Genomic DNA, 72089 nt, shown 5'->3' with positions numbered 1-72089 from the left:
GTTTCCTTTCTTTTATTTCCTCCTTTAGGATTTCCAGACTCTTCTGCAGTCTCAATGCTCCTCCGCCCCCCATAGTGCCAGTATATACACTACTCAAAAAAAAGTTAGGAATATTTGGCTTACAGGTGAAATTTACAGAAAACTGAAAAAGATCACGCTACAGTGATATTATATCATGAAAATAGGGCATTTAAGTAGAAGCATGCAATGGTGATTTCTTCATCTCAAACAATTTATTGAAATAAAAGCCAACACCAGTGGTGGCCAGGGCCGCACTGTCAATTAGACGAGGTGAGGCAATCGCTTCAGGCGGCGCATACCTGGTGAGAAGTGGGGAAGGGGGCGGCAGGGCACAATGAGATGAGCGCTTCCATTAAGGAAGTGCTAATCTCCATAGTCATCTTTATCGCCGTCCTCAGGACAGCAATACAGATGGGTGCTGTGTTGCAGGGGAAAGGCGTCTCCCTTCCACCGTACAGCGCAGGAAAACAGGACAGAAGAAGCCTGCATCGCATTGCTGCCAGCCTGATGAAGGTAAGTATGTGAGTTTCTTTTTTTTATATGGTACAATACAGGAGAGAAGCGCTGTGGGGGCACTTGTTACTGGCACATGATTGGGGGGGCATCTATGGGGGGCACTTCTTATTGGCACATGCTTGGGGTGTACTTCTTACTGGCACATTATTGGGGGCATCTATGGGGGCACTTCTTACTGGCACATTATTGGGGGCACTATTTGGGCATTACTTACTGGCACATTATTGGGGGGCACTGTGGGGGCACTTCTTACTGGCACATTATTGGGTGTCACTATGGGGGCATCTACTGAAGCCACAAAGAAGGGCTATTTTATATGAAGGGCACTATGGGCAAAGGGGGAGAAGAACATTAAGGGGGCATCTACTAAGGCCACAAAGAAGGGGTATTTTATATGGGGGCCTCTGTATAGGGGCATTTTATACTGGGACACATAATGGTGGGTACTATGGGAAAGAGGGGAGAGGAGTACTATGGGGTCATCTACGGAGGGCACTAAGAAGGTTTATTTTGTACTTGCAAATTATGAGGGACACTGAGGGCATCTACTGGGGCACTATATAGGGGCATTTTATACTGGTACATTATGGGGGCACTAGGAGGAAGGGGGGAGAGGAGCACCAGAGGGGCATTTACTGGGGGCACTATATAGGAATATTTTACACTGACACATTATGGGGTCACTATAGGGACATTAGCTCATCTGGGGCATTAAAAGGGGGTATTTTTTGCACTGGCACACATTATAAGGGGGCATTTTTTTGTACTGTCACATTTTAAGGATAATTTTTACTACTGGGGGGCATTATGGTGGGCTTTATTACTACTGGGGATCTATGGGGAACATGATTACTAGTATGGGCACTATGGGAGCATTATTACTTCTGGGGCACAGTGGGGACATGTTGGGGGCGCTGTAGGAGCACTATTACTACCATTTGTGATTTAGCAGAGAATTATTACTATTGGAGGGACTTTTGGGAGCACTATTACTGTGGGGCCACCTTGGCACCGTATCAGCTTACCACAATTATTTTGGGGGGACATTATGTTTACATTATTAGTGTTTGCTGGGCGCAGTTATTTTAGGACACTGTGTGCCAATAATTATTAAAGGGCACTATCTGTGTGGTACTAGTATTATCAGGGGGTTTATCTGTTTCTGCAGTATAATATTGGGGAGCACAGCGGCACAGTATTGGGGGTGGTAGGATGATTTGTCCAGAAGATGGGAGGATGATAGAAAAGTAGTAAACTAAGATTTTTTTTGTCAAAATGCAGAGACAAGAAATGGCTGAAAAATGGTGGTCTGGTCTGAAGGTCTGAAAGAAGAAGATGAGGAAAGAGAACATTTACATCCAAGGAGACGTCACTGGATGTAAGAGGTATGTGGCTCTGTATTACCCTGTGTTCTGTAGTGATATACGTAATGTTAGGAGGCAAGGGGTTAGGTTGAGAATTTGGTATGGGTGGGGGTGCACTTTTTCTATTTTCGCCTCAGGCAGCATAAAGGCTAGGGGCACCCCTGGTGGTGGGTATACCCCCATAGAAATGTCAGTGTCTCAATAACTTGTCATGTGGCCTTGAGCATCAATTACAGCTTGACAACAAAGTCTCATGCTGTCTGCTGAGGCATGGCATCCCACTCTTCTTGAAGGGCGACCCTCAGGTCAGTGAGGCTCTGGGGTACAGAGTTACCAGCCTCTACATGGCAACTCAGCTGATCCCATAGGTTTTCAATGGGATTCATGTCTGGAAAAAGTGCAGGCCACTCCATTTGAGGTACCCCAGTCTCCAGCAGCAGTTCCCTAATAATGTGACCTCAATGAGCTGATGCATTGTCATCCATTAATATGAAATTAGGCCTGCGTTGTTCATGTAGAGGAACAATGGCTGGATTAATGATGTTATTCAAGTAGTATGGGCTTGTCACTGTACCATTCACACAGTGTAGGGGAGTTCTGTATTGACTAGACACACATGCCCACACTGTAACTCCACCACCACCAAAGGCTCATCTGTGACAACAGTGGCTGTTGCATAGCGCTCTCCTTGACATCTCCAACATCGTTGGCGCCCATCATTTCTGCTCAGCGTGAATCGACCTTCATCAGTGAACAGCACTGAGGCCCACTGGTCCCTCATCCAGCGTAGATGATCCCTGGCCCATGCAAGATGATGACTCCTATGGTGAGGTACCCTTACAGGTCATATAACAGTATATAATGTTCCTTTGTGCCCCTCTTAAAGAGGACCTTTCACCTGTATAAACAATGTTAACTGAGTATGCTGCCATATAGAGCGGCGCCCGGGGATCTCACTGCACCTACTATTATCCCTGGGCGCCGCTCCGTTCTCCCGTTATAGGCTCCGGTACCTTTGCTTCTTAAGTTATAGTAGGCGGGTCTTCTCTTGTCCTGTGGGCGTCTCCTTCTCCTAGGCTGCAGCGCTGGCCAATCGCAGCGCACAGCTCACAGCCTGGGAGAAAAAAACCTCCCAGGCTGTGAGCTGTGCGCTGCGATTGGCCAGCGCTGCAGCCTAGGAGAAGGAGACGCCCACAGGACAAGAGAAGACCCGCCTACTATAACTTAAGAAGCAAAGGTACCGGAGCCTATAACGGGAGAACGGAGCGGCGCCCAGGGATAATAGTAAGTGCAGTGAGATCCCCGGGCGCCGCTCTATATGGCAGCATACTCAGTTAACATCGTTTATACAGGTGAAAGGTCCTCTTTAATGCCAGTACATAATGCTAGTCCCCCTTAGTGCCAGTCTTTCTATACATGTTAAGGTCCTTTAATCTTTCCTGGTAAGTTTTATCCTGCAATCCATGTACTAGTTTAGTAGCTTTTCTCTGAACTCTCTCCAAAGTATCAATATCCTTCTGGAGATATGGTCTCCAGTACTGCGCACAATACTCCAAATGAGGTCTCACTAGTGCTCTGTAGAGCGGCATGAGCACCTCCCTCTTTCTACTGGTAATTCCTCTTGCTATACACCCAAGCATTCTGCTAGCATTTCCTGCTGCTCTATGACATTGTCTGCCTACCTTTAAGTCTTCTGAAATAATGACCCCTAAATCCCTTTCCTCAGATACTGAGGTTAGGACTGTATCACTGATTTTATATTCTGCTCTTGGGTTTTTACACCCCAGGTGCATTATCTTGCACTTATCAACATAAAATTTTAGTTGCCAGATTTTTGACCATTCCTCTAGTTTTCCTAAATCCTTTTCCATTTGGTGTATCCCTCCAGGAACATCAACCCTGTTACTAATCTTTGTGTCATCAGCAAAAAGACACACCTTACCATCGAGGCCTTCTGCAATTTCGCTGATAAAGATATTAAACAATATGTGTCCCAGAACAGATCCCTGAGGTACCCCACTGGTAACAAGACCATAGTCTGAATATACTCCATTGACTACAACCCTCTGTTGTCTGTCCCTCAGCCACTGCGTAACTCCAAATGCCTCACTACATCTTCTGCCCCCCCCACCATGTGCCTCACTACCTGTTCTGCCTTCCCCAAGTGCCTCACTGCCCCATCACCTGTTCTGTTCACCCCTTTGCCCCAGGTGCCTTATTGCTCCTTCTGCTCCCCTGCAGCAGACTGCCAACCATGGACTTCCACTGAGGCTGGTCCACTGGTGGTGAGTTACCCCTGTGTTTGTGTGTTTATGTCTGTATTAACCCTTTATACCCCGGGCCAGTTTTCACCTTCCTGCCCAGGCAATTTTTTGCAAATCGGACAGGTGTCAGTTTATGTGGTAATAACTTTGGAACACTTTTACTTATCCAGGCCATTCTGAGATGGTTTTCTCGTGACACATTGTTCTTCATGACAGTGGTAAATTTGAGTCAATATATTTCTCCTTTATTTATAAAAATAATAATTTTCTAAATTAGAATTTTTCTACTTTTAAGACAGATAGTAATGCCTCATAAAATAGTTATCAGTCATCATTCCCCATATGTCTACTTTATGTTGGCATAATTTTGTAAGGCTACATTCACACGTCCGTGGTGTGTTGCGGACCCGCAAATTGCGGGTCCACAACACACCAGCCCGTCACCCCCATAGAAATGCCTATTCTTGTCCGCAAGCTGCGGACAAGAATAGGACATGCTCTATCTTTTTGCGGAGCTGCGGACCCAAAATCGGGGCCGCGCTCCGCAATTGCGGCTGCAGACAGACAATTTTTTTAAGCACCAATTCAGATATAAAGTGATTTTAAAGGGGCTTAGATAATGGAAACCACCCATAAATGACCACATTTTAGAAACTACACCCCTCAAATTATTCAAAACTGATGTTAAAAACTTTGTTAAGCCTTTAGGTGTTCCACAAGAATTAAAGGAAAATGGAGGCAAAATTAAAAAATGTCATTTTTTTGGTAGATTTTGTTTTATGTTAATAAATTTTTTCTTGCAACATGAAAGGGTTAACAGCAAAATAAACTTCAATATTCATTACTCTGATTCTGCAGTTTACAGAAATACCCCATATGTGGTGTTAAACTGCTCTATGGGCACATGGCAGTGGTCAGAAGTAAAGGAGCGCCATATGGATTTTGGGGGCAGATTTTGCTAGAATGTTTTTTAGGCAACATTTTGTATTTGAAGAGACCCTGACGTACCCCTACAGTGAAAACCCTCAAAAATTGACCCCATTTTGGAAACTACACCCCTTAAAGAATATATTAAGAGGGGTACTGAGCACTTTTACCCCCTAAGCGTTTTAGGGAAATTGGAAACACTTAGGTGTGAAATGAAAAGTTTCATTTCTTCCAATAAAATGTTGCTGTAGCCCCAAAGTTTTCATTTTCACAAGGAATAACAGGGAAACACGCACCCAATAATTTGTTACTCATTTTCTCCTAAATATGGCAACACCCCATATGTAGTGGTAAACTGTTGTGGGGGCACATGGCAAGATTCATGAGGAGCGCCATATGCATTTTGCAGCGCAGATTTTGATGGATTGGTTTGCATGTGCCATTGGTTTTTATTTTTTGTGTATGTATCCCAAAATGGTACCAATCAAACCGTCATCTCATCCCGCAAAAAATTAGCCCCTACCTAAGACAATCGCCGAAAAAATAAAATAAAAATATGGCTCTCAGAAAAATGGCAACACAAGACAACACAAAACAAGATTTTATTCTGTTCAAAAATGATTTCACTGTGTAAAACTTAACAAAAATAATAGACACATTGGGTATTGCCGCATCTGTAACAACCTGCTCTATAACAATATCACATGAGATGTCCCCTCAGGTGAATGCTGTAAAAGAAAAATATACAAAACAAATATGCCAAAATAGCCATTTATTTTGGTCACCTTGCCTCACAAAAAGTGTAACACCAAGCGATCAAAAAGTCTTATGTGCCCCAAAATGGTACCAATCAAACCGTCATCCCATCCCGCAAAAAATGAGCCCCTACCTAAGACAATCGCAAAAAAAAAAAAACAATGGCACCCGTAAACAAGTCCATCCAAATCTGCTTTAAAATCCATATGGCGCTCCTTCTGTCCTGAGTCCTGCCATGCGCCCCCACAGCAGTTTACCACTACATATGGGGTGTTGCCGTATTCAGGAGAAAATGGGTAACAAATTATGGGGTGCTTGTTCTCCTGTTACCCCTTGTGAAAATGAGAAACTTGGGGCTAAAGCAACATTTTATTGGAAGAAATGAAACTTTCATTTTCACACCCAAGTGTTTCCAAATTCCGTAAAATGCTTAGGGGGTCAAAGTGCTCAGTACCCCCCTTAATATATTCTTTAAGGGGTGTAGTTTCCAAAATTGGGTCACTTTTTGGGGGTTTCCACTGTAGGGGTACATCAGGGTCTTTTCAAATACAAAATGGTGCCTAAAAACCATTCTAGCAAAATCTCCCTCCAAAATCCATATGGAGCTCCTTTCCTTCTGACCACTGCCACGTGCCCATAGGGCAGTTTACCACCACATATGGGGTATTTCTGTAAATTGCAGAATTAGAGTAATGTATATTGAGGTTTATTTTACTGTTAACCCTTGCTGTGTTGGAAGAAAAAAATAGATTAACATAAAAATTCTACCAAAAGAATGACATTTTTTAATTTCAGCTCCATTTTCCTTTAATTCTTGTGAAACACCTCAAGGGTTAACAAAGTTTGTAACATCAGTTTTGAATAATTTAATGGGTGTAGTTTCTAAAATGGGGTCATTTATGGGTGGTTTCTGTGACGGACTAAACCGTCACTGGGGCTGCTGGAGAAGCCCGAGGGCCAGCCTCCTTCCTAGTGACTATGGACCTAGGATTTTGGAGATCCCCCTTGTTTGGTTGAACCAGGTGTCCGGGGCACATGGAAGGCCATTACATTGGTGGCAGCAGTGGGATGCTCTTCCTTGCCTAAGGAGACATTCAAACCGCCACCGGGACCAATTTTTCTGCTGACATCGGAGAAGAGCCACAGTTGCCTACGGCCATGGAAGCGCTGGCCCAGCTCCAGAATCCTGGTTCTGCCCAGGACAGGCTGAGAAGAAGAGACATTTTGCGCCAGGAGATCTGGAGGGAGACTCTTTAAGGGCAGCAGCACTATTGTGGCAAGGTCCTCCCTGGTCCATCTGAGGAACGATACTGGCAACAATGGGACTTGCATGTTCCTTTCCTGGAAGAGCAGCCCCGGGAGGAATGGCTGTCGAAGATGGATGAGCTGCTCCAAATGGAACTGATGCTGGATATCGGGCGCTGCAGTGGTATGTTACCGAATTGTGTCCATGGCTGGAGAACAATGATCCCACAGAGGGCTATGACTTCGGTAGCCCGGGACTTATATTTGAGGCACTCCAGGAGGATCCACAATTTGGGAGTGCACAGGAGTGGAGAAGGGAGGACATATGTGATTTTAGGGAGTTGGAACGGATTGGGGACTGATTTGGACTTTTTAGTTACACAGGAATGGAAGCTGGAACAGGCATACCAAAGACTGTTCAGCATTGCTCAACAGCATGCCCCAGCAACCACAGATGTCATGGAACTACTAGTCCCAGCTGAACAGCTGGCATCAGGGCAGGGCACTGCTGACCTCTGCCCAGCACCAAATGCACCTCTGAAACTCCAGGGAGCCAGGGCAGGCATCCCCTCTCCCCGACTGCAGGCCGATGCAGAGGAACTACTAGCCCCAGCTGAAGAGTTGTCATCAGAGCAAAGCTCCACAGGCCTCTGCCTACAACAATCAGTGACCCTGCAGAATCTCTGCAAGGCCACCAAACTGGCAGTTTACTTTCCAGCAGAAGAGCTGGCAACAGGGCAGAGTGCTGTTAGACTCTGCCCCGCACCCAAAGCCAACCCCATTTCATCTTTACCAGCTACAAAGGTAGGGGACCTGATAGACGGGTGCTGGGGGGAACTCCATATGGCAGGTGGAGATGGGACCGAGTTCTCTCCACCAGCCCTACAGGGATGCTGGGCGGTCGGCCCAGATCCACAACGGCAGCCGGAAGTTCATGGAGTAGGGACACTCGGTCCTGCTCCCAGTGGCAGTATTTTTTACAGGGAGAGGAGAAAACCGGTCTCTCTCCCCAGCGGCAGTGTACCTTGCAGAGAGAGGAGAGCATCATCTCCCTTCCCCAGCGGCAGTGTACCGTGCAGGGAGAGAATCGTCTCCCTTCCCCAGCGGCAGTGTACCTTGCAGGGAGAGGAGACAACTGGTCTCTCTCCCCAAACCACAGGGGGACAGCACACCTAACTCTGTTGGTGCGGATGGGACTGCGGTCTCTGCACCAGACCTACAGGGATGCTGGACGGCCGGTACAGATACCCAACCAACCCCACAGGAATGCCAGGAGGAGGAGGTAAGCGATCCCTCCTCTCCACAGCAGACCCGCAACCAGGTCCTGGGGGTAGGATTTCCTGACCACATCCCAGCGGAAGAGCTGGCATCTGGGCAGAGTGCCGCTGGCCTCTGCCCTACCTGTCCCTTTGTTACAGGGCAGGACTGCGCACTAGTTTGCCCAGCTGAAGCGCTGGCACCAGGGCAGAGTACCGCTGATCTCTGCCCACAAAGCAACCTCCACTCCCAGCCAGGGAGCAACATGGATACCCAGGGAGAAGAGGTAGCCGACCTCCCTCCCCAGCGGCAGATGGAGACCCAGGGAGAAGAGGTAGCCGCCCTCTCTCCCCAGCAGCAGAGGACGTTCCAGGGAGAAGAGGTAGCCGCCCTCTCTCCCCAGCGGCAGATGGAGACTCAGGGAGAAGAGGTAGCCAACCTCCCTCCCCATCGGCAGATGGAGACCCAGGGAGAAGAGGTAGCTGACCTTTCTCCCCAGCAGCAGAGGACGTTCCAGGGAGAAGAGGTAGCCACCCTCTCTTCCCAGCGGCAGATGGAGACTCAGGGAGAAGAGGTAGCCAACCTCCCTCCCCATCGGCAGATGGAGACCCAGGGAGAAGAGGTAGCCGACCTCTCTCCCCAGCAGCAGAGGACGTTCCAGGGAGAAGAGGTAGCCACCCTCTCTCCCCAGCGGCAGATGGAGACCCAGGGAGAAGAAGTAGCTGACCTCTCTCCCCAGCAGCAGTGTGTTTACCCAGGAGATGATGTGGGTGGCATCACTCTCCTGCAGCAGAGTCAAGCGGACCAGTTGGAAGAGGTTTTGGATTTATCTTGTCCGACTAACACAGGTCCAGACCAGTTGGGGGTCTGGTACCTGGTTAGTCTACTGATCGGAGGGGATAAATGTGACGGACTGAACCATCACTGGGGCTGCTGGAGAAGCCTGAGGGCCAGCCTCCTTCCTAGCGACTACGGACCTAGGATTTTAGAGATCCCCCTTGTTTGGTTTAACGGGTGTCTGGGGCACATGGATGGCTGTTGCAGTGGAGCCTGTCCCTACAGCTGTTCACTTTCACAATCTAAGACCGGCCAGAGAAACACACTGCAAATGCTGATGGACTATCTCGCCAAACAGAACTAGAAGGGTGACTAACATAGACATCCCCAAGTGGACCCGTAGAGGGTCTCACCGGGTCTTCCATCCTTTAACTTGGGGGAGCTATGTGATGACATGGTCATCAGTTTGAGTTAAATGTATATTGGTATTGGATATGTGTAATTATGTTATACTGTGTAACTTGTTATCAAAGGACTGTCAGCAGCCCCCCTTCGTTATCTCCCATTGTACTCTGAAAGAGCTCAGGACAATGACATTTTGGCCAGGCTCCTGCTAGGGCTGTCTGGAGCTATTTTAGCAGGTGGACCCCTGTAGTGTGGTGCATAGAGAATGTCTGGGGAGGGGAATGGGAATGTGATGGGATTTAGTTTCATCTGATCACTTTCTGTGTATAAGTTTGTGCAGTTGCTCAATAAAGCAGACTTTATTTCACCTACACTGAGTCTCGACCAGTGACTGGTGAAAACTGAGACCTAAAGACCAGCGGTTTGCCATATCTCCTGAGTAAGGAAGAATACAGAGGAGGACATACTCTTCCTGAGTACTGGGGGTCCGTAACAGTTTCCATTACGAAAGCCCCTTTAAAATCACTTTATAACTGAACTGGTGCTAAAAAAAATGGTTTTGGAAATTTTGTTGAAAATTTGAAAAATTGCTTCTAAAATTCTAAGCCTTCTAGTGTCCTAAAAAAAAATAAATTACATTTACAAAATTATGCCAACATAAAGCAGACATATGGGGAATGTTCAATGATAACTATTTTATGAGGTATCTGTCTTAACAGTAGAGAAATAAAAATTTTGATAATTGTTAATTTTTGAAAATTTTGGATTCTTTTATAAATAAAGTTGAAATACTGTATATCGACTCAAATTTACCACTGTCATGAAGTACAATGTGTCACGAGAAAACAATCTCAGAACGGCTTGGATAAGTAAAAGCGTTCTAAGGTCACATAAAGTGACGCATGTCAGATCTGCAAAAATCGGCCTGGGATTTAACGTGAAAAGTGGCTCGGTAGGGAAGGGGTTAATTTCTTACATAAATAAGAGGCATGGAGACCAGACACAAATAGACACTACTGATCTGCTAGTGAGACAAACACTGCACCTAAATACAACGATTTTGGAAAGTCTTCAGACCCTTTCACTTTTCACATTTTGTTACGTTGTGGCCTTGTTCTAAAACAAAAAAAATCTAGTTTTCCCCCAACGATCTGCACTTAATACCCCATAATGAGAAAGTGAAAACATCATATTAGAATTGTTTTAAAAGTAGCTGACATTCAATCAGAAAAGTTTACAGGCCCAGAAGATCTCCATTTACATTATTATAAGACATTTCTCACCCAGCTTTCAGAGCACTTCTATAATGCCTTCCATTTGGTTGCCTCTAGCTCTACTTTCCTGCCAGACTCACCAAGAATTTTAAGTAACCACCTCACTCTACTCATGCTTGATATCATCCACCTTGATCAATCAGGATTCATACTTACCAGGGAGGCAAGGACAATACCACCAGGGCCCTCAATTTTATACACTAGGATCCTACCCTATAGTGGTTCTGTCCACTGACACCGAAAAGTTTGATCTTTGTCCTAGAAACTTTCCTATGTAGGATTAGGCATAATACAAACATAGCTGGACTTACTACTGTATAAGTAGGACCTCTCAGACTTTAAAGGATGATTTATTTAGATGCTGTTACAAATAACAGAGGTCGTTCAGCTGCTTCATGTTCACCTAGGTACTAACTTTGTTTGAGAAGTTGCAATGCAACTTCCCTTCATCTGAATCTGGGTTTGGATATCGCCTGGCTTTGCTTGGTTGATTAAGGAGGAGTTACTGATTGCTGAGCTTTTATATATCCAGACTTCAGTCTATTCTGTTTCTCAGCTAAAGTGTTTGGAAGGTGCATTCCGTTACAGTTATCTTGCACTTTGCTCTATATTGTAGGATCTGTAGTTCTACGACTGTATCTTTTACTAGTTTGATGTGTTTGCTGTATGTTTTGGGATCTGTAGTTTTTGGGATTAGTTTTTTGCTGTGCTGCTATATTGTCCAGGCTGGATTGCTGACTGGAGTTCAGATAGGGTCAGTTTAGTATTGTTCCAGATATGTTCATAGTCCACTATCTACCTGTATTTTATACACCTGCCATCCACTCCATTGGATAATGGATAATCACCTCCTTTCTTCACCCCCCCCCCCCCCCCCATCATTCTGTTCCTGTCATCTACCGGTGAGTTTGAGACTACCTTTAGCAAGTGTTGATTTGTGCCTTGTATATGTTGTTCTTCACACTGGTAGTGCCCTACTGTAAGTCCTGGTTGTATAAGTGAAGTTCAGTTCTGTAAGATTGTGCCCAACAGATGGACACTAGGAATCATGCTCCCTGTGTAAGCATGATCTTCTGTTCTGGACACTGCTCGTCTTTCAGGAGCGCACAGCATTATACTGATTTATAATGCTATGTGCCTCTGTATGACCTTACACCTACAGAATCATATATCATATATGGAGAGCTCAACAGAAAAGTGTACGGCCTACTATGACCATCTAGCTATAATAATATATTATTCAAACCAATGGCCGGCTCTTAAGTAATCAATACATTATTTATTATCAAAATAAGAACAATTCATATTATATAAAAGAAACATATAACATATAAAAGGGGTTTTGCCATCTCAGACAATGGGGGCATATTGCTAGGATATTTCCCCATTGTCCGATAGGTGCCGATCCCACCTCTGGCACTCTCACAATGAGAACGGAGCGGGGAAATGAACGGAGGGCGCACTGCGAATGCGCAGCTGCCCTCCATTCATTTCTATGGGGCCACCGAAAATAGCCAAGTGCTGCTTCGCCTATTTCCGTCTGTCCCATAGAAATTAATGGGAGCAGGGGCCGCTCGTGCGTGGTGCGCTCCCATTCACTTCTATGGGAGCAGCGCTTGGTGGTGGACGGACCCTGGGAAATCCGGGGTCCTCCAGCCACAGCTCTCCCTGCTTCGTTCTCGTTGTAGGTGTGGGTCCCAGAAGTGGGACCCGCACCTATCAGACAATGGGAGCATAGACTAGCGTTATGCCCCCATTGTATGTGATGAGAATACCCCTTTAATAGTTGGAAATTATTATAGAGGTATAAACTGCGGTATTTAAAAATATACCTCTACCATCTCTTGAAAAGAGAAAAAAAAATCCATTGATGGAATCACCTGGTCATTCAGTATGTTCAGGTAGTCAGCTGACCTCATTCTTGGAGCACATACTGTTGCTGAACCTAGACCTGACCAACTGCAGCAACCCCAGATCATAGCACTGCCCCCACAGGCTTGTACAGTAGGCACTAGGCATGATGGGTGCATCACTTCATCTGCCTCTCTTCTTACCCTGATGCGCCCATCACTCTGGAACAGGGTAAATCTGGACTCATCAGACCACATCACCTTCTTCCATTGCTCCAGAGTCCAACCTTTATGCTCCCTAGCAAATTGAAGCCTTTTTACTGGTTTGTCTCACTGATTAGTGGTTTTCGTATGGCTGTCCAGTACCAATCCCTTGAGTTCCCTTCGCATTGTGCGTGTGGAAATACTCTTACTTTCACTATTAAACATAGCCCTGAGTTCTACTGTTTTTTCTTCGATTTGATTTCACCAAACGTTAAGTGATCGCCGATCACGATCATTCAGGATTTAAAAACTGGGGTCTGAAGTCGGCTTTGGTACCGGCTGGAACCTGGGTACTGAAAAAAGAACACAATTCTGCCAATTTTGACATTACGGTGTTTATTGTGAACTAAAAATGACGATACCAAATTTGTATATTTTTTGTTTTTACTACTTAAAAAAAAATTTTTAAAATTTTTTTTTATTATTATTTATTTTTAGATGTAAAATTGGGAAAAGCATCTTTTAGTTCCCTTACAGGACTTAAACATGTGACCTTCTGATCGCTTGTCTCACAGACCGAAATAGATCACTATTGCAGTCTATGGGACTCTGGGACACTGTCTGTTGATTCGTGCCTCATACATGGCTTTACAAGCAATTTAACCGTGAAAGACGTGGGAACCTTCAGAAGGAACCAGGGTGTCATGGTAACTGATTGGAGCCCTGTAATTTTGCCGCAGGAGCCTTCCCATCACGTGGCCTGGGCACAGCTCAGCCCCGTTGAAGTGAATGGACTGAGCTACGCCCAGGCCAGTGAAATAGTCGTGATGTCACTGGCCTGCAGAAAACAGCGAGAAGGTCGCAGTGCTACTGCGAGTGCCACTGCCTTCTCAAACATCTGATCGGAAGGGGTCCAGGATGCTGGACCCCTGCCGATCATATGGTGATGATCTAGATTCTTTGGATAGATCAGTGATAAAAAGGTGTAGAACCTGTTTAAGCGATCATTAGACTGCTTCTACAATTCATTCCAGATTTGCTATGTTCTTATGGAGCTTTGCCACCTGCAGGGCTCCATAGGAACTACAGCTCTAAACAAGGGCTTTCTCAGACAACCAATGGCTCCCCCAGATCACCACAGTGTTTTCCACCCTCGGAAGCCGAGGTTATATTTGATAATGGCATCTGAGAGGTTAAATATCTGTGATTGGCATTATCACGGATGGTAAAATTTAGCTCCGGGTATCGTCCACTTTGGAATGGATGCCATTTTTAAAGAGACGAATTCCGCCGTACATGTACGGAGCTGGTTGTCAAGAGCTTAATCCCGTCTAAAATGTAGGCAGTGTAAACTTAGACAGGCAGTTTTAAGATGCTCTAAATTTATTACCATGGCTCAGGCGGAAGGATACATTTTGTGCCTCGCTTGATACTTTGTGGCAAAATGATCTGGTAACTTTTTAGTGTACATTAATACAAAACAGGGCTCCTATACGGTATACACCGGTATACACCGCGTCTCCAACCACAACTATTGAAACACCAATAAGAGAACAACAACGCAGTGCTGCATCAATGTCAGAAACATGTATAACCTTTATTTATTCACACAAATATATAAAAAACTGTAGGTGGCGATGATAAGCATACACAATTACATAAAATACACCGTCAGTAGTAATAATATGAAACCCCTGTTAGGGCTCTTTCACACTTGCGTTGTCCGGATCCGGCGTGTACTCCATTTGCCGGAATTACACGCCGGATCCGGAAAAACGCAAGTGAACTGAAAGTATTTGAAGACGGATCCATCTTCAAAATGCGTTCAGTGTTACTATGGCACCCAGGACGCTATTAAAGTCCTGGCTGCCATAGTAGTAGTGGGGAGCGGGGAAGCAGTATACTTACCGTCCGTGCGGCTCCCGGGGCGCTCCAGAATGCCGTCAGAGCGCCCCATGCGCATGGATGACGTGATCGCATGGATCACATGATCCATGCGCTTGGGGCGCCCTGACGTCACTCTGGAGCGCCCGGGGAGCCGCACGGACGGTAAGTATACTGCTTCCCCGCTCCACACTACACTTTACCATGGCAAACAGGACTTTAGCGTCTTGGCAGCCATGGTAACCATTCAGAAAAAGCTAAATGTCGGATCCGAAACGACGTTTAGCTTAAGGCCGGATCCGGATTAATGCCTTTCAATGGGCATTAATTCCGGATCCGGCCTTGCGGCAAGTGTTCCGGATTTTTGGCCGGAGCAAAAAGCGCAGCATGCTGCGGTATTTTCTCCGGCCAAAAAACGTTCCGTTCCGGAACTGAAGACATCCTGATGCATCCTGAACGGATTTCTCTCCATTCAGAATGCATTAGGATAAAACTTATCAGGATTCTTCCGGCATAGAGCCCCGACGACGGAACTCTATGCCGGAAGAAAAGAACGCAGGTGTGAAAGAGCCCTTAGCTCAGTTTTAACACATAATAAGAGGATCCCAAATCTCTGAACAGCTCTACCATACGGTAACATTACATAATAAAGTGCATAGTGCAACACATATTACCTCTAAAGGCACACTTAATCAAGCGGTAGGGAGTCACATTTGATTAAAGTCTAAACCTACAAGCAGCAGAGATACATAAGTAAACATATTACCGACCAGTGATCAGACACCCCGACGCAGGTTTCACATCACGCTTCTTCAAGGGGATAGTGTGCTGAATGAGCTACCCATATATTTCTATACTGGTGCTCCACTTAATTCACAACAGGTGAACACTTACATAACAGGAATCCAGAATATGTCCGCCCCATATGCTCCGGCGTGCGTTCCACAATGGAGCGCACGTTGTCACTTTCGGTTTGTGGGAGAATGCAACCAAACCCATCTCTATTCCAAAAATAATAATAATTTAATAATGTGGTGGTATGCTGCCCTCCCAGTTGTCCACTGTGCCGGTGTAAAGATTAGGCTAAAATGTATAATCTGTCCCGAAACGCTAATGCGCTCCACCCTGGAACGCACACCGGACATCCGGTACTCGGCTCCATCCACATATTTAAACAGCTGATCATCTCCCTGGAGGTCACCCGACCGGAAACACATGTGCGTTCCAACATGGAGCGCACCGCGCTGGACACGGTGACCAGATTTTGGTCCTTTAGGAGGTAAAACGACTAACCCCTAATAACGGAAAATTACTCAATGCACCTTGATCCATAAGGAATTAAATATATAAATATAAAGCGACAGATGACACCAGTGCCACACAGTGAAAAAAGTGCAAAGTGATGTGAAAACAAACACATGCAAAATTAAAATTCATGAAAAAATATATAAAAAATATACAAATAATCCATAATGTGAAAAAATACCCTATAATAATTTATATAAATATCTCCTATAGATGAATAAATTGTGATAAATCCATATATGTAGAACCATTATTAATAATACTGTCCCTTCATAATCAAATCATTAATAATTCATAAGACGTGACAACAATATATATATATATATAATCAATCATATAATCAATGAATAGTGAATATGCCCTATTGAATAATAATAATAATAATAAAAAATAGAGAATCAAGAATAAAAGTATTGTTAATATCGATAATGCTATCCCTTCCGTCATATTAATTGTTCTCTCAAAAGTCCATTCAAACCGGAGATCTCTGATTTCTGATGTCCTACAACAAGACCAAAACACAAAATCAAATTATTAATCAGAAAATTAAAAGCCATCACACATTAAAAGAGCAGTAATTCTAAGATTGCACCATAAAACCATAATATACTAAGGCTAAACTCTACACACTAACGCTGCGTTCAGACCTGAGCATACGGGATGGAGCGCTCTGTATGCGCGATTTTATGCGCGTTTACAGACGCGGCTCTGGAACAAGCGAACGCCCATTGTCGCGCGTTCCCGGAAGTCTATGTACGGGAACGCGCGACAAGACACCCCAAAGAAGCTCCTGTACTTCTTGGGGCGTCGGGCGTTTTACAGCGCGGTCGTACGCGCTGTGAAACGCTCAGGTGAGAACCATTCCCATAGGGAAACATTGGTTCTTGCCTGTTGAGCGTTTTACAGCGCGTAGGAACGCGCTGTAAAACGCTCAGGTGTGAACCCAGCCTAAGGCTACTTTCACACTTGCGTTAGGTGCGGATCCGTCTGGTGTCTGTACAGACGGATCCGCTCCTATAATGCAAACGCTTGTATCCGTTCAGAATGGATCCGTTTGCATAACTGTTTTTTTCAGATCTGATTTTTCACTTCGTGAAAACTCAGATCCGACAGTATATTCTAACACAGAGGCGTTCCCATGGTGATGGGGACGCTTCAAGTTAGAATATACTAAAAGAACTGTGTACATGACTGCCCCCTGCTGCAGACCCCCCCCCTCCCTCCCCTGTATTTAACTCATTGGTGGCCAGTGCGGCCCCCCTCCCTCCCCTGTATTTAACTCATTGGTGGCCAGTGCGGCCGGCCCCCCCTTCCTCCCCTATATTTAACTCATTGGTGGCCAGTCCGGCCACCCCCCCCCTCCCGTTTTTAACTCATTGGTGGCCAGTGCGGCCGGCCCCCCCTCTCTCCCCCCCCGTTTTTAACTTATTGGTGGCCAGTGCGGCCGCCCCCCCCATTTTTAACTCATTGGTGGCCAGTGCGGCCGGCCCCCCCTTCCTCCCCTGTTTTTAACTCATTGGTGGCCAGTGCGGCCAGCCCCCCCTCCTTCCCCCCCCTAATTAAAATAACCGGCCCCCCATCATTGGTGGCAGTGGAGAGTTCCGATCGGAGTCCCAGTTTAATCGCTGGGACTCCGATCGGTAACCATGGCAACCAGGACGCTACTGCATTCCTGGCTGCCATGGTTACTTAACAATTTTAGAAGCATTATACTTACCTGCGATGTCTGTGACCGGCCGGGCGCTCCTCCTACTGGTAAGTGAAAGGTCTGTGCTATAAGCAATGCTCCGCACAGACCTGTCACTTACCAGTAGGAGGAGCGCCCGGCAGGTCACAGACATTGCAGGTAAGTATAATGCTTCTAAAATTGCTAAGTAACCATGGCAGCCAGGACTGCAGTAGCCTCTTGGCTGCCATGGTAACTGATCGGAGCCCCAGCGATTAAACTGGGACTCCGATCGGAACTTTCCACTGCAACCAATGATGGGGGGTCGGTCATTTTAATTAGGGGGGGGGGGGGGCCGGCCGCACTGGCCACCAATGAGTTAAATATAGGCGAGGGAGCCTCCGCACTGGCCACCAATGAGTTAAATACAGGGGAGGGGGGGAGGGTCTGCCCCCTGCTGCCTGGCGGCACCTGCCAGGCAGCAGGGGGCAGTCATGTACACAGTTCTTTTAGTATATTCTAACTTGAAGCGTCCCCATCACCATGGGAACGCCCTGTGTGTTAGAATATACTGTCGGATCTGAGTTTCACGATCTAACTCAAATCCAATGGTACATTCTAACATAGAGGCGTTCCCATGGTGATGGGGACGCTTCAAGTTAAAATATACCATCGGAGTGGAGAAAACTCAGATCCTATGGTATAATAGGGACTCCTGACTTTACATTGAAAGTCAATGGGGGATGGATCCGTTTGCAATTGCACCATATTGTGTCAACGTCAAACGGATCCGTCCCTATTGACTTGCATTGTAAGTCTGGACGGATCCGTTTGGCTCCGCACGGCCAGGCGGACACGAAAACGCTGCAAGCTGCGTTCGGGTGTCCGCCTGCTGAGCTGAACGGAGGCCAAACGGTGCCAGACTGATGCATTCTGAGCGGATCTGCATCCACTCAGAATGCATTGGGGCAGTACGGATCTGTTCGGGGCCGCTTGTGAGAGCCTTCAAACGGAGCTCACAAGTGGAACCCCGAACGCAAGTGTGAAAGTAGCCTAAAAACAATACATATGGAACATCCCAATCAAGTAGTTGGTTAAAGAACCTCTACTAACTCCATAGTCATTCATAGAAAAGGGCAGAAACTCAGATTCTCATTTAGACCCAATCCATTTGGAGTCGTACATGTGGCCAGCTGCCCCTGTAAATTGTTATATGTGGGCTTAACCTCTAGGGAACTTAAAAGACGAGTGCGAGAACACGTCCTAGGAATTGAAGCAGCAAAAATAGAAGATGACGTTACGAGATTGAAAACCATTCCCCGTCACTTCAAGTCTCAACAGATCCTGAAGGTAAGGCCTCATGCACACGACCGTTGTTTTGGTCCGCATCCGAGCCGCAGTTTTTGCGGCTCGGGTGCGGACCCTTTCACTTCAATGCGGCCGCAAAAGATGCGGACAGCACTTCGTGCGCTGTTTGCATCCGTCGCACCGTTCCGTGGCCCCGCCCAAAAAAAATATAGCATGTCCTATTCTTGTCCGTTTTACGGACAAGAATAGGCATGTCTACAATGGACCGACCATTCCGCAAATTGCGGAAGGCACACGGGCGGCTTCCGTTTTTTGCGGATCGCAAAAAAACGGCACGGTCGTGTGCATGTAGCCTAAGAGGTATAGATAGGATTTTGATGGGGAAAAAAGAGGGGGCAATTGGAAACGACTGCTCGCACAAAGGGAAGCGAGATGGATTTTTAAACTGGATACAGTTGCCCCTTTGGGTCTAAGGGCTCTTTCACACTTGCGTTCTTTTCTTCCGGCATAGAGTTCCGTCGTCGGGACTCTATGCCGGAAGAATCCTGATCAGGATAATCCCAATGCATTCTGAATGGAGAGAAATCCGTTCAGGATGCATCAGGATGTCTTCAGTTCCGGAACGGAACGTTTTTTGGCCGGAGAAAATACCGCAGCATGCTGCGCTTTTTGCTCCGGCCAAAAATCCTGAACACTTGCCGCAAGGCTGGATCCGGAATTAATGCCCATTGAAAGGCATTGATCCGGCCTTAAGCTAAACGTCGTTTCGGCGCATTGCCGGACCCGACACTTAGCTTTTTCAGAGTGGTTACCATGGCTGCCGGGACGCTAAAGTCCTGGCAGCCATGGTAAAGTGTAGCGGGGAGCGGGGGAGCAGCATACTTACCGTCCGTGCGGCTCCCGGGGCGCTCCAGAGTGACGTCAGGGCGCCCCAAGCGCATGGATCACGTGATCACATGGACACATCATCCATGCGCATGGGGCGCTCTGACGTCATTCTGGAGCGCCCCGGGAGCCGCACGGACGGTAAGTATGCTGCTCCCCCGCTCCTACTATGGCAGCCAGGACTTTAATAGCGTCCTGGCTGCCATAGTAACACTGAACGCAATTTGAAGACGGCTCCGTCTTCAAATGCTTTCAGTACACTTGCGTTTTTCCGGATTTGGCGGGCACCTCCGGCAACGGAAGTGCACGCCGGATCCCAACAACGCAAGTGTGAAAGAGGCCTAAATGAGAATCGAGTTCCTCCCCTGGGGCACTAGCACATTGGGAGCCTCGGGTCATCAGTCCACCATGGGTAATTGATTCAAGCCATTATTTGCCCATTCAGTATTTTGTGATGGAGCTCATGCATTCATGCTCTGTTGTGCGGACCTGTCACTATGTATTTTTGTGCATCTCTGGCATCGGGCCATGGTTCCCGTTTCCACATGGCCCTCACACACCGCAGGATATCTGTGTCCATATATGTAACAATTGTCCTATTATGTTCAAATCTTGCACTCAATTTGGCTGCATATACACATATTGTTTGCTGGCCCCAGTCACCAGATTTCCCTTGGGCTTTTCACCTGTAGCTACTCCTGTGTGGTCTCTACTACCAGGGGTTTAGGGGTCCTTGTGGCCTCCCTCTCCCCTTGTTTTCACCTATGTTATATATATTTTTAGATTTTTGCTATTTCCATATGTATTAGGGTTATTAGTGAGCGCTGCTGTAGGAGTCTGGTCCCTTCTCACTTTTTCTTTCTTATATATGAGGTATGGGTTGGTTCTAGCTTCATATTGTTACCACTGACGGTGTCGTTTATGGATTTGTGTATGTCATCGCCATCTACAGAGTAAATGAAGGTTATACAGGTTTCTGACACGGATTCCACACTGCGTTGTTGTTCTCTTTTTTTCGCGTACATTGTCAGTGTACCTAAACTTTTGCACAAGACGGAAAAAAAGTACTGCAGGATTTTTTTTTCATAAAAAATAACGGATCTCAGACGGAAATGGCTCAAACGGATCCCAAATGTGCATAACTGATGTCGAGGATCCATTTTTTTTTACCTTTCTGTTCTACTGACGGATCAGAACGGAAAAATGGCAGGGATGTGAACCGAGCCTAAGCTCCATTTGCCCTCTGCGTGTGATGATCACTCGTTTCCATATACATCCATTGTTCCTAAGGGCTCATGCACATGAACGCATTTTGTTTCTGTTCGTTTTTTTTTTTGCGAATACCATGCGGACCCATTCATTTCAACGGGTCAATTCTTGTCTGTTTTGCGGACAAGTATAGGCATTGTTACAACAGATCCGCAAAAAAAAAAAACGGATGCAATATAGATGTCATACAGACATCATCCATAACCGCAAAATAGATACGGTCATGTGTATGAGCCCTAAAGGGCGGTGATCTTATGTGCTGCAACATGACGAATTAAGCCTCATGCCCACGACCGTCATTTTTGCACACATCTAATCCAAATTTTTTGCAGATCAGATACGGACCCACTCATTTCGGATAAAACACTGTGTGCTGTCCGCATCCCCGCAACAAAAAGGTCTGTTTTGCAGACAAGATTAGGGCATTTCTACCGGAGGTGGAAAAAATGTCAGCATGTACATGGCCAGTATCCGTGTTTTGCAGATCTGCGATTTTTGGACCGCAAAACGAATACAGTCGTGTGCATTAGGCCTTATCTGAGAAACGAAGGAGCGTTTAACCATACTGGAGCTGCGGACTTGACTGTTAGGCCTCATGCACACGACCGTTGTTTTATTCCGTGTCCGTTCCGTTTTTTGTGATTTTCTGCGGACCCATTGACTTTCAATGGGTCCGTTGAAAACTCGGCTGATGCACCGTTTGTCATCCGCGTCCGTGATCCGTGGTTCCAGTCCGTCAAAAAAATATAACCTGTCCTATTTTTTTCACGGAAAACGGTTCGCGGACCCATTCAAGTCAATGGGACCGTGAAAAAACGTGGAGGCACACAAGATTGTCATCCGCGTCCATTTTTTTCCTATCATTTGCATGGCAAACCTGTCTTAGACTTTTTTTTACTTTCCTTCATGTCTGGTGATCCTGCAAAAATAAAGGAAGACACACGGAAACGGATCACGGAACAACGGAACCCCATTTTGCGGAACGGAACACAACGGTCGTGTGCATGAGGCCTTATCTGGGAAACGAAGGAGCGTTTAACCATACTGGAGCTGCGGACTTGACTGTTACTGTAGGTAAAACCTCCCACAGACTGGAAACAATGCCATTTTTAGCGGAGCAGGAACTCGGTGCTCCCCAATCCACTGCAGCACATTGACAAGTGCGACATTCTACAAAGGCGCAGAGCGCCGTCCTCCTGTCGCACAGACCAGTACAAGCCGCCAGGCACGGAGCGCACAGCCCTTTACTCCCGGGCCTGTCACGTGGCCGCCTCGTCCCGCAGAAAAGCCACGCCCACGCTGGCGGTCACATGACACGGAAGTGGTTCTGGATTGACGTCACGGCGGAAGGTCACGGGGAGCTGCGGAGAGGAAGTGAGAGTGCGAGGCCTCGTCCGCCATTGTGAAGAAGAGAGAGCCCGTCCAGAGCGAGAGTCTGAGCCCGGGGGGCGAGGAGCGCCAAAGAGAGGAGGCCGCCGCGGTCCCCACCGCTCCCCCTGTGTCCCCACACACAGACACGGCGCCACATTAGTGTCCTGTAGGTGTATACACACATATACGTTACTCTGTAGCTACGCCTGGCAGTTCTCTAGAATACCCGGCGGCACGAATGTCTTTCTAGCCGTATGTATAGGTCTGTGCTGTACCTAGCCCCCGCAGGCCTGCTGTAGACGCACACAGACGCCTAGAGAGCAGCAGCTGGAGAGTCACTTACAGGGAGGGATCACACGGCGGCTCCCGGTCATCTCTGGCTCCACAGGAGAATGTCTGCGACCAGCGTGGATCAGGTAACAGAAGAGGAGGAGTCCTGTGCCTCTTGTTGTGTCCCAGTCATTGTGTGTGTCCACATTGTGGAGCTGGCCTTCCCAAAATCCATGCAGGTGATCCGAGCCCCCTGGACGGTAATGTACACGATCGTCTACTACTAACCCCATCATCTGCCCCAGTGTGGTGCCAGGCACTGCAGACGGTCATTGGGTGTACGCTGGTCCCACACAGGGAGGGGGGTAGGTTAAAATGCCCTGAAAAATGGGCAATAATCAGAATATGGAAAAGCATTAATAATAACCCCCAGTCTCCACTCAGCAGAATATTGTAGTCTTCGGTGAGCGCTCAGTGAGTTTGGTTATAATCGCTTCAGAACATCCACTCGTTATAGAAGGGGAAAGTAGTCTTACATCATTTTTTTTTAAACCGATATTTGAGAGTTGTCACTTTTTCTCGCAGTAGTTTCCATCTAATCTGAATTGGGCAGAGACTAACAGTGATTTGACCACAACACCCGTCACTCGACCAAGAACCGCTATATAACAGCGCAGCCGTAAAACTGGATGGGGTCGCAGCACGACGCACAAGCTCCCGGGACCCCAGAATCCCCCCCCAAAAATCAATGCTAGGACCGCTGTTCTTTTCCTTCCCTGCATATAAAAAAACTCTAATCAATTTATATGTACCCCAAAATGGTTCTGTTAAAAATGACATCCTACGAAAATAAAAAACTAAACAGTCCACATACAGAAAAATAAGAGTTATGGCCCTTGGAACGTGCTGCCATAAAAACGATATTCAGTGTAATGTACCTTTTTATTGTGCAAAAGTAGTAAAACGTAAAAAAAAAACGTCATTTGGTATTGCTGTAATGGTACTGACCCATAGAAGGGAATATGTCAGGATTCGGCTCTGATCTCACAATATTCTTATTTTTCCTCCCCATAACATTTTATTCATTATTTTTCTGCTGGGCAGGGTGTATATTTTAATGGTACCACATATTTTGAACCTGTAATAGTACAAAGTGCACCCTCTTTGATTTCTATCATTTCACATATCAGGACATAAAAAATAAATCTGTTCCTGTTATAATTGGGTACTTACCACCTCAGATGAAGTCCATCACACCACAGATTCCACCGTTTCATCATTTATTCAGTAATAAGAAAATGGAAATGGAAGCCCCCCCCCCCCTCCCCCCCCCCCATGTACCAATAGGTCACAGAACCTCCCATGGCAGCAATAACATGAAGTAATCATCTTCTGTATGACATCAGTCTGTCGCATCGTTCCTGAGGATTTTTGGCCCGCGCTTATTTACAGCGTTGCTTCTCTTCTCAAAATAGCTCCCTTAGGGCTCTTTCACATGACCGTGGTTTGGTTCCGCATGCGGCTCGGGTGCGGACCCATTCACTTCAATGGGGCCACTAAAGATGCGGACAGCACTCCATGTGCTGTCCGCACCCGTTGCTCCATTCTGTGGCCCCGCAAATCATGTCCTATTCTTGTCCGCAAAATGGACATTTCTATAATGGGCCGTCTGTTCCGTTCCACAAATTACGGAACACAAAACATGGCACGTTCGTTGCAAGAGGCCTTAGGGTGTAACCAAAGCATTTCAATTAGATTGAGACCTGGACTTTGACTGGGCCATTGCAACATCTTTATTTTTATTTTTTTATTCTTTTCAGCCATTTTGTTGTAGATTTGATGGTGTGCATGGCATCGTTGTCCTGTTGCACTGCCCAGTTTCGGCCAAGCTTTAGCTGTTGGGTGGATGGCCTCACATCTGACTCTACACAACTTTGGTACTCAGTATAGTTTGTGGTTGACTCAATTACTGAAAGGTGCCCAGATCTTGTGGCTGCAAAACAAGCCCAAATAATCACCCCTCCACCATCGCGCTTGACAGTTGGTATGAGGTGTCTGTGCTCATAGGTTTTTTGGTTTTCAGCAAACATGGCGCTGTGCCTGGCATCTCCACTGTGGTCTCCTCTTGTGGTTTGTGAAACCTATGCTGTGCTGCTATGTTCTTTTGGAAAAATCGGCTTTCTCCTGGCAGTCCTTCCAAACAGTCTGGCTATGGGCTCACCCACAAATGGCGGATCCACAAACCACAGATATCGGCTTTGTGCATTCTGTGGAACGTCGTCCTATCTATACAACAGTTTTATCCTTGTCCATAATATGAACAAGCAATAGGACATGTTCTATTTAATTTTTTTGAGGGTGTTGCGGAAGGACATGCATGTGCTGTCTGCATCTTTTGCGACCCCGTTGAAGTGAACGGGTCTGCATCCAACCTGCAAAAAATGCGGATCAGATGTGGACAAAAGAAATCGGCCGTGTGCATGAGCCCTAACTGAGGCCTCTTAGATGTAGCTCTTGGGCTGAGCATACTGTGACATCCACTCCTGGGAGGATTGGCAACTGTCTTGAAAGATTATTCACAAGTGAAAAACCTTCTCGCTGTGGAATGATGGACTTCCCAGGTTGATGGACAACAACAATAGTTTCTCTAATATCATTGCTCAGGTCTTTCCTCCTTGGCATTGTGTTAACTTTCCTCTGACTGCTCCAGACCAGCAAGCTACCAAAACGTCTGCTTTTGTACAGGTGGTCACACAAAAGGAATTAGATTAGTGGCACTAGACAGCTACTTACAGGTCCCTTTACACGGCTCGAGACAGCAGGCAAGTATCAGGAACAAATGGTTTATTCCCTATAATTGCCTGCTCGTCAGAGGAGGTGAGAACTGCATCTGTGCAGTCATTGGGTGATCGATGGCATCTTCACACAGGGCACTTACCACCTCTTTACAATCATTGCCCCATGACTCTTAAAGCTGCCCATACACGTTCAGTAGCTCTCGGGCGAGCTATCCCTCCTGCTTCCCCATGTGCATACACATTTGGCTGAGCCGCTGCCAGACATTTCTTGCCGAGGCTTATCTCCCAGGAAAACAAAAGGATCGGGTGAAAATAATCACTTCTCCCGCTCCTTGTTATCGGGGGAGAGTCAGCCAAACGAAGACTAATGTGCATGGCCAGCTTTAATTTCTATGGAAACAGTAAGGATGTACCTAATTCTTCACATCTGACTTCCTTTTTGGCTTCATTATTGCTGAATAAATAATGAGTGTAATTTATGTGGTGTTCATCTGCTGTTGTAGTTACCTATTTTTAACGCCTTCACCGCTCAGTTATGTTCGGCGCAGGTTGGGTCTTTAAAGATGTCGTCCGCTCTGGAATCGAGTGTGCGTTGTAGCCACTGTTTGCCTGCAGTTTTACTCAGCAGACACTTGGGGGGCAGAGTCAGTGATTGGTGATAACACCGATCATGAACATTTAACTCCTCAGATGCCTTGTGTATTGTAACCACGTCATCTGTCCTGTCTTGTTCCAGGAGTTCTGCGCTGCCGGGAAGCCGTTTGGTTACTATGACGGGCTCTGAGGCCTTTCATTGCAACGTTTTTAATTATCAAGCCTTGCCTGTGTCAGAACTTGGTAGGAGCGTACTGAATCATCGCCTCGCTTAAATCCTCGTAGTCTGTGGGAGAAGCAAACAGACAATCGCATGTTAAATCCCCTAGGGGATTTAAAATAAGTGTAAAAAATGTGAAAAAAAGCTTTAAAAAATAGATATAAAAATTCAAATCACCTCCTTTCACTACAAAAAAAGTAAAAATAAAAATTAAAAAAACCTTGTCCCACCTTGCCTAAACTATTAAAATATAAAAATATTTATCCCATACAGTGAACGGTGAAAATCAACATGGCAGATTCGTCATTTTTTGGTTACTTATCCTCCTCCAAAAAGTCACACACGCTGCAAAATGGTATCAATAACAACTACAGATCACCCTCCAAAAGATGAGCTCTTACTCAGCTACCTAGATGTAAATATAAAAAACTTATGGCGGAGGTGATGCAAAGAATTTATTTTTTTTCAGTTTTTTTTAAGTATTAAAAGCAAGAAAACCACTGTATATAAAAGTGGTATCACTATAATTGTACTGACCTGGAGAATGAAGGGGACAGGTTAGTTTTTCCACATAGGAAATAATGTAAAAACAAGACCCATAAAACTTTTTTTTCCTCTCTCTAATTCCATCCCATTTGAATTTTTTTCCCCAACCTTCCACTACATTGTATGCCATATAAAATGGTGCAATTAGAAAGTACAACTTGTCGTATACAGAGAGAAATATACTTGGCACTCGCTCCCACCTGTGCCACCTTGGACTAACATCAATTTGTATTTATAAATGACATTTGTTATAATGGATTTTCCACATATGATATCAATCAAATACAAAATATATATGTAAGGAGCGCATGGAGTAAAAAAAATGAAAACAAAAAAGCGGAAAATTGCAGTGTCCTTAAGGCTCCATTCACACGTCCGCAATTGCGTTCCGCATTTCGCGGAACGGAATTGCAGACCCATTCATTCCTATGGGGCACGGAATTTCGGATCTGCACTTCCGTTCTGCAAAAAAATAGAACATGTCCTATTCTTGTCCGCAATTGCAGACAAGAACAGGCATATTCTATTAGTGCCGGCAATGTGTGGCTGCAAAATGCGGGAACGCACATTGCCACTTTCCGTGTTTTGCGGCTCCGTGCATCCGTAAAACACGTTGCGGACTTGTGAATGGAGCCTAAGGGGTTAAGAGTTTTCTGAGACTTTAATACAGATGACCTATCCTGAGGATAGGTCATCAGTATCTGATCAGTGGGGGTCCGACACCCGGGACCCCTGCCGATCAGCTATTTGAGAAGGCGCCAGTGTTCCTATGAGTACCACTATGCCGTACAAGGCATAGCCGCTGTGCTTGGTATCACAGCTCAGCCCCATTCACTTCTATGGGGCTGAGCTGCACCTAGGCCATATCGCCGATGAACGTATCATCACTGATCTAGGAATAGCTGGGCAAGGCCCACTGTAGTGCTGGTGCCTTCTCATACAGCTGACGAGCGGGGGTCCTGGGTATGGGACCTCCACCGATCAGATAATGATGACCTATCCCGCGGGTGCTGTGAAAATAAGTCACGGAAATATCACATGGATATCGGCTAGTTTTCTGCTGATGTACATCTCCTATTTTTTATGAGGAATCTGCATTGCTGTTCATATGGTTGTAGAATTTTCTGGTGCAGATTTAAAATCGGCAAAAAAAAAGCAACATCATTTGGGTAGCACCTTGGAAATGGTTTAGTTCACGTGTGTATGTGCGGCATGACAAATCCTTGGCAGTAAGCAAAGGTTATTTCTTGCAAATACTCCTCTCGTTTTTCAGCTGGTGATATCAGCATGGCCTACAGGAAATTCTGTGTCCACTGAGTAAAGGTATTGAGTTGGTGATCCACCATGGTTGACCCAATGTGGGGAAAGATTGATGTAAGGTGGGGTAGTTTACCGGAGCCTTCAGTGTAAAGTTGGACAAATACCTGCAGAGTAAGGGCTCATGGCTGTAGTTTTGGTCCGCATCCGATCCACAATTTTTGCGGATCGGATGTGAACCTTTTCATCTCCACACAGCCGCAAAAGATGTGCCCAGCCCGCCGTGCATCGGTAAGTCACAAAATAATAGAACATGTCCTATTCTTGTGTTTTGTGGACAAGGTTAGGACATTACTACAGGAGTAAAAAAAAAAAAGGAAAATTGGCGGCATGCATTCGGCCGGTATCCATGTTTTGCGGACCGCAGAAGACTTGCGGCTGTGTGCATGAGCCCGTACTCTGATAATGGCATAGGGCTGTAGATCTGTCCATACACACTGCTGCTGTCCAAATTGATATGGGCAATAGTAACGCCCAAGTGTTCTCCCCCCCTCCCCCCCCCCCATTTTTAGGAGTAATAACAAAGGGACAACACGGTAAGAAATTATCATCCAGAACTGTAATTTTTTGGAAATACAAGTCATTTCAAATTAGTTTGGATAGATGACCTGTAACCTCTCATGATATGTCTGCTTTAGTGACTTTGGATTCCCCATAAAATACTCATTCTGGAGCATCTATTCTTATGACTCTGTGTTGTGCCGTTCTTTTATCTTTCCTCAATAAAAGAATGAGAAGGCCCCGGTAGGTGTTACCAGTTTGATGCCATCCAGTCAGTGCTGCCAGTGGCAAAGTGTACAGAGACACACTCCCCACTGTTAACCCCTGCCTGGCCCTTCCTTTCAATCTCCTAGTAATTCATTGATAACTTCTAGAAGGAATAATAAAGGAATAGCACAACAAAGTCGTAAGAATAGATAAAGGCTCCAAGTACTTGCTAAATCGGGCATGTCAGGAGAGGTTGTTCACCTTTGCATTCATTTCCATTAGGTTTGCTTTGCCATTGGCAGACAGATTAGCTTTTGTTTATTGTGCTATTTTATGCAGAAAAAAAGTTACAGGAACCCGGCATCGCATTGTGTCTGTGGGGTCCATTAGGCTCCTATACCAAACATCTATGGCTACTTTCACACTAGCGTTCAGGTGTCCGCTCGTGCGCACCGTTTGAAGGGGCTCACAAGCGGCCCCGAACGCATCCGTCTGGCCCCAATGCATTCTCAGTGGAGGCGGATCCACTGAGAATGCATCCGCCTGCCAGCGCTCAGCCTCCGCTCCGCTCAGTGAGCGGACACCTGAACGCTGCTTGCAGCGTTCGGGTGTCCGCCTGGCCGTGCGGAGGCGAGCGGATCCGTCCAGACTTACAATGTAAGTCAATGGGGGCGGATCCGCTTGAAGATGACACAATATGGCTCAATCTTCAAGCGGATCCGTTCCCCATTGACTTACAATGTAAAGTCTGAACGGATCCGCTCAGACAACTTTCACACTTAGAAAATTTTCTAAGTTTTAATGCAGACGGATCCGTTCTGAACGGATGCGAACGTCTGCATTATCGGAGCGGATCCGTCTTATGAAACATCAGACGGATCCGCTCCGAACGCTAGTGTGAAAGTAGCCTATAATGGATCCTGGGTATAGGGTGTGAACAGAGTCTGAAAAGGGCAGTAAGAGTTACCCTGTCACCATGAAAATGCTATATGTTATAGAGCAGGAGGCGCTGAGCAGATTAAAGGGATAGGATAGGTCACTAGTATCTGATCGGTGGGGGTCCGACATCCGAAACCCGCTGCTGATCAGCTGTTTGAGAAGACACCGCGGCCTTCTTGCAGCTTCATCCGTCACGTGGCGCCTGGCAGCTCTTTATCATTCAAGTGAATGGGGCTGAGCGCAATACCAAGCACAGCCACTATGCAATGTACGGCGCTGCGCTTGGTGAGCCGGTGCCTTCTCAGACCGCTGATAGTCATCAGTTTGAGTCGGACAACCCCTTTAGTAACTAGTTTTGTGGGAAAATATTTGGTAGAACTTGTACTTCATTCATTTAATTTCCTGCTCATTCTGAGCTTTGGAGTCAGCGATTGACAGCTATCTCTGTATACACAGCCATAGAGGGAGGGCTGTCAATCAGCGATAGGACCGGCGCCTGGACTTCAAAGCCCAGGAAGAGCAGGAATATAAATCAATAAATTACAAGTTTTACTGAATGGTTATGGTAAAACTATACATCAATCTGCTCTAGGGTTGTTGCGGGTATCGAAATTTCGATACCCAATCGATACTTTTGTCCCGGTATCGATACGATACCGGGATTTCCGTTTTTTCGATACTGGGCTGCGCTTCTGCGCAGTCTAGTATCTCTGAACATGAGCGCGCTGCTATCGGCGCGCTCATGTTCTCTCTCAGCAGCACGGGGAGAAGGAAGCTGTCCTCCCTCCCCCTGTGCTGCTGCCGCTGCCACCAATGAGAAGAGAGGGGCGGAGGAGGGGCGGCAATGAGAAGAGAGGGGCGGAGGAGGGGCGGCAATGAGAAGAGAGGGGGTGGAGGAGGGGCGGCAATGAGAAGAGAGGGGCGGAGGAGGGGCGGGCGCACTGCGCCCCCAATGATAGGATTACTATCGGAGCGATGGGAGGAGACATCAGCTTCACTAGTGGGCGTTCCTTTTCCCTGCGCTGCGATTGGACAGCGCTACAGCCAGGGAGAAGGAACGCCCACTAGTGAAGCTGATGTCTCCTCCCATCGCTCCGATAGTAATCAGCAGCATGTGGAGCAGGAGAGGAGACAGTAATGGGGCACTGCGGGCGAACGGAGCGGCGCCCAGGACTAAATGGTGAGTGCTGAGACATCGCTGGGCGCCGCTCTGTGTGGCCTAATAGTGAAAGTCTGGACTCATATACAGTAGTCAGTCTTTAACACATACAGGAGGCGGGTGCCGGCAGCAGAATCGCATTGCCGGCACCCTGCCCCTGACAGGGAGCTGCGATCAGCGGTGGTCCAAAATCATTGGTGGTGCAGTGTGCCCCCCCCCCCCCCTCAATCCCCCCATCCCATTAAAATCATTGGTGGCACAGTGCGCCGGCCCCTCTCAACCCTCCAGTATTAAAATCATTGGTGGCAGTGGCCACAGGGACCTCTCCACTCCCCCTCATTGGTGGTGCAGTGGCAGCTTCTGATCGGAGCCCCAGCTGTGTAAGCCTGGGGCTCCGATCGGTTACCATGGCAGCCAGGAAGCCCTGGTTGCCATGGTAACATCCCTGATGCTGTGTGCACAAAGCACAGAGCAGCAGGGACAGTGTGGAGTCCTATTCACCCTGATAGAGATCTATCAGGGTGAATAGGAAAAGGGATGAAAGATCCCAGGTTCTAGCCCCTAAGGGGGGAAATAGTTATTAAATAAAAAGTGAAAAAAAAAAAAAAAAACACTAAAATATGAAGTATAAATCACCCCCCTTTTCCCAATTTCACATATAAAATATATAAATAAACATATTACATCGCCACGTCAGAAAAGTCCAAACTATTAAAATATAAAAAAAAAATCTAGGTGGTGAATGCCGGAACAGAAAAAATAAAATAAAAACTGCGCGATTCGCCATTTTTAAAAATGAGGAATGCACGTGGCTTTTTTTGTTTATTTTTTTCGCGTGGTATCGAATGGTATCGAGTATCGCAATACTTTTTCATGGTATCGAAACCGAATCAAAAATTTGGTATCGCAACAACTCTAATCTGCTCAGCACATCCTGCTCTATAACATGCCGCTGCAGATCAGACACCATATTCAGTGTAAAAAAAAAAATAGAATAAAAGAACTTAATACTCTGCGGTTCTGACCCTATCCACTGTGGTCCTTCCTGCCGCTGTAGCCAGGGTGTCTACAAGGTGAAGTTATTTGCTGCAGCGGTGACATCCCATATGCCGCATGTGGTCGCTGCACCTTCCCCTTTAGTAACGTGCATGGTTCCTATGTTTATGCATTGGGATTAGACTTCTGTTTTTAGATATTGTAATGATTTCTAACTTTAACTCTGTCTTTCTCTCTCCTGTAACTTATTACACATTTATGTAGAACATACTTTAAAGTGTAGGTGTGTCTGTTTCTGACTTCTAAAGAATTTTCTGTGTATTCAATTCCAGTGACCTTTTTCTTTCTTTCTTCCACGTTGTTGCAGAGACCTAAAGGACAGGGAAACAAAGGTAAGTGCATTTCTTTCTTTTGGAAACACATTACACCCTGCTTCGCTACCTTGCACCCCATCATTATTGGCTTATATCTTAATGTTCAATTTCTTCTAGGAATTTTCTTAAGTTCCTTACTTTTTGTACCTTTTGTTATCATTTGAAATGCACACCATCATCATTTGAACAATGTTTTAACAAGTTTAGGTAGTTACTAACCAGTGACGAATATGTGCGGCAATGGTTGGCGCACCCTTGTGACTGTTTTCGTCATGGTGATCTAGTCGATGCTCCTGCCACAGCTGTTGGGATCAGAGAAAACTCTGATTCTGGCAGGTAACTCCTACAGTGCCCCAATCGAACATGATCTCGGCGGTATACAAAAGAGGAAGGTTTTGGTGGTGGTTACCAGTCCCGACAGCCTAACTGCTGGGGCTGACGTCGGCATTGAAAATGCCCGGAGCGGTCTTACCTAACAGAGCAGATTTGTTGCATGACTGAGAAAAGATTAAGTGGGATAATAAATGTAAAAATCAAAGTTTTGAATCAAATACATGGAAGACAAACATATCTAACACCCTCATGTGTGCAGCGGCCTATAATTTGAAACATATACCCTTCACTGTGAACAAGGGAAAGGAAAATCAGAATTGGCTGTATTATGGATTGTGCAATTGAACCGTAAAATTAAATTAATCACCCCAAAATGCTAAAAAGTAAAACATGAGGAGAAAAATCCGTAGATATTGGAACCCCTTGTTTTGGCGCTGTCGAGCACGATGTTGTAGGCAGGACTTGTCTTTTCACATAAGGTTTATTTTGGTCAACGCGTTTCATGGGCTTGCAGCCTCCATCAGGACAATATTCACATACAACAATTTAAAAAGCACATGTATTTAAATCCAGTTTAGGCGTGCTATTGCAGGGGGTGCGTGGCAAAAAAAACACACAAAAAACATGGCCCTCAAAAATACAAGGTCTCCTTTAAATTATATTGGTGCGAAAATAATTATGATCTGGAATGTCAAGACAGATAAGAACACTTGTTTCATCCCTGTAGAGTAACCACAGTTTCATGAATCAATACCGGTGAATATAAGAAACTTTGTAATATCTCTTATCAGAGAAAAATGCTTCTTTCTCCTCTTATCAGACTCTTCTGCCCCCCTCCTCACCTCCCCCTTTGCTTAATTCACTGCTCAAACTTGTCTTCATTGAAGATCAGTATCAGTTCCCTGAAAGGTCAGATTACATAGAAGTCTGTGGAGGAGGAAGAGAAGCGAGGGACAGACACAGGCAGAGAGACAGACCATGCTGCTGGCTGGTAAGCAGGGGTGGACATGCCATATGTGCAACCTGTGAAGCTCCCCGGGGGCCCAGTTGGTGACGGGGGCCACTATCATTGTCTTACTGTCTATTTGATTGCTTATAAGGGACAAAACTAATATGCTTCTCTGCGTATGATTGTGTGAGATATAAGGGGTGCTGTACGCGTTTATCGAGCATTGGGCCAATTTACTAAAACTATATAGGGTCATCTATAGTCTGTGATTTACAGTCTAATTTCACTGCTGGATTTACATAGAAACTGGCTAGATTTGCTGTGTAATGTCCTCCATTGCTTCTACTGCGACAGAGTGTCCGGGAGCAGGATCTCCTGCTTCTCCATCAGTAGTTTTACGAGGAGACGACATAACGGCTGGTGTCCACCCATTAGCTCAGGGAAAACTGAGAATTGGGGCTCATGCACACGGCCGTTCTGTGTATTTGGAACCTGAATGCACGGGCAACAATGCGGATTCCGCAGACGGATCCAGACCCCTTTCAACGTGAATGGGTCCGTCATCCGTCTGCACCGCAAAAAAATAGAACATTGCGGACCCATTCAGGTGAATGGGTTCACTTCTGTGACGTGGGGTGTATACGGCCGCAATATGGGAACAGCCGTGGGCATGAGCCCTTAAGGTACAGGAGTGTCCACCCATTAGCTCAGAGAAAACTGAGAATTAGAGAGAGGGGAAAAACTGCAAAATATGTACAAGTCATATAATGGCCAGATATAGTGTTGTTCTTCATACGGAAGTCTCCTGAAGCAGCAGGTAGATGTTAAGAAGTTCTATCGGCAGACCTTGCGCTGTGCAGACACTGGACAAACAGGATTACTGATAGATCTGATCTCTGGAACAACCAGCGTTGTGAATGCAGGTCAGTTCTATCGTTCGTGATCGGCGCTGTTTCGTATACTGGATTGGCAGTGGTGATGACTGCTCCTCCTTTGGACTCGTAGGTAGGCAGCCGACCTAAACAACGGCATGATTTAAATTTTATATGAAAGGGATAATAAAGTTGGTACTTAGGCAAAAAATATCTGACCAGCGATTGCTGTATGTTAGTTGGCAGCTACATCAATCAGTGAGGGATTTGAGTTTGGCCTATGAGCTACATTTGTTACTTATCCACAGGCTACAAGTTTGATCGCTGAGGGTCTTACCACTGGGCCCCCCCACCACCCACCCAATGACAAAAGGGTGCCCCAGAGTCCTGTGTGCGATTGGAATGGGGGTGACTGCAGAGTACATGGTTTAGCTGTGTTGTGATCCCAGTTCTCATGATTGTTGGTGGTCCCAGCAGTCATACACTTATTGTGTTGTTAAAGGAGTTGTCCTCTTGCTGTATTGCTGACCTCTCCTCAGCATAGGTCATTAGTATCAGATCGGTGGGGGTCCAACTGCCGGCACTCCCGCCGTGCAGCGTTTTGGAAAGAATGCAGCCCTGTGTTCTCTGGTTACCTGCTCGCTGTCCACATTGCAGGGGCTGGCAGTGTAATTACAGCGCCAGCGTCCCATTCACTTCAAGTGGATAGGAACTGAGCCATCACATTAAAGTTACACTGCTCGCCCCTGCCATGTGGATGGCGAGCAGGTAAATGGAGGCGAGATAAGCAAACAGCTGATCAGAGAGGGTGTTAGGAGTTGGGCCTCCACTGTTCTGATATTTATGACCTATCCTGTAGATGGGTCATCAATATAGCAGAAGCGGAGAGCCTCTTTAATGGGAAAACTAGAACCGTACAGGCACTGTTCGACTCTGCATGTAGAGAAGTGTTCTCCCCCTGGAAGCAATGCTTCTATGGTGTCCAATGGAACATGCATCACATTTTTTTTTATTGTTTTCCTCTGTAACCTGCCTATTTTTGGGACCAGTCCATCTTCATGGCTGGCGCAATTCTTCCACTTTGCTTAATTGACAAATTATGTTCCTGACCTTGTGATTTTTCCTTGATAATAAAAAAAAAATCTAATTGTGTGATACCAAGCAATTCTCAGTGTATGAAGTCCTCGTAGTCTCCCCTGCATGGCCAAATATTCAGTAGCGTTGGATGATCCGTGGCATACTAGGGGTGAGAACCACGGAGTAATTCTAAGTTGCCTGGCAAGTAACTCCCAGTTTGGGATTTTCCAGTGAACTATTGGGGGATTTTTCCTTGTCTGTACTGGCTCGCAGCTGGAAAGCTTTGTTTTCTCATCCTGTTGATTCATGTTCTGGAACAGTGTTAGTTGTAAGCACTATTTACTGAAGGTTCAGGCTGAATAAGAAAAATGTAGGCGGTGCAGGGCTTATAGGAAATGGGTTTGGAGCTTGAGAGTTTCACTGTTTTTACTGCAAATGGGATATTCAAGAGCGTAATGTAGGCCAAAATGACCAGGCACCGTATACTATCCTCTAGTTAAACCAGTTTTAATTTCTTCTGCCTACAACTCAAGAGTGCCACCTTTTTAGTAGGGCCCCAGAATAAAGGAACTGCAAAATATCCTCTAACTGAGTGTATAGCCCAACGAAAATGAAATATGCCTCCTAGTTCTGTATTAGGCCCCCATACACACAACTTTATCCGTTTTGGGATCCTCAAATCGCAGATCTGCAAAAATACTATCTGGTCAGCAGCACATCTCCCTGTGTAAAACGGGGATGTGCTGCTGACGTTATTAAAAGTGTAGGGGGCGACAAACAATTGCTGTAACGATCCCTACAGTTTCCAGCCGCCTGTATGAAGGCTTCACAAGGCACCAGGCTGTCACAGCAACCGATCGGAGCCCCGCGGTTGGTCTTTGAGAGGGCAGAATTTGAGGGTTAAATGGCCGGGATCTTGCTTATCTCTTATCATGGTCACTGCAGATGAGGACCCCACTATACGCTGGGATCAACTCGTACTGCTCCATATGTAGCAGGTGCCAGCTGTGTAATACAGCCAGGACTGTACGCAGTGACCAGGATCAGAGAGAAGTCAGATTAGTCATTTCAATACCCCCCCCCCCCCCTCCAGTCCAGATGCTGATGTTAAATGAGTAGTGTGCTCCTTCTGTCCTCTGATCAGAGCCTCCATCGTGAAAACAAAGGGCTTTGATTGGTTGCTCTGACAGCCCGGAGCCTTGTGAAGGTTCCCAAGTCTGTAATTTTGGGCTGCCTGCAAAGCTGTGCCTGCGGCATAGATTCACAGACGGCCTGTAAAAATCCCATAAACTGCAATAGTATTCTTTTGCAGTCTGTGGTACAAGCAGTCAAAGAACACCTATTCAAGTCCCCTAAGGGGACTAAAATTTACAGTAAAAAAAGTTAAAATGGCAAATACAAAAAGTTCAAATCATCCACTTCCCAATTTACATCTAAAATAAACAATAAAAAATAAAACTTAATGGATATCGCTGCATCAGAAAATGGCCAAACTATTAAAATAGAAAAGTCTTTCCTGTGCGATGAATGCCTTAATGCTTAATTCACAATTTTTTGGTCACCTTGCCCCTATCAAAAATTGAAGACAAAACGATCACAAAGTGATATGTTCCCCAAAGTGCATTGTATCTCATTCATTTTAACTGTGGTGCTTACGGCCTGCTATACTTTGGAGAAGGATCTAATAGTAATAATGAATAGCATGAAAGAAAAACACATACTTCACCCCTTTTGGCTTGCAGAAGGCTTTCCTTGTAGGATAATACATACGTCTTGGCTTTATGGTGAATTATAGATGTGTGCGCTGTAACCTAACAACAATTTTTGTCTTCAGTTGCAGTACAGAACGGTTCAATGCATCAGAAAGATGCAGTAAACGATGATGACTTTGAGCCATATCTAACCAGCCAGACGAATCAGGTAGGTGGACGCATTAAAATGATCAGCGTGTAACATAAAACAAAATATTTATCATGTATTACATAAGATGCATTGCCCTTTGGTGTGATCAGGGCGTTTGTTTTAGCTGTGGCTGTGCTTATGAACATTGACCTTACGTCAACATTTTATTGGGGCCATTTTACATGGTGACGGTGTGGCCCTTGGACCAAAAAAGGCTGAAGTCTGTCATACATGATATTTCAGCCAAACAATCATTGGGCCAACTACTATATCGACTTCCCTATTGGGCTAGGCAGGGTAACATGGTGACTTGTAGTTGCACGACTACCTACGCCTAATGATTGTGACTGGGTAGCCTTGCTGCAACACAACAGTCGATAAGAGTCTGAACCTGTTGGGTTTCTGCATGAGCACATTCACTGTCATTAGTTGCAAATGTTATCTTCATTTCCCCCTAGGCCAGGGATGGCCAACCTGCGGCTCTCCAACTGTTGTAAAACTGCAACTCCCCCCATGCCCTTCTGTAGCCTGATGGCTGTAGACAGTCTGGACATGCTGGGAGTTGTAGTTTAGCTGGAGGCCCTCAGGTTGCTCATCTCCGCTCTAGGCTAAACGCGCATGTTCAGATTGGATCAGTGTGCGTATTTAATATGAAGAAGGGATAAACAGACCCCGATGGACACTTCTGTCTGCAGTAGTGATTGCATTTTTAGAGTGGTGGCTACCTCCATACACATTATATTGTTGACCCATTTTTTAAAATGTTTTAAGGCCTCGTTACACAGGCCGACACAGTAGGCAATTATTAAAGGGATTCTGTCACCAGGTTTCACCCCTGTCAGCTAAACATATGCTGATGTTCAGGGCCTCATCAGGATTCCTAATGTGGGCTTCTAAATGTGATCCGTAGCCTTTTACTAACCTGTCACTCAAAGAAATAAGGTGCCCAAGGGGATGGCAAGCGATGCAAGGTGCCTGCCGCACCCACCGCCGCCTTTCCAGACTTCTGCGCCGCCTCCTAATCCTCTGTGCCGCCTCTCGCTCTCCCTCCCTCCCCCTCCTCCTGCTGTAAGATCTCGCGCGTGCGCACAGGGCTCTGAGAGGCTGGCGCCAGAGTGCAGGTCATACAGGGGGTTGAGCGAAATCCGGCGCATGCGCACTTTGCTGTAAGAAGCCAAATGAAGAAGTCCGCGCGGGCGCATCAGGCAGAGCCCTGTGCGCACGCGCGAGATCTTACAGCAGCAGCAGCAGGAGGAGGGGGGAGGGAGGGAGAGCTAGAGGCGGCGCAGAAGTCTGGAAAGGCGGCGCTGGGCACGAACGGCAGCGGGCCCCTTGCATCACTTGACATCCCCTTGGGCACCTTATTTCTTTGAGTGACAGGTTAGTAAAAGCTGTTTTTTAGCAAAATAAGGCTACAGATGACATTTATAAGCCCACATTAGGAATCGTGATGAGGCCCTGAACATCAGCATATGTTTAGCTGACAGGGGTGAAACCTGGTGACAGAATCCCTTTAATTGCATTCTCCTCAGAGGAGGGTGAGAGCTGCATTTACATGCAGCAATCGCATCTGCTGTGTGAGGACGAGTGACCTTTTACTACGCTTGCTTGATCCCATAGAGAGTTAGACAGCACAATCTGCTGCCCAAAAACAATGATTTAGGATGCGGCCACATGATGAGGTCAGGCGTGACAGCTGTCAGTGTAGCGGTGCAGCCATAGAAATGAATGGATTTGGAGTGAGACTCACAGGTTACCACGACTGCAATCCCAGCAACCCTGCTGGATTTTTTCGCAGTGTGTCTGCACTACTACACCGCGATCCTTGGTTGTGTGACGGCTGTCATGGCCAATATCCTCATGTAGCCCCAGCCTTAGGTGACTGCACCAGTGAGGTATTCACTCAGTCAATGAGCGTTTACTCATTCATTGGACGATCGGTGGCACCTTTAGGCTAGGTCTACAGGACGACGTGTCGCGTGACAATAATGGATTTTTTACGACTGTCGCATCACAGGCACAGCATGTCGCAGTGCGACATCATAGACTTTTATTATAAAATTTGTCGCGCGTCAAATGTCGTTGTGTAGACCTAGCCTTACACAGGGCAGTTATCGTGAGCGAGTATTCCCGATAATTGCACCAATCATTGACCTGTGTAAAGGGGCCTTTCCAGCCGATCCGACATCACATAGTAGTACCCAATCCTGCAGTTTTTTTTTTTTTTTTTATGATTATTTGTTTCTAATTGCATCATGTGCTATTCAAATAATGGGCTGCACCTTCTTGTCAGTTTGCAGAGCCAAAAATTGTGCGTGTCAAGTTCCTGACAAACAAGGAGCTCGTTCACTGTTTACTTGTGTGAAAAACAATTGTACTTTCTGTCGGCTTTTGAAATGCAATGAATAATTAATGACCAAGCTGAAAGGAACCATCTGGTGGAAGAGTGGCCTACACAGAATCAGTCTATTATACATTGGCCAGCACACATAGGGCTTTATTCAGCGAAATAGGAGGCGATAGGTTATATTACTCCAGTTTATTATAGATGGCAACAAATGGTTTATACAATAAAGCTTAAAGTAATGTAAGATGTACATTGTGAGGCCGGGCTAAAATCGGATGAACATAAAGCGTAGAAATGCAGACTGGACATGTCCTAAAGCAGATACTGGGGCTCCTCTCGCATCACACAAATAGAATGTGGTTTATTGCCGTGTTACCACTTTTCATATTTAAAGTCCTTTTTTTCTTGACAGTTAAAGGGAACCTGTCACCGGGATTTTGTGTATAAAGCTGAGGACATGGGTTGCTAGATGGCCGCTAGCACATCCGGAATATCCAGTCCCCATAGCTCTGTGTGCTTTTATTGTGTAAAAAAAACGATTTGATACATATGCAAATGAACCTGAGATCAGTCCTGTCCCTGACTCATCTCACATACAGGACTCATCTCAGGTTAATTTGCATATGTATCAAATCGTTTTTTTTTTACACAATAAAAGCACACAGAGCTATGGGGACTGGGTATTGCGGATGTGCTAGCGGCCATCTAGCACCCCATGTCCTCAGCTCTATACACAAAATCCCGGTGACAGGTTCCCTTTAAGATTGGCCAAGTCATATACATGGAGCTTTTAGCCAGATTGTTAGTGCATGGCTTTTTTTTGCAGTGTGGCTGTGTGTTTTTGCTCATTTTGTCAAAATGCAGCGTGTAAAATGCACAGGCACAATATGATTATAAAGAAACGAGTAATCTGTATTAGCTTTCTTAGTGTAGAAAACGGCTATTGTCAATATAGTAAGGCTATAACCTTTTATTATGGGTTAAAAAAAATCTAGAAGTCTCTCCTGGGATATGAAGTTGAGACATCTACATTCAAGGCTGGCCACTTACCTCCAGGCTATAGCATTAACATGATAAAGGGATTATGCAGGCGGTATATTGGCAGGGTGGCGCTCTTCCTCTTCATTACACAACGCGTCTTCTCACTTGCAGCCGTGGCGTAGTGTAATTACAAATACTCGCTCCTTTTAGGTGAGTGGAGTGAGTATTTGTAATTATACTTCACTTCCGAGACAACACGCTGTGTAATAAAGAGCATGTACCGCTCGCATGGAGCGCTGCCTCCTCTTCAAACAGCTGATTGGCAGGTGTCCAACATCTGGCTCCCCTGCCAATCAGATATTGATGACCTATCCTGAGGATACGTCATCAATATAAACTGCCTGCATAACCCTTGAAGTGTTTTTTTTTATACTTAGAAAGTGAATACATATATGCTGATGCTCTTATAATCATATAATGTGATATCTATTAGCTTTCTAAGCATAGAAAACCTTTAGTTTCATCATGGTAAGATTATATTGTATACAAGATGTACATTCTAGGACACAACTCTGCCCTCAGCATGCTGATGTCAAACCATGTCAATCAATGGGAGTGGAGAGTGTGCAGACCAATGTCACAAAAACAGTGCTCCAATGATTCAACTGCACCTCCTGGTGCTCCAACTTGCTCATTTGCATATGAATACAAATGCAGATATCTCTACAGCTGTTTTACATACAAACAAAAGAAAGCTATCATTTTAATCAGCATGGCCAACCCTTCCAGGCAGTAGGGTTGATCATGCTGACACAAGTTTTGTACATGAATTATGAGTCTTAAAGGGGTTTTACCATCTCAGACATTGGTGGCATATTCTTGCAAAAGGTAGGTGCAGGTCTCCAGAACAGGCGCCTGAAAGTAAAGGAGAGCAGCCGTGCATGAGCAAGCGTGCTCTTCATTAATTTCTTTGTGAGTTCCGAAAATAGCTGAGCGAAAGCACTGGGCTATTTTCGGAAGTTTCATAAAAATGAATGGAGAGCCCACCGCTCAAGTGAGGTCGCCCCTCCGTTCACTTATATGGGACCGCTGGAAATAGTGTGGCTGCCCTCTGTTCACTTTAGGGGTTCTGTTCTATAGGTAGGACCCGCATCAATTTGACATTGGTGGCCTATCCTAGCGATAGGCCACCAATGTCTTATGTGAGACAACCGCTTTAATTGCCCCCTATATTCCTTCAGAATTGTGCACCTTTATGGATCTCGGCAGTGTATTAAGTCTGTTGAAAGTTGGATAAGGGGCTTAAAAAACGCTGATGGCAATTGGTAGTAGTCAGCTGTTAGCCGGCATAAGTTATCTGCTTAGAACAATATTAATTTTTCTTTTGTAATATGAATATGTTTCATGCAAGTTGCACCTTTTTTACCCGACTGTAAAATATTTCCACTATGGCGTTAGTTGTCTATTGAAGTTAATTGATTTTTTTCTTTGTTACAGAGTAATAGCTATCCACCAATGTCAGACCCTTACATGCCTAGTTATTATGCTCCATCCATTGGATTTCCTTACTCCCTTGGGGAGGCAGCATGGTCAACCGCGGGAGACCCACCAATGCCGTACTTGTATGGACAGATGAGCAATGGAGAACACCACTACATACCGGATGGAGTGTTTAGTCAGCCTGGCGCTTTGGGGAACACTCCTCCTTTCCTAAGCCAGCATGGGTTTAACTTTTTTCCTGGGAATGCAGACTTCTCCACATGGGGGACAAGTGGATCTCAGGGACAATCGACTCAAAGTTCTGCCTATAGCAGCAGCTACGGATACCCCCCTAGTTCCCTTGGTAGAGCCATTACTGATGGCCAAGCTGGTTTTGGCAATGATACTTTAAGTAAAGTACCAGGGATTAACAGCATCGAGCAAGGAATGACAGGACTGAAGATTGGCGGGGACATGACTGCTGCTGTAACAAAAACTGTTGGCTCAGCCTTGACTAGTGCAGGAATGACTAGTATAGCCGCAAATAGCGTGCCTCCAGTTAGCAGTTCTGCACCCAAACCAACCTCTTGGGCTGCCATTGCTCGAAAGCCAGCAAAACCTCAGCCTAAACTTAAACCGAAGGGCAATATGGGTATTGGTAGCCCTGCAGTTCCTCCACCGCCTATAAAACACAACATCAATATTGGAACTTGGGATGATAAGGGGGCTGTGGTAAAGACCCCTCTTGCTCAGCCAATTCTGCCTCCTCAGCCTGTAATTCAGCAGCCTCAGCCATTAACGCAACCTCTACCCATGGTGCAAAACCAACTGCCTCAACAGCAGCTTCAGCAGCAACAAGGACCTCAGCAGCCGCCCCTGACACACCAGGTGCAGCAGCAGCTTCAGAACCGCTGGGTGGCACCTAGGAACCGGGGCGTAGGCTTCAATCAGAACAATGTATCTGGAAATGAGAACTTTAGCCTAGGTGTTGTGCCTGTCAGCTCCTCACCAGGTGTTGAGGTTCACCCTGTACTGGAGAAATTGAAGGCCATAAACAACTATAATCCCAAAGACTTTGACTGGAGTCTGAAAAATGGGCGCGTGTTCATAATCAAAAGCTACTCCGAGGACGATATTCACCGCTCTATCAAGTACTCAATCTGGTGCAGTACTGAGCATGGCAATAAGCGTTTGGATGCTGCTTACCGATCCTTGAATGGTAAAGGGCCACTTTATTTACTCTTCAGCGTAAATGGGAGTGGACATTTTTGTGGAGTCGCAGAGATGAAGTCTGTTGTAGACTATAATGCGTATGCTGGAGTCTGGTCACAAGACAAGTGGAAGGGAAAGTTTGAAGTCAAATGGGTCTTTGTCAAAGACGTTCCCAACAACCAACTGCGACACATTCGTTTGGAAAACAACGACAATAAGCCTGTTACCAACTCAAGGGACACTCAAGAGGTACCCCTAGAAAAAGCCAAGCAAGTCCTTAAAATAATTGCGACTTTCAAGCATACAACCTCTATCTTTGATGACTTTGCACATTACGAGAAGCGTCAAGAAGAGGAGGAAGCCATGCGTAGGGTAAGGGTGTGGCAGCTGATTTCAGTATTTTACACTTGGTTTCCAAAAGATTCTTTCCATATTTCTTTTACAATACATGTCAGTGGTATGCATAGAGCGTACAGTAGATTAAAAGGGTTTGTCTCACTTCAGCAGATGGCATTTATCATGTAGAGAAAGTTAAAGGGTTTCTATCACTTCATATGACATAATTAGCTGGCAGACACTAGCGATCTGCTAGTGTCTGCTCTGGCCAACCATCCTACTATAATCACTTGTGGGGCAACGGTTTTGCTAAAAAACTAACTTTTATAAATATGCTAATGAGCCTCTAGGTGCTATGTGGGCGTCATTAGCACCTAGAGGCTCCGTCTACCTTCATACACAGCGGCCGCCCAGCACGTCCCTCCAGCCCGCCCATGTCCTCCTCCGTGTGACGCAGCGGCCGAATTCTCGCGCATGCGCCGTGCGCGGCTGTATTCGGCGCATTAGAGATGTCTGAGCTCGGAGCGGTCAGACATTCAATGCGCATGCGCGGCTGTATTCGGCGCATGCGCATTGAATGTCTGACCGCTCTGAGCTCAGACATCTCTAATGCGCCGAATACAGCCGCGCACGGCGCATGCGCGAGAATTCGGCCGCTGCGTCACACGGAGGAGGACATGGGCGGGCTGGAGGGACGTGCTGGGCGGCCGCTGTGTATGAAGGTAGACGGAGCCTCTAGGTGCTAATGACGCCCACATAGCACCTAGAGGCTCATTAGCATATTTATAAAAGTTAGTTTTTTAGCAAAACCGTTGCCCCACAAGTGATTATAGTAGGATGGTTGGCCAGAGCAGACACTAGCAGATCGCTAGTGTCTGCCAGCTAATTATGTCATATGAAGTGATAGAAACCCTTTAATACAAGGCACTTACTAATGTATTGTGATTATCCATATTGCTTCCTTTGCTGGCTTGATTCATATTTCCATCACATTATACACTGCCTGTTTCCATGGTTACGGCCACCCTGCAATCTGTATTATCATATCACTATAGGAAAACGTGCTAGCCTCTCTGGTGGCTGGGACCGCTGGAGCACACATAGGTAAGAGCATTTTCCTATAGTGTTCAAGCACGACCGCTGCTGCTAGATTGCAGAGTGTTCTGTAACCATGGAAACGAGCAGTGTATAATGTGATGGAAAAATTAATCAAACCAGCAAAGGAGGCAATATGGGCAATCACAATACATTAGTAAGTGCCTTGTATTAACTCTCTACTTGATAAATGTCATTTGTTGAAGTGAGACGACCCCTTTAACGACCTGAGTGTGTAAGGCTACTAGCGTTAATATTTTACGGTATTGAGATCAGTCATACCGGAAAAAAACCGCTTCCATTTTGTCCCTATTGTCAATGGGGACAAAACGTAACTGAACAGAACAGAATGCTTCAAAATGCATTCTATTCCGTTCTCCTACTGGAGAGTATACCGCAGCATGCTACGGTTTGATTTCCGTCCTGGGATGCGGATCCGTCCCCCATTGACTTACATTGGAGTTCATGACTTGACTATGTTAAAGATAATACAACCGGATCTGCACATAACGGATGCAGATGGTTGTATTATCAGAACGAAAGTGTTTTTGCTGAACCCTGCCGGATCCAGCAAAAACACAAGTGTGAAAGTAGCCTTAGTCCTAAATGAGATTTTTTTTTTCTTGGTGCTTTTAAAGGGATTCTGTCACCTCTTTTTACCCTATAGAGCTGCGGACATGCACGGCTAGATCGCCGCTAGAATGTCCGCAATATACCTGTCCCATATCTCTGCGTGGTTTTATTAAGTTTAAAAAATGATTTTATATATATGTAAATCAGCCTGGTAAGGAACCCAATGGGGCTGTACTAACCGTTCTGGAGCCCAGCCATGCCCTCCTGTGAAGGAGCCCAGCGCCGCCTGAAATCACGAATCTCCTTGCTTACAAAGTCAGATCGCCGTCATCTCGAGATGCGCGAGCTCGCGCATGCGCAGTTCCTTCCCTCAGGCTGATTCTAGCACAGGGAAGGAACACTATGCCGGCACTGCGCATGTGCGAGCTCGCGCACCGCGAGATTACGGCAATCTGACTTCGTAAGCAAGGAGGAGATTCGTGGATACAGGCGGTGCTGGGCTCCTTCACAGGGGGGCGTGGCTGTGCTCCAGAACGGTTAGTACAGCCCCTTCGGCTCCTTACCAGGCTGATTTACATATATATAAAATCTTTTTTTAGACTCAATAAAACCACACAGAGATATGGGACAGGTATATTGCGGACATGCTAGCGGCGATCTATCCGTGCATGTCCGCAGCTCTATAGGGTAAAAAGAGGTGACAGAATCCCTTTAAAGGCTATATACATCTTTAGTGCCAATTTCTAATATTACTTGCTGCTTATTTTAGTAGAATAAAAAAGGAATGTTTCAATAGCGCTTCTTTCCTGATTGCCCCTGAAATGGCAGCGGTATCGCAGTAGGACCGCACGCAACTACTGCATGGAACAACACGCTTAAAAAAAACATCAAACATACCACCTGATTTAGCAGATGCTTTTGCCCCGTTTAGAAAATGTACCCACAGTAATGTGTTGATTTCTATTTGCACAGGTTTGTATTTACCTTGTTAGGGCTCTTTCACACTTGCATTGTCCGGATCCGTCGTGTACTCCATTTGCCGGAAGTGCCCGCCGGATCCGTAACACTGCAAGTGAACTGAAAGCATTTGAAGACTGATTTGTCTTCAAAATGCGTTCAGTGTTACTATGGCACCCAGGACGCTATTAAAGTCCTGGTTGCCATAGTAGTAGTGGGGAGCGGGGGAGCAGTATACTTACCGTCCGTGCAGCTCCCGGGGCGCTCCAGAATGACGTCAGGGCGCCCCATGCGCATGGATGATGTCATCCATGCGCGTGGGGCGCCCTGACGTCACTCTCTGAAGCGCCCCGGGAGCCGCACGGACGGTAAGTATACAGCGTCCTGGCAGCAATGGTAACCATTCAGAAAAAGCTAAACGTTGGATCCGGTAATGCGCCGTAACGACGTTTAGCTTAAGGCCGGATCCGGATTAATGCCTTTCAATGGGCATTAATTCCGGATCCGGCCTTGCGGCAAGTGTTCAGGATTTTTGGCCGGAGCAAAAAGCGCAGCATGCTGCAGTATTTTCTCCGGCCGAAAAAACGTTCCGTTACGGAACTGAAGACATCCTGATGCATCCTGAACGGATTTCTCTCCATTCAGAATGCATTGGGATAATCCTGATCAGGATTCTTCCGGCATAGAGCCCCGACGACGGAACTCTATGCCGGAAGACAAGAACGCAAGTGTGAAAGAGCCCTTACTGAGAAGTCTTTGTCAGTGTCTCTTCCTGCCGATGGATACAAACAAATGTATATCAATAAGCAATAAAAAAGAGATACAAAGTGCAAGTCGGCTAATAAAAGGATTTTACCTCTGTAAAAGGTGTGTGGGATGTAAAAAATCACGTAGCAATATAATTCAAACGCAAATAAATAATAATGAGGGTTCCTATAAACATGACATTAAATAATTTATCACCTGTAATAGTTGGGGAGTAATATATATATAATATGTCCGTGCAATAAAATATACATTGGGGCGCACAAAAAGGCAGCTAAAGAAAAGAATAGGGGAACATGTATATAATATCCAAACGAAATCTGAGGGACACCTGCTATCAACGCCACTATAAAGAAAAGCACGAAGGAAGCTTCAGTGGATCAATGTTCTGCGGAATAGAAATGGTGGAGAAGAACAAAAGGGCTGGTGACTTTATTAAAGAGATGTCTAGAGCGGAAACCAAATGGATATTTAATATAAATTCCCCAATACCCAGCGGCTTGAATGCTGAGATAGAATTGTTTGCATTTGAATAACATAAGAATGTATGTGTAAAGTAGCCTGCCTTTTGGGATGCATCACAACAGGGTGTGGATAACAAGGAGTTAAATAGGTAATACCTTAGAGCGAGCGCACATAAAGAGGGCACCTGGGAAGAGCCATGTAATTCTCCCTGAGGAAGGACTGTGTACTGTCCGAAACGCATTGGAGGAATTTTGGCACCTGCAAGTACCCTTAGCTGCAGGAGTGACGTCACTAGCCGCTCCACGCCACCGGCCGGGGCGGGAGCTGTTAGTACAAGACACCGGGAGTTTTGTATCCATCGGTAGGAAGAGATACGGACAAAGACTTATCTCCGTAACAAGGTAAATACAAACCTGTGCAAATAAAAATCAGCACATTACTGTGGGTACATTTTCTAAACGGGGAAAAAGCATCTGCTAAATCAGGTGGTATGTTTGATGTTTTATTTTTTTTTCCAAGTGCTTATTTTAGTAGAGACAAGTCAGAGCAACCGGACTGGTCTTATTTTTCTTTTCAAGATGTTACGCTGGTCATCTGACTGGCTTTCTTAATTAGTATTGTGATTGAGAGGCAGTCAGATGACTAGCAAAACGTACGGCCAGTTGCTCTGCCGGATACTGTGATAATTACTATAGACCTACCATGACCTTGATGAATGAGAGCCTTCATACACATTCTATCTTCCGCTAAAAATAATTTGCCAGTTGGTCTTTATTTCACATTTTCAACAGTTTGTCTTCTACGTCCTTCTCTGCAGGCAGTTTTATCCTTTTTCCCTGAGCTCTATTAAAAAGCTGCTTTGACGTCTCTATCTGTAGCCCTGATCACTACCCCCCTCTAAGAGCTCCTAAAGGCTCCTAATTCCTCCCGGATAGGTCATCAATATCCGATCAGCTAGGGTCAGACTCTGGGGACCCCCATCGATCAGCTGTTAGAAGAGGTCAGGTGCTCCGTGAGCGCCGTGGCCTCTTCCTAGCCCATGTGATGTCACTGTACATCAATCACGTGGCCTAGTTGCGGCTCAGCCTCATTTGAAGCAAAAGGGCTGAGCTGTCATTCCAAGCATATCCGCAGGGATGCTCAACCTGCATCCCTCCAGCTATTGCAAAACTAAAACTCCCAGCTTGCCCTAATGGCTGTAGGCATTCCAGGCATGCTGGGAGTTGTAGTTTGGTAACAGCTGGAGGGCCGCAAGTTGAGCATCCCTGTGCTAGACTATGTAAGGCAGTTTGCTTGGAAAGCCGCTGGGAGTTTGCAGCACTTGCCAGAGCTCTGAGTGTGGCGGCACCCTAAGCAGCTGAGCGGCAGAGCCCCGCTAATGTGATAATGATGACCTATCCAGAGGATAGGCTATCATTTCCTGGATAACCCCTTTAAGGGTAAGCTATCAATATAAAAATTGGGAAACCCCTTTAAGCACTGTGTAGTTTTCAAAAGTGAAGGCAGAAGTGGCAAAAGTTGGCTGTCTTGACAACATGTCATTTCAGGTTACCTTTCTGAATAAGCTGTGTGTACATAAGAATTAAAACGATATCTGCTCATTATTTTCTGTGTATTCTGCAGTAATCACTAGTCGTCGTCCCCGCCCCCGCAGACTCTTATTTCAAAGGGTAACTGTACCTATTGCGGATTACGTGCAGACTTTCTTGCGGAAAACCACAGAGAAATACAATACCAGCAAAGCGAATGAGATTTGACAAAACTCATGTACAAATTTTTTATTTTTTTTCCTTCGGTGCAGAAATTGACCTGCTGTGTGGCTTTTAAAATCCGCAGTATGTCAATTGTGCAATTCCGCACCTACTGTAGAGTGGTTTTCCCTATAGACTTCAATGGAGTTGTTAACCAGAAGATCTGCACCAAAATGATGATAGAGTGGATTTATGTGCTGTTTTGGCATCTATTTTCAGCACACAAACCTGCACCGTATGCATGGGCCCTAGTGTCTGCTTTCCCCGAACTTGTGTGTAGACTAGCTGCTGTGATGTCTCACATACACAGAAAAGGAAACCCTCATCCTCTCTTCAGCGTGGAGGACATAGTACAGCAGTACCGAACATTGTTGCTGGGAATCCTTCATTTACATCAGTTTGTAAATTTGGATGATGCAGCAGTGTTTGTGAATCTGTGCCTCTGTCTCCTTCCAGCTGCTCTCTCCTTCTCTCTTCATAGACTTCTATGAGCAACATGTAACATCGACCCTTCAGTGACATCATAATCCGTCTAGTCACTCGAGACTCATTTTAGCTCTTAATTGAAGATAAATGATCAGTGCAGGAGAAGTGGCTGATAAGTGTATAAAGAAGCATTTTTCTCTTATATGATAAATTACTGGGTTTCTTGTATTCACTTGTACTATTGATTTCTGCAAATTTTCTTGAAATGAAAGTACTCATTTAAAGGGGTTGTCCGGGTTCAGAGCTGAACCTGGACATCCCTTCATTTTCACCCCGGCAGCATCCCTGACAGGAGCATCGGAGCAGTTCATGCTCCGATGCCCTCCTTTGCCCTGCGCTAAATCGCGCAGGGCAAAGGCATTTTTTGGGAGATCCGGTGACGTACCGGGGCTCTCCATGGGGCTGCCAGTAAAATGGCTAGGACAGCGCTAAAGCCCGCCCATCAGAGCCGGTGATGTCACCGAACACACTGCCGGGCAGAAGTTTCCGCCCGGCAGTGTGTTATTGAAAACAAAAGAGCCCGTGCCCTGCGCGATGTAGCGCAGGGCAAGGGAGCTCATCGGAGCATGAGATGCTCCGATGCTAGCTTAAGGGAGGCTGCCTGGGTAAAAATAAGGGTATGTCTCGGTTCAGCTCTGAACCCGGACAACCCCTTTAAAGGTATCAAATAGTAGTCATATAATGTCCAGAAATGGTGTTATTCATCGTGTATACACACATGGCGGCCTGTCCAGAAAAGTACCTGAAACTACACTTAAATGATGACAGAGCAGCAGAATGTTGGGAAGGAAGCGCTCCTTCCTGACAATCTCCTGCTCACTGGTGGAGGAGACCGCTATATTTACATGCATCAATCTCCTTCACAGTATGGGGAGGAGTAAACGCTAAGGTCATCGCTCTTCCACTTACGGACTCGTTTGCAGCAGATCGTGTATACCCAGCATAATCTGCTGCCGGCAAACCATACTTTTTGTATGTGTACACACCGATGAGTGAGCATTCAGCTCGTTCATTGGGTAATCGGCGGTACATTTACACTGCCAGATAATCGCTGACATGTGTTCCTATGAATACTGGTTAGCCATTATCTTTGGGGATTCTCGGTAAATGGCCCTTTACACTTTAGATCACTGGGCACTACTGGCGATCATCTGTTCTCCAGGGGTCCTCGAGGTGAGCCGCTTCCATTTGAATGAGGCATTTGTTTTCCTCTTGGACAATGTAAATGGAGGAGCGATGCGCGGCAGCTAAAGGTTATGTCTTCACTCACCAGTCTGTGTGATCTTCTGAGTCATCCTCTAAGTGTGGCTTCTGGGCTGAACTGCCAGATTAGGAATATAAATGACACTGCTCTAAATATAGGCTCCCAACTTTGTTCCCTTGTGTCAATGAAATGCTCCGAGATGCTTTTAGTATTTTAATAATTTCCTTCTAGTGGATTGTTTGATACCAGACTTTTTTTCTTTCTCTTTTCTGTGCACTTTACCGATTGGCTGCATTTTTGCCGTTGTATATTCCCAGCTATAGCTCGGAGTTGATCACATCTGTTCAGGAAGAAGTGACTGCTTAGTGCACACACTTCATATAATGTAAGGCGTGTGCTATTGTGCCTTGAACATATGGAATCCCAATATCCTTTCCATATGACTAGTTTGTGAAATTCGTTCACGCTTCCCTTGCTGGTAAAAGGCGAATTGCGTTATGGATTCCATCACCACGGACCCTAATGCAAATCTATGACGGAATGCATAACGGAATGCCCTTAGAGGCATTCCGTTATTCATTCCGTCATAATAGAAGTCTATGGCCTGCAAAACGGGTCCCGCTTCCGTTATGCTGGGGAGTCCTCTCCTGCATAACGGAAGCGGGATGGATCCATTATGCAGGCTATAGACTTCTATTATGACGGAATGAATAACGGAATGCCTCTAAAGGCATTACGTTATGCATTCCGTCATAGATTTGCGTTATGGTCCGTGGTGATGGAATCCATAACGCAATTCGCCTTTTATCAGCAAACGAAGCGTGAACGAAATTCTAAATATGAAATTCGCTCATCTCTACATATGACTATTAAATGTTGTGTGTGTTTATTTTATTATATTTTTTGTATAATTGGAGGGTTGTCTGGATAGGTCATCAATATCAGATCCGCGCTGCAGTATGGAGGTCTGTATAGTTCCAGTGCCGGAGCTACTCGGGAACAGCTGATGTGTGGGGTGTCGGACGCTGATCTGATATTGATCTCCTATTCTATTTCTGCTGACCCACCATGCAAATGCACACCCTTAAAGAAGTGGCCTGTTAGTAAAATTATAGCCCTTTTTCTATTTTTGATGTGACACCTGTAGGTCACATCACTTTACCCCCGCTGCATAGCAGAAGATCGCCATGTGTGCTGTGAAAAAAGTGATGGTCATCAGGTGCTGCATCCTTAGGACACGAGATGGCGGTGGGCAGAGGGTGCAATTACGCCTGTATAAGAGTCGTAGACGCCGTTCAGGCCATTTTACTCCTTAAAAAAAGTCTAAGGCCCCTTTCACACCGCCGAGTAGTCCGCGCAGGTGCAATGCGTGACGTGAACGCATAGCACCCACACTGAATCCTGACCCATTCATTTCAATGGGGCTGTGTACATGAGCATTGTTTTTCACGCAGCACTTGCGCTGCGTGAATATCGCAACAGGTTCTATGTTCTGAAATGAATGGGGCTGCGTGAAAATCGCGTAGCATCCGCAAGCAAGTGCGGATGCGGTGCGATTTTCACGCATGGTTGCTAGGAGATAATGTTAGTAAATAGGGATGAGCGACCCCGGACCCCTGTATGTTGGACAAGCTGACGGTAGGGCACATTCACACCACTGTTAGATGAGCAGAATGAAAATAACAGAAGTGCTGGATCGGGCACATAACCGAACGGTGCTGAACAGACCCCGCCGACTATGATGGAGTCCGTTCGGGGTCCTGTCTTCTTACCAGACAAAGTCCTGCATGCAAGGTTTATTTATATTTTTTTTGTCCGGTCTTTTTGACAGAATCTGCGACAGAGACCCCAAACTGAGCCTCCAAGTGCAGGCCTACGTATTATGTATTTGAATTACTTCTCCTCGGCTAAAAATACCCCTCAAAAACTGTAAGGGGAGGATTTTTACTCCTGTGGGAAAAAGTGTAGTGTGACCTCTGGTGAGGGGAGCGTGATTCTCTTCTCCGTATGCGCTGAACAGTAAAGAATTGCGGTTTGGATACGGACCCAAAATATGGTTGTGTGCGCGAGCTCTTGTGCAGTGTCGATGTAGTTTGCTGTGCAGCTTTAAAACCTTGAAATCTGCAATATGTCAATTTTATTGCAAAGTCATTGCGGATTTAACCCACTGCAATGCACAGGGTGAGATCTGCATCAAGTCCCCAACAATATCTGGGTGGAAAACGCACGTAAGGTTAAACGCGCGCTGTATCTAGTACATTCATGGGTAGATGTTACACAGGGATTCTTCTTTAGGGCTCATTCATACGGCCGGCTGTTCGAAATGCTCTATTATTTGAAGGGCAACGGAACTATGGATGCGGACAGCACATGGTGTGCTGTCCACATCTTTTGCATCTGTTTCGCAGAATTGCAGAACGGATGCGCACCTGTACATACGGCCGTCTGAATGAGCCCCTATGTGAATGCTAAGATTCCCTTTGGTTTTGGACTTCCAGATTTTTTCTAATACTCTTACACTCTGTATTGAAGTGAAGCTCAATTTGATAAAATTGGCCATGACTTCTCCCAGCAGGTGGCGCCACACTACAGTTTCCGCTGTGCGTTGCTGAGGCGGACACAGACTGATCTTTCTCTCTATTCTTATACTTGAGGTTGTATTGAAGCTGCGAGAGGCAGAACCCAGAAGTTGCAATATCGCCTGTACAAGCAATTTTATGCTTTGCAAAATGTCTCGTGCGTATTTGTGCACATGAGACTTTCTTTGGTCCGAAGCTTTGTTTTAGAGCAGTCTAGTCTGTTCAGTTCCTTCCTCCCACATAGGGCTGCAGTAAATGATTATTTTAGTAATCGAGTATTCTATCGATTTTTTTTTTTTTTTTTTTTTTTTTTTTTTTTTATACGATTAATCGAGTAATCTAATAAGAAGAGAATTAATAGACTGTTTTCCTTTATAAAAACTCATCAGACCCCCTACCATCAGTCCCCAACACCCTTCGTTCCCCACTGTGCGATCAGCCCAAGTGCATCAGTTCCCCCAGTGCCATCAGCTCCACTATCCCCCCAGTGCCATCAGCTCCACTATCCCCCCAGTGCCATCAGCTCCACTATCCCCCCAGTGCCATCAGCTCCACTATCCCCCCCAGTGCCATCAGCTCCACTATCCCCCCCAGTGCCATCAGCTCCACTATCCCCCCCGGTGCCATCAGCTCCACTATCCCCCCCCGGTGCCATCAGCTCCACTATCCCCCCCCGGTGCCATCAGCTCCACTATCCCCCCCCGGTGCCATCAGCTCCACTATCCCCTCCCGGTGCCATCAGCTCCACTATCCCCCCCCAGTGCCATCAGCTCCACTATCCCCCCCCAGTGCCATCAGCTCCACTATCCCCCCCCAGTGCCATCAGCTCCACTATCCCCCCCCAGTGCCATCAGCTCCACTATCCCCCCCCAGTGCCATCAGCTCCACTATCCCCCCCCAGTGCCATCAGCTCCACTATCCCCCCCCAGTGCCATCAGCTCCACTATCCCCCCCCCAGTGCCATCAGCTCCACTATCCCCCCCCAGTGCCATCAGCTCCACTATCCCCCCCCAGTGCCATCAGCTCCACTATCCCCCCCCAGTGCCATCAGCTCCACTATCCCCCCCCAGTGCCATCAGCTCCACTATCCCCCCCCAGTGCCATCAGCTCCACTGCTCCTTCCTCTTCTCTGCGTGCTGCACTGGATCCTGACATCACACAGCGTCTGATCATAGTGCGCACTTACGTGCACCATGACCTGGCGATGTGTCAGAATCCAGTGCAGCGCGGGACGGGCCGGCAGGTGACCACGGAGCGGTAAGTAATGGCAAACGCTTCACTCCCGCTCTGTGGTCACATGGCACAAACTAATCCTAGATGCAAAAAATTTGCATCTGTTATTTTTGTGTCTAATTACTCGATTTAATCGAGTAATTGTTTCAGCCCTACTCCCGCGCCATTAACCCTGGCATGGGTGGCAGAGATGGGCCTTGCACAGGCTGCGCTGATGCAGCGCTTCAGATCACCACAGGATCTTGGCACCTTCTGTAATGGCTGGAATCTGAGATCTTCTTTTTTTTGTTTGAGAAAAACTTCAGCTTTACTTATTTAAGAACAGTCCTACCATTCAGCAAAATGCAAAGAAGAAAAACTCTTCTGTTAAAATTTTCCCATCACATACAATGGGGCCATATCACTAGGATATGCCCCCATTGTCTGATACAACCAGAACGGATCGGGGAAATGAAGGGGGCATGTGCAGCCCCCCTCCATTCACTTCAATGGGGCCGCCGAAAATAGCCCTGGCTCTATTTCTGACTGCCCTATAGAAATGAATGGGAGCAGGGGCCGCTCGTGCGCTCCTATTCACTTCTATGGGAACAGCGCTTGGTGGACGGACCCTGGGAAACCCAAGGTCCTCCAGCCACAGGTCTCCTGCTCCGTTCTCCTTGTAGGTGCGGGTCGTGTCCTAGCGATATGCCCACATTGTATGTGATGTCAAAACCCCTTTGCTAATCCAGCACTGCCATTCAGGTGCTCCTAGTAGTTTAAGGATAGCAGCAAAATACCGCGAGAGTTATCTTCCTGGGCCTGTCTGCCGGAGCCCACTAGGGTTCTGCGCTGCTCTTAGTTGGTTTCAATAGAACTACATGCTTTCTGCCTCTCTTGGAATACAGCACATTTTTGGGGGTCCTAGAAAACGCTGTCGGTGAAGAAAGGTCTCATTGGCCCCTGAAGTGCTGATGGTGATATTGATTCTGTTCTGTAATACTTGACGTGTAATAGTTTTACCTCATTTTTCAATGCCATGGGTGTACATGATAAATAACACTATTTCTAGGCACTGTGACCTGTATATGGTATTTTTAGCAGTTTTTCCCTTTGTAATCTGTCGTCTGTCTAGACCAGGGATCTGCAACCTTCGGCACTCCAGCTGCTGTGAAATTACAACTCCCAGCATGCGCACTTACTCGCCTGTTCTTGTAACTCCTATAGAAGCGAATGGAGGATTCTGGGAGTTGTAGTTTCAGAACAGCTGGAGTGCCGGAGGTTGCTGACATGGAGAAGCAGGAGATTCTACTTCCTAACTTTCTGTAGCACGGCCTCAGAAGCATCGCAGTACTGAGCAGTTTAGATGTGGGTCCAGCAGTTAGTGTCCCTCTGGCTCAAGAAAAAAAGACATTAAAGGGGTTATACAGGTTAGGGTACTTTCACACTTGCGGCAGAGAGATCCGGCAAGCAGTTCCGTCGCCGGAACTGCCTGCCGGATCAGGCAAAACGTATGCCAACTGATGGCATTAGTAAGACTGATCAGGATCCTGATCAGTCTTAAAAATGCCTGATCAGTCAAAAAAATGCATTGAAATGCCGGATCCATCTTTCCGGTGTCATCCGGCAAAACGGATCCGGCATTTTTTTTTTTCATCTTTTTTTCAGTCTGCGCATGCGCATACCGGAAGGACGGATCCGGCTTTCCGGTATTCTGAATGGCACTAATACATTCCTATGGGGAAAAAATGCCAGATACATCATTCAGGCAAGTCTTCAGTTTTTTTCGCCGGAGATAAAACCGTAGCATGCTGCGGTTTTATCTTTTTTGCCTGATCAGTCAAAACGACTGAACTGAAGACATCCTGATGCCTCCTGAACGGATTACTCTCCATTCAGAATGCAGGATAAAACTGATCAGTTCTTTTCCGATATTGAGCCCCTGTGACGGAACTCTATGCCGGAAAAGAAAAACAATAGTGTGAAAGTACCCTAAAGATAATGACCTATTTTTAGGATAGGTAATAAGTTATTACATTGGCAGAGGTCTGAGTCCAGGTGTTTTAGGGAGCCACCTCTCACTGGAGCTCCGGTTAGTGCTGCAGGCTCCCGGCCGCTTTCCAAGCACAGCACCGTACATCATATAGTGGCTTTGGTTGGTATTGCAGCTCAGCCCCAGTGACTTAGATAGGGGTGAGCTGAAACTAGGCCATGTGACCGATGTACAGTGACATCACATGGCCTAGGAAGAGGCTGTGGTGCTCATGGAGCGCCTGACCTCTTCAAACGTCTGATCAGCCGGGGTCCCATGTGTCGGGCTTCGCTGGTCTGAGACTGATGACCTATCCTGAGGATAGAACAGACCGGCACTCGCTGTAGCAGTTCTAATGCTTCTTCGTTTGTCGCATTAGATACGTATATGTGACACGTTCCATATATGTATGTGACAATAAACGAAGAATCACTATAACGACGACAGTGCGTGCTGGTCTTCTCCTTATTGCTACATGGGGCGCCTTGACTAGATGCGTGCACCACCCTATAAACTGAGTGCTGATTGAGCAATACACAACTATCCAGAGGATAGGCCATCAGTAGTAATTCCCGGATAACCCCTTTAACTGGGGAACAAACGGAACACTTACATGGTGACCTCCAATACTGCAGAACTGTTCTCAGAATCCAAGATGGTGGCACCACTTCTCAGACTACCTGATTCACACTATGCCGTTGGTAGCACAAGACACTTTTCGATGCCCTTGGATTGGCCAGCTCTGGTCAGGTGAGCAGTACTGGCCAATCCAAGTGCAGAGCTGGACAAGTAGGAAGTGACCTGGGCTACTGGTGCACTGTTTGCATCAGATAGTCTCAGAAGCTGTGTGGCCATTTTGGATGGCAGAGTAATGGATCTGCAACTAAAAAAGATGAAAGGAGGCAAGGTCACCAGGTAAGTGTCCTCTTCATTCCCCAGTTATTGTGAAGTTTTTTTCATGAACCAGAGGGTCACTTTGACAGTAAATGATGTAAAACCGTTGGCAGGCTGTCTGTATCCAGCAGCTTGTCCCTTCTCCTCCCGTCTCCATAGACTTCTATATAGTTTTCAGTGAGCATGAGTAGAGGATTGGGTTGGTGCGGGGCAGGAGAGGAGTCGGAGGAGACAGATGCATCTTTTTCTCTGATAAAATATATTACTAAGTTTCTTATATTTTGCCTGTGTTGCAGGTTTATTTTAAAAAAAAATGAAAGGACTGTTACGTTTTAAATTCTGCAAAATAAAAAACTTGTCTTCATTTAATTTTTTGTTTTTGTTTTATTTTTCAGGAGAGAAATCGAAACAAACAATAATTAGATGGAGTTAATCTTTCTGTAAAACACTAATGATGCAGACTCTGGAAATCGCCTACTTTGTGGAAGAAAACCTAATTAATGCATTTTATTTCTGCTTCTGGCAACGTCCTTGAACACTTTAGCATAAAATTGACTTTTTTTTTTTTCTTCCCCTTCCTCCTTTGTAAATTTTTTATTTTATTATTTTTATTTTTTCATCAGTGCATTGCCCTTGTACTCATCACCAAACACTTGAGAACTTGTCAAGCACTTTCTGTCCTGAAGCTTTTAACCAATATCTGCTGTCGTTTTTGTAATCAAGCTGCGGCGCGGGAGTCCCATTGAACGCAAGGATTCCTTTGTCCCTTTTTTTTTTTTTTTGTGTCCATTACTAACTCTTAGGAAAGTGGTTAGTTAATGAGATTGAGAATTATCTCTTCATTCATTTTATTTAAAATTTTTCTTTTTTGCTTTTTATAAATATTTTTTTATTTTGTTAGCTGCTGGTAAAATGAAAAAGAAATCATGCCGTCTTTAAATCATGAGTTCAAAGAATAGTCGTCTCGAGAATTTTTGTAGTGACATCCCTATGGTAAATGAAGTCTTATACTGTGTTGCCATAGGTGCCCTTTGTTTTAGTGTTAGGAATCAATGCAGCTTTGTGGCAACCTCCTGTTTAATGCACATCTATACTTCTGTAAGACTGAGCGGGCACTTCTCTGGGTTCACACACCATTTTTAATGCATGCCTCCCATTTCAGACGCTAAAATGAGAACATATATCCTTAGGATAGGTCATCAATAACCGATTGGAGGGGGTCCGACACCTGGTACCCACTCATCAGCTGTCCAGAATGAACACAGACAATGGAACAGGAAGCAGGCAGCGCCGTACATTATGTATTGGCTACACAGTGGTCGGAGCTGTGCTTCTGGGTTCGTTCTCTGTGTTTGTTCTGACAGTTGCTATGAACAGCTGATTGGTGGAGATGCCGAATATCGGATCCCCACTCATCTATTATTGATGACCTATCCTTGGGATAGGTCGTCAGCATCTATAACCCAGAAACCCCCCATCCTTTAAGCTTTCGTATTCAGTACTTTAATCCTGATCACATCCAACCAGATTCAGTCGTTGACCTAAAGCAATAGTGTGCTGAAGATTTCATAACAGGGGGACAATTATCCTGAGAGAATTAAAGAATTTATCCCATCTTGCCGTTTCCACAGAGCGATGGGACGAAGCATTGACCCTAGGTGGTCGGGCTTACGGACACAGACGAGTGGAACAGTGCGCCGCTGTTTGTGTTTTCCGTTGTATTAAATGGCAACTACACAAGCGACGTAGCAGAACAAGCTACACTGCTCCCATAACTTCATGAGTTACAGAAGCAGCGGACTCTGTCCCAATTACTAAAATGGGAGTTGTGCCATCCCGCTTGGAAGTTTCCATAATCCCTCCACCCAGGGCCACCACTTAGTCCCATCTCTCTGGAAGTGGCAAGATGGGACAATCCCTTTCAAGAATTTTTCTTGCTTAAAGCCTTGACAGACTATCGCTAGGATATATATATAGTAAGGTGTTAAAGGGGTTGCCTGGGTTCAGAGCTGAACCCGGACATCCCTCCATTTTCACCCCGGCAGTCCCCCTGACATGAGCATCGGAGCAGTTCATGCTCCGATGCTCTCCTTTGCCCTGCGCTAAATTGCGTAGGGCAAAGGCATTTAGGAGTTCCGGTGACGTACCGGGGCTCTCCATGGGGCTGACAGGAACCCCGGTGATGTCACCGGCACTGATGGGCGGGATTTAGCTCTGCCCAAGCCAGTATAACGGCTAGGGCAGAGCTAAAGCCCACCCCTCACAGCCGGTGACGTCACCGAACACACTGCCGGGCGGAAGTTACCGCCCGGCAGTGTGTTATTGTAAACAAAAGAGCCCGTGCCCTGTGCAATTTAGCGCAGGACACGGGAGCGCATTGGGGCATGAGATGCTCCGATGCTAGGCTCAGGGATGCTGCTGGGGTGAAAATAAGGGTATGTCTGGGTTCAGAGGGATCGGCTCACCAGTGCCTCAGAATATCCAAGCGTGGTGCACGGACGTCAGGGGTGGGTCCCAAATCTCCTATACTGTATATTCAGCAGTTTGTTAGAGTGTGCATCAGTGTCCAATTGGTGTTGTCTAACTGTTCTAGTAATTGTTAGGGCTCTTAACAAAGAAAGGACAGTGCCACGTGGCACGCTCAACTTTTTTAAATTTTTTTATTATTTAATCCTGAAATCAGAGACTGATTTTATAGCCATCTGTGTGACCATAAAAAAATAAATTAATCTTTGGGCCCACAGTATTGCAACTTAATTTTAGTCATACATGATCAATATCAAGGGGGCAAACTATGTAAAAAAAATGTTACCCTTAAGAGAATATACATGGGAATCAGTGTCACCTAAAAGGAGTTGGTATTACACTCACTGTGCTGTCCTGCAGCTCCATCCGCAGAAGAGGAAGGGTAGCGGGATATAAAGCGCCAGCCAGAGCTGAAATCTCTCCTCCCACACGTTATAGAGAAGGGAAGCTGCACTTTGATTTAGGGACTTTCAGGCTCCAGGTACTTGCTGAACACTAGTATTGTGATTTATGGCCCTACAATATGTTTGGTGTTTACTGGGTTTACACTTTAAGTAGGGTACGAGTTAGGCTAGGGCTACATGCACGGCAAAAGATTGCAGCGTTTTGCTGCTTCATCGCAACGGATGATGGTGAATGTGGTTCTGCCGCTACCTGCAAGCTGCTGAAACGGTGACGGTCACAGAAATCCAAACCAGCCGTATTTCCGCACAACTGCATTCACTATCGTTCGCGATCATAATGTCCCATGGTGCCCTAGCCTAAAACTTCCCTAAGAGCGGTGCAGACATGTTTGTATGTTTAAAATGTGGTGTGTGAACAGAGCCTCATTGCTTGCAAACGAGTGTCACCGTGTCAGTCAGTCCACGCGAGGCTTTTTATAATCTGATTCTCTTTAACTTTGCAGACCTGACCAAGCGCCCTCATGAAATGGAAACCTCGTTAACTAGCTAATAAAGAGTTAGTGAGAATGCATGTGGCGTTCGGCACTGTTCATCACTTGGAATAACTTTATGGGCGCAGTTTTTCGTTTCCACTCGTAGATCCATCCACCCATATTGTGATTTATTTTTATTTTTTAAGTGCCTCCTTTTTATTTTATTTTTTTCATTTTGTCCTAGTATAGAGAAATAATCTGATCATGTATTACAGGCAAACGTATTAATGTAAAGTCTATGAGCGTGAGAATATGACCGTAGTCGTGCATTCTTTCCAAAGCTGCTTTCTAGCTTCAACTAATGTAACCTTGGGGTCATTTTCCTAGTAGAAATGTATTTCTATGCTAATCCTGTTTGTCCATGAGGATTGTGTTACTTGCCGTTATTTTTTTTATTTTTTTTGCTTTCATAGTAAAGAATGGTTGACATATCTACACTTCTGAAAGAAATTCTAACCACCTAATATATTTAATTTCATTTACTTGTAGTCTATGCTTCTATATTGAATTGAGAGAGTCTATGTATTTCCATACTGAAATAAATCTAAGATGACATACAGTACACTAAGAGAATTGTGAAACTGCCCATTTCAATCTTGTCCTGATGGTTTACTGAATGCAAATGTCTCACGATGGAAAACTGTTGGCATGGAGAAACCATGGCCGTTTCTTAAAGGCGGACTCCACAAAAATCCCAATGGTCCCAACCAAACTCGCAGCAGCCCAGGGGCCTGAAAAATAGGTTATTTCCGGTCCTCTCGCTGGAAAATTTGAGGTTGTCAGTGGTTTTATTTCCCAAGCAGAACATCCTACTGCAGAGCCTAAAGAGAGAACTGTTACATAATACATTGGGAAACTTGTCTTCTCCAGTGTTTGCACTTTTAACACCTGAGTTAAATTTTCATTGGAGTAAATCTGGCCATCCATACTGGATGTATATTGGCCAAACCTGACGTTTTTGACAGGATCTGTCTACCATCTAAAGTATATGAGGGCCTTCTGATCCTCTGCCAACGGCAGATGTCAGGGGGGGGAGAAGGATCAGTCTTCTACGATTTCAAGACGCTGGATCCATTTGTTCTTGGAGATAAGCCATGGCTATAGGGGTCTGAGTGGCCTCGCTCCACTCTTCCATTGAGAACACGTGTAGTTGAGTGTGTATGGATGAGTCAGGAGAGAGATTTGTCAGCCAAACGAGGGTTCAACTGATTGTTATGTAATGTGTATGGTAAGCCTAAGACTTTAATGTACTGTATATGGATTTGGAGACTATAATAAATGGGTTGTCTGAGGTTTAGATATTGATGACCGTCGGGCTCCTGTTTGAAGACTGCTGTGGGGCTCTGCCTCTTCCTAGGCCAGTGTCATCACATTCATGGTCACGTGGTTTATGTGAATGCTCCTGAGCCGCTATACCAAGCACAGCTGCTGTTCAATGTATGATGCTGTAAAGAGGCCGCATCACTTACCAGAGGGCTGCAGTCTTCAAACCGCTGACTGAGGGAGTATAGTGGTCAGACCCCCACCAATCAGATATTGATGACTTTTCTACCGAGGCTAGGCCATCAATATCGAAATCCTAGAAGACTCTTTTTAATATGCATGGAAATGTTATGAGGTGATACAGAAATTACTAAGGCATAAAGTAGAAAGATGTGAAAGTTAGAATTTTCAGCAATGTATCCTTCATAAGAATGTCTCAACTTACTCAGGTTAACGAAGAGTCTGTTCTGGCCGGTTGTGTTTTTGCTGTGACTGTGAAAATTTTGGCAACAACAAAAATTGGACCACTACGCAGTGATGATCGTAATGAGGCCCACTTGCTACCATGTCATGGCAGCAAGTCAGGCCTCCATTGTTAGATGGACAAAACCTGAGCATTTTATGTGGCCTGATCAATTTTAAATGTACTTTAAAAGGGTCTTCAGGATAGGTCATCAGTATCAGATCTGCGGGGGTGCGACTCCCAGGACCCCTACTGATCTGCTGTTAGAAGAGGCTTGTATGCCACAGCCTCTTCCTAGGCCGGTGACCTCACTGTACATTGCCACTCAGCCCTATTCAAGTCAGTGGGGCTGAGCTGCAGTACCAAGCCCTGCCACTATACTATGTACGGTGCTGTCCTGGGAAAGCTGTTGGGAGCCTGCATAACTCACCAGAGCTTCGCTGAGCACAGCAGCTCCCTGAAACAGCTGATCGACAGGGATGCCTGGACTTGGACCCCCTCTGATCTGATAATGGATGACCTAACCTGAGGATAAGTCATGATCTTATCCAGGATTACCCTGGATATCCACAGACGTCCGTAGTGCATTGCGGATCCGCAATCCTCCCGGCCGGCACCCTCATAGAAATGCCTATTCTTGTCCGCAATTGCGGAAAAGAATAGGACATGCTCTATTTTCTTGCGGACCGGAAGATCGGGGCCGCCCTATGGAAATGCGGATGTGTAGAGCACATAGTGTGCTTTCAGCATCTTTCAGCCCCATAGAGAATGAATGGGTCCGCAGCCGTTCCGGATAATTGCGGAACGGATGCGGACCCATTCTACGGACGTCTGAATGGAGTCTTAGGCCACAAATAACATCCAGGTAAGCAACAGGTTCAATTAAAGAATTGTCTAGCTTTGGAAAACCTTTTATATATTATGGGAAACTGGATATCAGAAGATATCCTGCTAAGATCATCTCATGTAATACTTCATTTCTGGTGTGGTGGTGCAGATGGGAAATTGAAAACTTATTCCAAGTATCCCTTAGGGCAGAACTTGGACATGATCGCACCGCATTATAATGATCTATAAGGCTGTGTGTCCCTGTGAGACCTGGAATCTTTTGAATTACACTATCTCTACCATGGACCCACAGCCTTCTAAATCATTACAATGCTGTGCGATCCTGTCAGAGGAGCGGAGGTCAGAGCGGAAACTCGCTCCTGTGTGTCTGGCCTTACAGATTACAGCGGAGACTCCCTTTGATCACCTTATTTTCTTGGGACCCTTCTAACAAAGATTTACCCAAAGTGACAACTGTTTCTAGTATTTTCTATTAGAGTGACTAGACATGTCACCAAAAACCAATCCTTTTCTATGTAAAAGCCATGTATGATGCTCTACTCATTGTTTTGAGATTTGATTTCCAAATGAGATGTTTTATTTGACCTTGTAGTGATTGTTTTATGTGATTATTGCCTAATACTTTACTATTACAGTTTTGTCTGTACCTTCGTGCTGCCACGTTGTTTTTCCCGCCTAAAAACCGAAAGAGTTATGAAGCACCTCTACATTTGGGTCCTTTAATATAGCTTTACTAGCTATGATTAAATTGCTCCATATGTTATGGGCATGTTACTGTGCACTTTTGACTTAAAGCATCACTTATACCACTGCTCCCATTCACACTTTGTGGTGTAAAGACAATTAATTAAATATTTTTGTCAGTCCCATTGAAGAGCTGCTTAAGATGGCCATGCACATTAAAGGTTGGCTGAACCCTTGGATTTTTAGAGGGACTGGCCAACCAACTAATGTCTATAGAGGTCTTCCATTCTTTGGCATATCTAGGGGTAGATAAGGATTGGTCAGCATCTGGCAGTGGCTTTCTCCCCTAACATCATTCAGAACGTATGCCCTATAGACTGAATTGTGTCCATTTGCATGGGGTATTGGAAGGTATAGCCATCGGCCACATGGCCAGCGTGTAATTGGGAACAATTAGTGTACGTTGTGGTTCTCCACCACCCCTGGCTCTTAATGAGCAGTTAGTAGTGCAGGTAGTTTAGCTGTGATGAGGTCTGTCAGTTACCTGTTCTTAAAAAGCTTATAGTCCAAAGGAGGAGTATGCTCATGCCGGTTCTTATGATATCCATCCGTTTTTTTTTGTTTTTACATTGGAAAGTTAATGGATGGATCTTCTGAAAATTACATGAAAGCTTATTCAAGTGAATGGTGCATTGTCACCTCCACTATGTATGGACACAGAATGATTACAGTTGTGTTCAAAATAATAGCAGTCAGACATCACTAACCTGATCAATCACAGTTTTTGGTAGAAATGATATTTCTACATGGCAAATAATTTACTAGCAGGTGTAGTAGAGTAATAGAAATCCAACAGACCCTACACTCATGACATACATGCTGCTGATTCTCTGTAATTCAATCACTTATTGAAAGGGGCATGTTCAAAATAATAGCAGTGTGGAGTTCAATTAGTGAGGTCATTCATTCTTTGAAAAACAGGTGGCAATTATTGCCCTTATTTCAGGAAGGAAGGCAGCAAATGTTGTACATGCTGGTTACAGTGCATTTCTCTCTGAAATTCTGAGGAAAATGGGTCGTTATAGACATTGTTCAGAAGAACAGTGTACTTGATTAAAAAGTTGATTAAAGAGGGGCAAACATATAAAGAAGTGCAGAAAATGATAGGCTGCTCAGCTAAAATGATCGCAAATGCTTTAAATGGCAACCAAAACCTGAAAGACGTGGAAGAAAGCAAAAAACTACCATTCGAATGGATAGAAAATAGCCAAAATGGCAAGGACTCAGCCAACAATCAGCTCCAGGAAGATCAAAGAAGGTCTGAAGTTACCTGTGAGTACTGTTACAATTAGAAGAGGCCTATGTGAAGCCAAGCTATCTGCAAGAAGCCCCCGCAAAGTCCCACTGTTGAAAAAAAGATGTGCTGAAGAGGTTACAATTTGCCAAAGAGCACATTGACTGGCCTAAAGAGACATTTTGTGGACTGATGAAAGTAAGATGTTCTTTTTGGGTCTAGTGGCCGGAGACAGTTTGTCAGACGACCCCCAAACACAGAATTCAAGCCACAGTACACTGTGAAGACAGTGAAGCATGGTGGCACAAGCATCATGATATGGGGATGTTTCTCATACTACGGTGTTGGGCCTATTTATCTCATACCAGGGATCATGGATCAGTTTGAATACATCAGAATACTTGAAGAGGTCATGCTGCCTTATGCCAAACAGGGAATGCCCTTAATATGGGTGTTCCAACAATACAACGACCCCAAACACACCAGTAAACGTGCAACATCTTTGTTCCAGACCAACAAGATTGACGTTATGGAGTGGCCAGCCCAATCCCCGGATCTTAATCCAATAGAAAACTTGTGGGGTGACATCAAAAAGGCAGTTTCTGAGGCAAAGCCAAGAAATAGAGAAGAACTGTGGAATGTAGTCCAATCATCCTGGGCTGGAATACCTGTTCACAGGGGCCACAAGTTGGTTGACTCTATGCGACACAGATGTACAGCAACGGTTATACAACTAAATATTAGTTAAGTGATTCAAAGGAAAGCAAAATCTACAAACATTTTTCAGTTTATATAGTGAATGTTTGAGTTTGTAAAGAAGAATACAAACACTGCTATTTTTTTGAACAGCCTAATCACTTTTTTTTTTTTTTTTTTGAGGAACAATACACATTTGATATAATATATTTTGATTTGGAATAGAATGTGTAGTGTTCCCAATGCATTTGTGTGTATAGAAATAAAAGCTTTTAGAAGGATTTTGAGCTTTATTAACTTTTTTTTTTTAAACACACTGCTATTATTCTGTACATATTAAATCCCAACCCCCAGTCCTAGCACATATGGACGTGTTTGGTGATTGTACTGATCCCTCCCGCAGTTTAATAAATTTGATGCCATCTTTGTGTTCACCTAGGACCATGGTATACTTGACTGTTGCACACAAACTCATTATTTGGATACGTGGAGTAGTTATCTTTGTAGTTCCCATCTTTACAATGGATTAGTTTTTCGCTGTCCTGAATCTATGTTTGTGGATTGAAATGCACACTAGAGATAAGTGAAAGTATAATAGAGCTTTTGGTCTTTTTCAATAAAATGTCTGTGCGATGTGCGTCCATCAGACAAAAAGAAACCTTAAGTCTAATTCTGTATCAAATTGCACAATTGCCATTCGGTTTCTAGGTATATGCTTGCTATATTTAATCCGTGTTATTTTAGAGAGTGTGAGAATATCCTTGGACACCATGTTTAACCCCTATCTCTTCAGCGTTTCTCTAGGCCTTGGGCTGTCTTTGCATGCGGATACCTCTAATTTCAACAGTTGGAAAGTAACACTGCTACCTGGTTGGCTCCAGCCTAGCACACAAGCATGAGTGCAGTGTGACGGAGCTGTGCCTGTTTGCACCCACCCAGTAGGCATTTGTACTTAACATTTAAAGAGGTTCTCCGCCTACATTTGTTGAGGCTGACTTCATACCCTGTGTTGTGGTCACTTCCTGGCACTCCCCCCATCGCTGTGTTTTCGGTGCCAGAAATTCAGCACCCAGATGTTTGCTGTGATCGAGAGAGAAATATTAATTGACATTTTGGAATGTCTTGTTTTTTTGTTACATTTTTTTTTTTTTTCTAAATTAACCGATTCATGTTACGGTGGGGATTGGCAGGTCATGCCCAAAGCACGACCAAAGGTAGATGGGCTGGTGCTTCAGAATACACTATTCTGATAATTTTAGGTCCGGCAAAACCATATCGAACAGTACCAAAATACCAGTGTGAACTGAGCCCTAAGGGCACTGGCATTGTAGAGTAGTCAGGCTTGCTGTCATTTCAGCTTTGACCTGAATACTTTGGTAGCCTTAGGGCAGAAAATGACATGGTCACCTGGCAGTTCTTGTACTGCACGTTGTCGCCATGATATGCTGGATCCATACTCTGCCAGTTTCACTCAATTATAGAAGTTTTTTTTTTTTTGTCCCCTGTATTATTGATGAGTCCTGGCTCTATGATGCTTTGAGTTCTGGGTAGTAGGCCCACTGGCCAGTACCCTTAGTCGCAATATGTTCATATGAAATTTACTTTTTTTTTAAAAAAATTCTAGATAAACATCCTTTTAGTTGAGTCAGTAGGAAAACATGATGTTTTCTGTACAACTGTTTAGAGTTTATAGATTTTGATTCATTGGACTTTTTTCCTTAAATGCATTCTCTGTAGCATTTTTTTTCTTTACATTTTCCCACATGTAGACCTCAATTTTAATTTTAAAAAAAAACACCCAAAATTGCATATCATGTGCAAAGAAGGTCTTGGCCATACTCTCGTGGCTGATGTCACATTACGCCTGTAGAGATGCAACTGCATGATGGGCAGCCATGCGACACCCAGCGAGTATCGCACACAAGACCTACTCTAATTGCATGATACTCGCTGGGTGTCAAATGGTTACCTCAGCAAATGTACCGGCCAACGTGCAGTTTCATCCCTCCACAGCTGATGTCAGATGGGATGAGTGTGCTTGGACAACCCCTTTAATCACACATATGCATTTATTAGGTTTAAAGGGACCCTGTCTGCTCCAAAACACCCTCAAACTAGAGTAAGCAGTGTATAGTGTAAGGCCTCTTTCACACGGGCGTTGCGGGAGCGTCGCGGGAACACCCGTGATTTTTCCGCGTAAGTGCAAAACATTGTAATGCGCTTTGCACGCGCGTGAGAAAAATCGGCATGTTTGGTACCCAAACCCGAACTTCTTCACAGAAGTTCGGGCTTGGGATCGGTGTTCTGTAAATAGTATTATTTTCCCTTATAACATGGTTATAAGGGAAAATAATAGCATTCTGAATACAGAATGCATAGTAAAACATCGCTGGAGGGGTTAAAAAAAATAAAAATTTTTAACTCACCTTAGTCCACTTGTTCGCGGCTCGGCATCTCCTTCTGGCCTTCATCTGATCTCTGTGCAGCAATAGGACCTTTTGACGTCGCTCCGGTCATCACATGATCTTTTACCATGGCCTATTCAGTAAAGGGGACAGAAGGAGATGCCGGCATCGCGAACAAGTGGACTAAGGTGAGTTAAATGATTTTTATTTATTTTTTTAACCCCTCCAGCGCTGTTTTACTATGCATTCTGTATTCAGAATGCTATTATTTTCCCTTATAACCATGTTATAAGGGAAAATAATAATGATCGGGTCTCCATCCCGATCGTCTCCTAGCAACCATGCGTGAAAATCGCACCGCATCCGCACTTGCTTGCGGATGCTTGCGATTTTCACGCAACCCCATTAATTTCTATGGGGCTTGCGTTACGTGAAAAACGCACAAAGAGGAGCATGCTGCGATTTTCACGCAACACACAAGTGATGCGTGAAAATCACCGCTCATGTAAACAGCCTCATAGAAATGAATGGGTAAGGATTCCGTGCGGATGCTGTGCCTTCACCTCCCGCAATGCATCCGCGCGGAAAACTCGCTCGTGTGAAAGTGGCCTAAGGGATGCAGAGTCCGGTTATGTCCCTTGTATTCCCATGCTGTGCTCTGATGAACCAGCAGTAAAATGCATTGGGCAATAAGTCTTCTCTGTTATGTGTGTGTGCGCATGAGTCCTCTCAATGCATTTTACTGCTGGTTTGGGAGAGCACAGCGTTGGACTACAAGTGAATATGACAATAAAAATTACACAACCGAACTGGGCGTCACTTACACTATACAGCCGCTTATTTTAGTGGGTGTTGTAGAGATGTCATTCTCTGTATGGTGGAAAGCCTCTTTATTATGTCCATATTCTGCAACAAATTCATGACCGTTTTTTTATTGTGATTTTTTTTTTTTTTTGAGAGACTTTTTAGTGTTCATCAATTCCTCAGCAATCGTTTTCCAGTCAAGTGCTCTATTGGTATCAGTATTAAGAGCAGCTTTATTCTGCCTAACCCCCTCCCACCCCCCTCTCTCCCTAATGTGAAGAATATTTTTTTAGCTACTTTTTTCAATTTACCCTGATAATTACAGTAATATTTCCTTACTGTTGAATATTTATCCATCCAAAGCTTAAGAAATAATTATGGTACAGGTTAACAGTTTTAATGAATCTTTCTAATCACATGTTCAGTCAGGTTGTATTAAAAAAAAAAAAAAAAAAAAACTTTATTGTATGCCTATATTAAAATTATACACATATATTAACTGGCATTTGGGTTGAAATCAATCAATCTGGATATGTCATCTATGTATAGAAATGTGTAGTAGAATTATATAATTTTATGCAGCAAAGAAAGTTGTTTGGTTGCTGGTGTTTTTTAAAGGAATATTAGATCTATTGCAAAGTTACATTTCACATGGGGTACACTTTTGCACCTAGCCTACAGATATAAAATTCTGGTTGCACTGCACGAAATATATATAATATATATATATATCTAAAAGGGTTAAAAATTTCTTTCTTTGTAACTATGTATGTTTTTGCAAATCTGATTACAGGAAGTTTCCAGTTGTATTACACAGTTGTGCCTCTGCATCACTCTGCCTCTTGTGAGAACTGTGATGACCCGGTCTTGTACAACTGAATTTTATGTTATGCGATTCAAAAGTTAGATATCCCATATACTGTATAGAAATACGGCAGAGCAAAGCGGTCATTACCGAGCTGGAAAATAAACAATGTTAAAATCTAGTCCACGCCTGTCATTTATTGGATGTTTGATCTTTGGTTCTTGAGAATTTGGTTGTCCTATTAAGGCAAGAAGGTTCCCTGTTGGTCACTCACCTTGTTGGCCCAAGCATGTCCTTGTGTAACACTCTTTCAATTTTCATAAATCAGAGGTGACCTAAGAAACTTTTGTAATACAGTCCTGATCAAAAGTTTAAGACCACTTGAAAAATGGCAAAAAAATCATATTTAGCATGGCTGGATCTTAACAAGGTTCCAAGTAGAGCTTTAACATGCAACAAGAAGAAATGGGAGTGAGACAAAACATTTTTTGAGCATTCAATTTAATGAAAACAACAAATAAACTGAAACAGGTTGTTTTTCAGCTAATCAAAAGTTTAGGATCACATGCCTTTAAAAGGCCAAATCTGTGCAAAGATGTGGATTCATTGTCATTTTCTGTGCGTTGCGATTGGCCAGCGCTGCAGCCTAGGAGAAGGAGACGCCCACAGGACAAGGGAAGACCCGCCTACTATAACTTAAAAAGCAAAGGTACCGGAGCCTATAACGGGAGAACGGAGCGGCGCCCGGGGATAATAGTAAGTGCAGTGAGATCCCCGAGCGCCGCTCTATATGGCAGCATACTCAGTTCACATAGTTTATACAGGTGAAAGGTCCTCTTTAAGATCCAGCCATGCTAAATATGATTTTTTTTGCCATTTTTCAAGTGGTCTTAAACTTTTGATCAGGACTGTATAACATAGAAAATGCCCTTTACTCTAGCAGCGCACTCCTCGCCATCCCCTTTATATAGACTGCAATTGACAGTATGTGTCTGTCTCTTTAAGGCTACATACAAACAAAATGTGTTTTGCGCCCTGAAAAACATACCAACCAGCTGTCTGCAGTTGTGCCTGCTCCCTTGGGCTGTCTCGGACCTGTCATCTTAGTAAATGACACCAATATCTCAGATGTCTGGTAGACTTAAGAGTTGAAAATGAACAACCCACGCCTCATCACTCAAGATTCAAAATTTTGTGGCTGTAGTAGTGCAGATAACAGTAGCAGAACCAGCCGTCTGGCCAGTATAAATAATAGCAGCAGTTCTCCCAGTAGGCACCACATTATTATTGATGATAAAGAGGGTGACACTGGAGTGGATGGGTCACTCAGTCACAACTGGATGATGTTGTGCCTTGGAGCTTTCGGTCACAGTGTTTCTTCTGCTCCTCTTTGCAG

At 45.3% G+C, this 72089-nt stretch overlaps 1 protein-coding gene across 2 annotated transcripts; it reads left to right on the top strand.

Moving 5' to 3' along the window:
- Nucleotides 1–22537: 22537 nt before the first annotated feature.
- Nucleotides 22538–59707, top strand: YTHDF3 (YTH N6-methyladenosine RNA binding protein 3). Of its 2 annotated transcripts, none has more exons than XM_040431397.1 (5): nt 22538–22714; nt 32463–32487; nt 37535–37620; nt 42428–43993; nt 58363–59707. In XM_040431397.1, the coding sequence occupies exons 3-5, from the start codon at nt 37555–37557 to the stop codon at nt 58384–58386; spliced, it is 1656 nt and encodes a 551-aa protein (XP_040287331.1). In that variant the 5' UTR covers nt 22538–22714; nt 32463–32487; nt 37535–37554; the 3' UTR covers nt 58387–59707. The 2 variants fall into 2 exon arrangements, with proteins under 2 accessions (XP_040287331.1, XP_040287328.1); XM_040431394.1 differs by having other exon boundaries at nt 22538–22964.
- Nucleotides 59708–72089: the final 12382 nt, after the last annotated feature.

Source organism: Bufo bufo, chromosome 5 (assembly GCF_905171765.1).
Source record: "Bufo bufo chromosome 5, aBufBuf1.1, whole genome shotgun sequence".
Taxonomy (NCBI): domain Eukaryota; kingdom Metazoa; phylum Chordata; class Amphibia; order Anura; family Bufonidae; genus Bufo; species Bufo bufo.
This window is presented reverse-complemented; position numbering and strand designations above follow the sequence as displayed.

Bases quoted from the DNA above. Each gene is read 5' to 3' on its own strand.
- YTHDF3 (XM_040431394.1), top strand. From the start codon at position 22,941: ATGTCTGCGACCAGCGTGGATCAG. The intron at 37,621-42,427 runs GTAGGTGGACGC...TCTTTGTTACAG, and splicing joins TAACCAGCCAGACGAATCAG to AGTAATAGCTATCCACCAAT. The intron at 43,994-58,362 runs GTAAGGGTGTGG...TTTATTTTTCAG, and splicing joins AGGAGGAAGCCATGCGTAGG to GAGAGAAATCGAAACAAACA.